This window comes from Trifolium pratense, linkage group LG2 (genome assembly GCF_020283565.1).
Source record: "Trifolium pratense cultivar HEN17-A07 linkage group LG2, ARS_RC_1.1, whole genome shotgun sequence".
Taxonomy (NCBI): Eukaryota; Viridiplantae; Streptophyta; class Magnoliopsida; order Fabales; family Fabaceae; genus Trifolium; species Trifolium pratense.
The window spans coordinates 24,282,247-24,354,335 of record NC_060060.1 but is presented as its reverse complement, the minus strand read 5'-3'; the positions used below and the strand labels follow the sequence as shown (position 1 = coordinate 24,354,335).

Here is a 72,089-nt window from a genome sequence, read left to right as displayed (position 1 = left end):
AAACTTTTATGGTATTAATTGAACAACTTTTTATTTCGTATGTTATTTGATGGACAAAAAGTTATTTTGATTTTGTAGACAACGTGTACTTGTACTTGGAACAACTTGTACTTTAGTTAGTGAGATACAAAAAAATTTAAAAAAAATTCCAGTCCCTTACCCCTCAATATGAACAATCACATAAACAATTTTTAAATCAACTATGATACAACCGGAATTATCTTGTTCAATTTCTTTTCTTTTTATTAGCAATATAAAAATGAAGTTTTATTGAATTCAAGATGAAACATGAGTCGGCAAGGAGACCCCTTATCTCGCTACATTTTCATATTAGTGGCTGAAGGCCTTACTTCCCTTATCAAAAAAGCAGCGGCAAGAAGAGACCTTTATGGGGTAAAAATTTGTAGAGGGGCACGGGGCACCAATGGAGTCTCATCTACTTTTTACTGACGATTGTTTTCTTTTTTGTAGGTCTAACCTGTTTGAAACTAAGAAATTGATGGAGATTCTTAAGACGTGTGAGGGAGCATCTGATCAAGAAATTAACTTGTAAATCTGAGGTTTTCTTTAGTCGTAACATCAATCGAGCGGCACAAGAAAGAAAGAGACGCTTGCATACATCAAAGTGTTGTGAATTCGTCTATAAATCACACCAATAAAAGAACTTGATGTGTGGAGCAATAGAACGGCAACCAAATAATTAAGCGGAATAAGCAATAATAATAATAACCGATAAACAAGATAAAGGAGAAGAAAAAACACGATATTTGTTTACCCAGTTCGGTCCAATAATGACCTAGTCTGGGGGAGAGAGCAGCCCCTCCGTTCCACTATATCAAAGAGTAACGCTACAAAGAAATTCCCAATTGGGTTACAAGAATTAATCATAATTCTACCCAAAACCCGAATCTCTTCCCGTGGCCAAGAGACTCAATTTGATAAGTGTTTCCCAAGGTGTACCACAAAGATAGTTCTCCCACCCTAGAGTTATACCAAGAGAAAACTTTATTTCCTCTTTAAAACCCTAGCCCTTGTGTGGTGGCAAACCCTAATCCTTGCCTCTACATCTCTACTCTCTTGAGTTGCTCTCTTTGTCTCTCTCAATTTTTCTATGAATAAAGCACTCCCTATTTATAGAAAAATATATGCCAAAAAATTAGTAACAAATCTGTTTTAAAATAAAACAAATCCAAGTCAGAATATCTTCCAAGAATTTATTTTTTTTTTCTTCAAAAAATCTTCAAAACATCAAAGATGCAAAAAGATTCAACAAAGATTTTTCTGACTTCTTGTTACTGAGATTTCAAGGCATATCCAACAATTCTCCACCTTGCCTTTAAATCGATGGTGATCCCATCAACCACCGTGCTGCTCTCTCCATCTTGAATCTTCTATTCAAGATCACCGGATTGTACCTCTCTCTTCATCCTCAGAATGCCTTCCGCTCTCATGAAGATCTTGCATCCCACTACCATAGGATTTTAGGTAGCCCCACAAGATTCACCGCACCATCTTCAGACTCCGAAGTGGTCAACTTCGTACCTCCCTGAAGAAACGCTTGCTCCCAACTATCATCGGAATTTTAGATAGCTCAACAAGCTCCACCATCCCTCTTCAGCCCCCGGATTGTGCCTTTTCCGTCCTCCTGAAGAATCGCTTGCCTCCGACTATCCATGAGATTTTGCGATAGCCCTACAAGCCTTCACCACTCTTCGACCCCGGAATGCCTTCCGTACTCTCGAAGTTTTGCTTGGCTCCAAACCAACCTTGGAATTTTAGGCGGTTCCACAAGCTGCAACATCAAACTCTCCTTGTATCCAACTACCTCCAGCAGTCTCACAAGTTACCAAGTCTGATCACATGTTGCTTTCAATTGTCTCCTTGAAGATCCTCTCAAGGTCTTGCACTTCTTCAGCCACAATTGAAACATAACCCACAAGGTCTCCATGGTCATCCCCCTTTGGTTCAACAATACCACTCTCCTCCATATCTCCGATTAGATAGCCAAGAGTTAATGTTGACTGTCTACCACTATGGAAAACTCCACCTCAAACTGAGTTTCCACCAAAGTATATCCACCATGATCTCCACCTTGTAACACGCAAGACCTCTTCAACTCCTCTGAAACATACTTCAAGCTATTGTTAGTCTCCAACAATTCCAGTTCAGTTCAACACCTAGTAAACCTTGTTCACTAGTCCAACTAAACACATGTCACTAACAGGTCCACCCGAAGTCCCAAAACTCAACCACATTATGAGAATCACCACTAGTTATAGATGCATGACCAACTATCTTTGCATCTAAGTTCAGAAACATACCTCACATCGTGTAAAGAAACTCACGATTGTCAAACTTCGTAAGACAAACTGAACCCATACCTTGAAACTTCAAGCTTTCCCGTTTTCAAGATGAACAACTCCACCTTCAACTAACTCTAGAGTCTCATAGTATTCATTCTTTGAACACATGTGATAGGAGCATCAAAAGTCCATGACCCAAATACTCCACCGGTTCTCAACTTCCACTAGCACCTCTACATAATAATAAAGTTGTTGTTTCAGAAGTAACCCGAGTATTCTTAGCACCGCCTCTCCAGGCTGATGTTGAGTATTATTACCACCGCCTCTCCAGGCCGACCTTCTTCGCGATCTCCATTAACCTTTTATCTTCTAGGCACCGGATAACAACACTCCATGTTTTATCCATCATCCCGAACATTAAAATTGCTTCCATCTTCACTTTCCACAATTCCAAATTGCTTTTGGAAAGTCCCTCGATATCCGACTTAAAACCCATGGTGCTCACTTCAAATTGTTCCGATTGCCCCACGGTGGGCGCCAATTGTTGTGAATTCGTCTATAAATCACACCAATAAAAGAACTTGATGTGTGGAGCAATAGAACGGCAACCAAATAATTAAGCGGAATAAGCAATAATAATAATAACCGATAAACAAGATAAAGGAGAAGAAAGAACACGATATTTGTTTACCCAGTTCGGTCCAATAATGACCTAGTCTGGGGGAGAGAGCAGCCCCTCCGTTCCACTATATCAAAGAGTAACGCTACAAAGAAATTCCCAATTGGGTTACAAGAATTAATCCTAATTCTACCCAAAACCCGAATCTCTTCCCGTGGCCAAGAGACTCAATTTGATATGTGTTTCCCAAGGTGTACCACAAAGATAGTTCTCCCACCCTAGAGTTATACCAAGAGAAAACTTTATTTCCTCTCTAAAACCCTAGCCCTTGTGTGGTGGCAAACCATAATCCTTGCCTCTACATCTCTACTCTCTTGAGTTGCTCTCTTTGTCTCTCTCAATTTTTCTATGAATAAAGCACTCCCTATTTATAGAAAAATATATGCCAAAAAATTAGTAACAAATCTGTTTTAAAATAAAACAAATCCAAGTCAGAATATCTTCCAAGAAAATAATTTTTTTTTTTCTTCAAAAAATCTTCAAAACATCAAAGATGCAAAAAGATTCAACAAAGATTTTTCTGACTTCTTGTTACTGAGATTTCAAGGCATATCCAACACAAAGATCGGATATGGAAGAGAATCAATTCTTGGAGAAGACGCCCTCTATCCAAAATTGGTTAGGAAGTAATGATTAAATCCGTTTTACAAGCAATTTCGGCATGATATGAGTGTTTATCTTTTACCGGATTCTTTGATAAATGAGATAGAAAGAATGATAAATGTTTTTTGGTGAGGGTGGTGGTAAAAACAATAAAGGTATCTGATGGCTTGCTTGGGATAAGATGACATGTTCTAAAGAAGAGGGACGCCTGGGATTTCGTGATTTCCAAATGTTCAATATGGCAATGGTAGCAAAACAGAGGTGGAACATCATTACTAAACCAAACTCTTTGGTGGCTAGAATCCTCAAGGTTAGGTATTTTTCCGGGTCATCTCTATTTGATTCTAACCTTGGAAACAATCAGAGTTTTACTTGAAAAAGTATTTGGAAATCAAGACAAGTCTTGACTCATGGTTGTAGGTGGAGGATAGGCAATGGTAGTAGCATAAAGGTGGTAAATGAACCGTGGTTGATGATCGACGATGGATTGAAGCTTCACAAAATCAAGGTGTGTACAATTTATCTATCCAACAACTTATGGAAAACAATATCAATAAGGCACCTTCGACGGCTGCAAACGGAATTGTGTGCCAAAGACCGTCAACTACAAATCTATGTCAATCATCATTTCAAGAGTCCGGCAAAACCTGCACCTTCCAAAGTGGCCGCGTGAATCAATAATGGCTAAAGCAAATTTTTTTGGGCAAAGCCATAAAGCAGTTTTTTTTTTTTTTGTTATAGTATAGGGAAGAAGAGCCCGATTTAAAAAATTAGTAAGGTGCACCTTTTCACTTTAAAAAAAAAAAACTCCTTCTACAATTTTAATACTTAGGGCTCATTTGGATTAACTTAACTTAGTTTTGAGCTTATACAATAGGACAAAACTTATATGCATTTCTTTAGATGCAGTTTTTGCTATTCCTCTCACAAAAATGTAGTTATTTATATTTTTTAATTAAAAAAAGAAAAAGAAAATTGTTTTTAAATAAAAATAACTTCCCTCATGTATCTAGCACAGTAAAAACTGTGTATATGGAACAGTACATAAGTTTGGTCCTATGCAATATAAATTAGGTTTTATGCTATTTTAAAAGTTCGCACTAGTGAAAATCGTATTTTTATAAACTACTTTATCATAAACTACCTTGACAAACTTATAATAATACATAAAAATTGCATAAACTGTTTAGATAAGGTCAAAAATAAGCTAATCTAAACGGACCCTTAAAATTGAATTGCAATTTGGTAAGTTTGATATAAAAATTACAAAACTGTTTTATCCTTAAGATTCTCAAACAGTTTGTTTCAATCTTTTTTCTTTTTTTGATAAATGTTTTACTGGATTTTTTTTTCTTATCAATACTAAGCTTCTCGAATTAATTTACCTTATTTTTATCACTGGGTTTTTTTTTATGATTTAACTTATTTTTATTAGTCCTCACGTTTGTTTATATCTTTGTGTTGATCTTAATTTGGACTCTTTCTTTGTGTTGTTGCCGGTAGACTTCAAGGTACGTGATTTTAGTTATATAAGTGTGTGTTATGGTTCATAGCAGAAAAACCTAATCAAAGTGTGTTATGTATGGACTAAAAAATGGCATATTTTTTACAAAGAAATATAGGCCTTTAATGGTGAAAGTGATGCCTTTAAATAACATAACACAAGCACTTATTGTTATGCCATAAAAAACACACGGTAACCAACTCCAAATGTTTGAGATTTTATAAATTACTCCGTCCATCTTTTTATAAGTATTCGGTTAGAATGATAATACTAAATTAAGAAAATGACTTTTTGCATATTATCTTCCTATTATACCCTCATCTTAATTCACCAATAAATTCTTATTTTTTTGCACTCTTTCAAATAAATTTATTCTTATAATATATATATATATATATATATATATATATATATATATATATATATATATATATATATATATATATATATATATATATATATATATATATATATATAACAAAGAAGGAACAAACTTTCCTATTGTAAAAAAAAGGATCAAACTTTTTTTTAAAAAAAAACTTTAGTTTTTAAAATATATATAATTATTGAAAAAGATAAGAATAGTTGACAAAGGATATAATTGACAAATCATATCCTTAAAACACAAACTTGACAATTATTTAGAAACACTAAATCTGATGAAACTGACCACTTATAAAAAAACGGAGGGAGTAACCAATAAATCTCAAAAAGAAAGTAAAAAAAATAAAATAATAATAATAATAATACTAATAAGCAAAGTAGCCTAATTAAGAAAATCTACCACTCGTGTTGAGTTTTGTGTAATATCCAATTTAAGCACTTTTATTTGTAAGAGAAAGCTTTTTCTAAAAAAGGAACCTCTCCAACCTTTCAAGAAAAAAATCCTCAAAAGATGCTTCCACAAGCTTTGGAACACTCTTGAATTATGTGTCTAAATTGTATTTGAATGACACACAAATTCTTGAGCATATATCTCACAATATATCATCTTTCCAATGTTTACACATTAAGGAAAAATATTAAGATGTAACCACCCCTATTATCTACTAAAACTTGGCCTCAGTTGGGCCATTTTCACATTCCAAATCAATCATTTATATTATAGTGGACCCTCTCTCTTTATCCCTCCCCAAATCAGGCTATTAGAGAAACTTTATATTCCTTCTATTCACTTCAAATCAGTGATGATAACACAAGTGGTGGCCAGCACATTTTGTTTCTTTTCATTCATGAGTCAACATCTTTGCCCTCAAATGAAGCAAGTCTTTTGAGTTTTGAACTTTTGGTTTCTTCACACTTTTGGGGTAAATTAATTATTTCAGTGTTTACTACTGTAATTTGCTAAGCAATAAATTTTAAAACAATAGTTCAACAATATAATATTCTACTGTCAAAAATACAATATACTCTAAGATTTAGATGATAAAGTTCGTTGAATTCAGACCATTGAACGGTGAACTTCATTGAAAATGACCGATACATGTCATTTATACTCTATAGATCGAGTCAATAGACGTTGAATATGAGGTTTAGATCGATGTCACATACTCCCTCCGTCCCAAATTATAAGGGGAAAAAACCCATTTTTTTTGTCCCAAATTATAAGGGAGAAAGTCATTTTCAAGAATGTTTTTCCCTTATTCTCATAAAATTAAATGCAAGTTGCATTTAATTTTCTCCCTCTACCCTTTTCTCAATAAACAACTACTAATAAAAATTGTTTTTACATCTTTCTATGCAACTTATTTCAAGAAAAACCCACAAAAACATATTTTAAATTCTCATGTTTTACTTTTTCTTAATAAGTGTGATTTTTTTATTTTCTCTTATAATTCGGGACGAAGGGAGTATTTGACTTAGACTATCAATTAGACTCTTATTGATATAGAATTAGGGATAAGGGACCTAGAACCTTCTCTCGTACACTTGTTCTTTGACACAGGTATAGACGGGTAGCCTATAGGGTGAAATATGGTGGTAACCTAATACATTTTAGGATGTGTACTTTGGTATGGTATGTACAAACTTTACTTAATTCAAGTAACTCGGTTCAATTCATGAATTAACTTTGATCAAGTCTGAAACACATATTTGAAAATGGGTTGAGGTTGAACCCATAGAAATAAGAATTTATGATTCTTTCTCTTCTTTTATATGTGAGGTATCGATTGATCTATAGTATATTGCATTTAAAATATTATTGTTTAATTTTAAATTAAAATAAATTATAAAGGAAAAACATGAGTTTTAGTTAAAATAATAAGGGTAAAAATGGAAGAAAAAGTGATGATAAGCTATAAGCTTCTGAAAAATAAGTTATGAAAATAAGCATTATAAGCTATAAACTCGTCATAGAAAGATAGCTATCAAACAAATATTTTAGCTTATAAGCTATATATACATTACTCCCTCCAAATATTATTTTTATAAGAAATAACTCAAATTTTATATTTATTAAATAACTGATAAAACTAATGCATTTGATCTATAAAATATCTATTAGATACATCAGTTATTGTGTGTTAGAGAGTGTGACTCTAATACTCCTGTTCTCGTAACCGAATGCACGATAGCCATTATCTTCCGAGTGCACACAAATTCAATCCATATATACGATACGGCGGGTCACGGGAATCAATGACATGCCAAAAAGAAGCTTACAAGGATTGAGTGGTCAACTGGAAGAATAAGTCACGGATCAAATGTGTGTGTTTGTCTCGTACAATTTGTATTGGTAGATTATAGTATTAAATTATCGTAAGTTTTGAAATGCACCCACCTTATAATAGAATGAAACGAAATGGATAAGACATTCACAACTGGTTGAGAGATCTTGCGTTAATCAAGGATTGTTTTTCATCGTAATGACTTAAATAATGATATTAATTTCACTTATATAATTAAGGTACTACTATAGTCAACTTATGCTCTTTGCTAGTTTCCAAGTTCAATCTTTAACTGATTGTGTCTCTTCTTTTCGTTCTATTGCAGGTATATAATATAGGAAAATGTTAAACAGTGCCCCGGGCACTAGTTAAGGATATAAATATAGAAGTTTTATCTCGTAAATTGTGCATTTAATGTTTTAATGAAGTAAAAAGTTATTCTCTCTCATCATTAACTTTATCATTTGTTTCCTTTTTTTAGTATGCTTAACTAGTGCCCCAGGGACACTGTTTAACATCACCCTATAATATATTCCTTTCCTTCTAAATTTTAACATGGGTTATTCCAAAAAAATAAAAAGAAAAATTTAACATGGCTCTAGTTACCAAAATCACATATATAGTACCATATCATACATAAACTCCTCTAGTAAGAGAAATGTTAATTCGGGAACAACGCCAAATCAACACTCTCTCTATTCCTAATTATAAGTATTTCTTTAAATATAAAATTTGTCCTTAAATATAAGTTTTTTTTTCAATTCCCTAGACACATCTATTATTACTTTTTCAAACATAACCCTACTTTGCATCGGAATCCGTAAAGTCAACTACAATTTTATAGTGATTACTCTCACAAACAAAAGTAGTTCAGTTCCCTTGCACTTCTAAGGAATTTCCACTATAATCACTAGAGATTACAAATACTCAAACACACAAGCAAGAGACTTCAAATACTCAAGGACACAAGCAATAGACTTCTAATGTTCAAGCAAACAAGCAAGAGACTTCCAATACTCAAGCACACCAACAAGAGACTTCTAACAACCTAACTTAATCAAATAAAAGATTGTTTGAGTTTTACACTTGATATACAATCAGAGATGTAATCAATACAAAGAAATCTAAGACTCTAAAGACTTAGGATTTTCTAAGATGTTAAGTTTGTAAGAAATTCTAAGTATAAATTTGAGTTTAGATTTTGACTGAGTAATTGTTCTTTCAAAATGCGACAAAAGTCTCTATATTTCTTTAAGTCTTTAGTTCCTTATACATGAATAAAAGAGTCATTGGTGAATAAACAATACCCAAATTTTAGTCTTTGAAACGAATGATAATAGATGTTGGAATATTTTCTTGATATGGTTAATGTCGTTGAAAAGATATTTGAATTCTTTTTGCTTCAAAAGGAATTAACTGTTTCATTCCATTTGTCTTTGAAGCTTTTGTTTGTTTCTACACATGATTAGAAGAAGACAAACTTGACTATGAGTCTTATCAGAGTTTTTCTGATGCTGATGTGTCTTTCAGAAATTGAGATCTTTAGAAGCTCTTCAATGTAAAACTTCAGAGTCTGACCCTTTAGAATCTGATTTTCTAGCTTCTAATACTCTTTTGAGTCTGATGCTTCAGTCCAGAATCTGATAGCTTCTGATCCAAACTTCAAATTCTCTTTAAAATTACAAGTGCTCTTATATATGCTCATTTAAATTTATAAACCACATACTCATACTTCAACACATATATTAGCATATTCAATTTGTTCTTTTAATACTTTATTATCATAAAAAAAAATACAATTTCTATTGAAAGAGACATCCACATTTTATGCAGTTGCATTTTAAATAGAATTAATTAATTTCAATAAAAGAAGCCTATAAAAAAAATTCAAGGTGGAAGGTGAAGCTCCAAAAATTTACAATGAGTAACACCTACATTTACCAACCGGTGAGAAATTGTGGACAGTTGTTGCTTGTAGGTTGTAGCCACTAGCCATCACCAGGTTCATTCAATGAAACTCTCTCTATTATAGATTGCATATTTTTCTTTTTAGACAGAAACTATATTATAGATATCCATCCACTCTATTCAGCTTTTCTTCAATGAAGTAAAAATACAATTTACAATATAAAAAAAAAAAAAAAGATTGTTCGTATGTAGAAAACTTGAACAAATAAAATTGAAATTGTGATGGATTTAGTAATTTAAGATTGATTTTATTTACACTAGACAAAGTTACCTCATTTTATATGAACAAAACTCCAATACAGTAACTTTCAAGTATTTATTAATTTCCACAATTTAAACAAAAAGAATCATACTACAGTATAAAATAAAGATAAGATAGTGAGAGTCAAATATGAGTAAAAAATATTAGTGGGTTGGTCATTCATTTGGTGGTTTTGATTTGATTATGTTCCCTCCCTCCCATATAATTCATGGACACATTCAAGGAAGAGAGAGAGAGAGATTATTTGTGAGGAAGCCTAATTTTAAAGGGTTGTTGGCAATTAACAAAAAGCAGAACCAAACAACTGTCCTATGCAGTGGCTTGTGACATATTATTTTCCCTATGAAAAAGGTAAAAGCCAGTACCACCACCACACCACAAATGAGATGTTACTACTAGTACTACCCTTCAAAAAAGGTAACATAGTGGGTCATGAGGTGATTTTTATTTTTATAATAATTTTGATTTGATTTTTATGTGAATTATCTAAAGATTTTTAATCAAGAAAATGTGGTATAAGTAATAGTAAATGTTTGAGTAGTTTTTTTTTTTTTACACTATCGATATCAAGCTCATTAAACCGTCTAATTTAGTTTAGGATTATATGATGTGTATGAATATTTTTATTTTGATTTTTACCACTTATTTAATTTGGTTCGGAGTTAGTTCTGACATTAAGTGATTTCAGTCCCCTCCCATCGTAGTTGCGAAAGATCAAACTATGATCCTCCCTACCAAGTTCAACGCTAATCACCAATGAATTTTATTGATAAAGATTAATTTTTTAATTAAATTTCACTTATTTTAAGAAATTAATCTCTACATTTACAATTTTTGTAAAAAATCATTGGGCACAATTAAGAAAAAATTTCACTTTAGAATAAGTATTTTTTATATTTTTTAAAAATAAAATACACAAGTTTCAAGATTTGTTTAGCATATGTACTACTAGTAATTTTTATTAATTACCCATCTCTGGCGAGAATCTAATTTAAACTCTGAGATTAAGTTTAATTACATTTAATGATTATTTAATAACATAATGAGTATGTCAGAATTATGGTAGAAAAATATCTTATATATTATAACGGAGGTAGTAAGTCCCAAATTCATTTTTAGGAACATTTTCAATTTTTTTTTTTGACAGGAACATTTTCAAAATTTTATAAAATGAAAACAATAATTTTAGATTTAAAAATAAATTGACTAAATTCAAATAAATTAGTAAAAATAAAATACTATCAAAATTGCAATTAAGCTAAAACCTTTTTCAAACATGAAATGAAAAAAACTCAAAAAAGAAAGAAAAATTTAACATGCTCACAATCACAACCCCACAACATCATGATTCATGACCATAACATAGATCTCATCTCATCTCACAATTCCTTACAAAAAAAGTAGTAAAAAGCTTCTCCAACCAAACAAAAACCAGAAAAATAAATAAAGTTCATTCATATATTCATATATCTTTACTTTACATCTTCCATTTCAATTACATTAGCAATGTTTGTCTTTGAGTGAACCAGACAAATCTTTCATTACCATTTCTCTCACTACATTCTATCTTCTCTTTCTGTTACATCTCTTTCTGCCAGCCAGCTCTTTCTGTCAACAACATGTCATTGCAAATTCAGTTCTTTTCTTGGTCCAAGTGTAGTAAAAATCACTGATTTTTCACACTTTCTCTTCAAGGGTAATTAATTCTTCAAAAGAAGCAAATAAACATAAACATAAACATCTATTGTCTACATTTGTGTTTGTTTTTTTTCCTACCCTTTGGTGTTTTCATTTTCATTCTGAAAGATGAGGAAGAATGGATGGCAGTTACCTTATCATCCACTTCAGGTGAGTGTAAAGTTTTGATTTTTATGAAGAATTTCATGTTTTTTATTTGTGGGGTGTTTTTGTATTTATGAGAATTGTTTGTTTTTGTTAAGGTGGTGGCTATTGCTGTTTTTTTGGCTCTTGGTTTTGCTTTCTATGTGTTCTTTGCTCCTTTTGTTGGGAAGAAGATTTATCAGTATATTGTTACAGGACTCTACACACCTTTGGTATGGTAACTCAATTTTTTCAGCTTTATCTTGTTTTTGATACTCGTTTTGTTTATTTTAAAATGGGTCTGTGGAAGTGTGATGAGATCTGTGATTGTTGCTTTTTGATTCATGATTTTGTTTCTTTGTCCCTTTACTTTCTTGTGCATTTTTTTATTAGTATGTTGAATTGTTGAATTGAACAGCCGGTTTTGACCGGTTTACTGATTTGTTTCCCGGTTTAATGACACAGCGGTTTTCAGGCTTCGGACCTATACCGGATATAGGTCCGGTTCCCAGTTCAACCAGTTGAACCGGCTGGTCCGGTTTTTATTACCTTGGTTAATAGTGTTCATTCAATGGTGCTATGAAATTTTCTCTGCACCTGATGAGGGGTCATTTTTGTTGCCTATTATGCCCTTTCTCAAGTTCATTGCTTTTTTAATCTATTATTGAGTCCTTTTTATCAACCATATTTTTGTAGAGTAGCCATGTGAAACTTGATAGGAAGGCTTTAAATTGTGTTGGTGTGGTATGAAATTCAAACGAGTTTTTGAAATAGTTACCATTTTTTTTGAAGAGTAGCCATGTGGAACTAATTTGATATGAAGGCTTTTTGACTTTCTTGATGACTCTGGTAATATCCACTTGCTTTCAATGCATATCGAATTACATGTAGAGTAAGTTCTATGTTCATATCAGGATATACATTTACATTTGAATGCGGCTCTCTGAGAGGGTGGCATCAAATTTGGCAATGGCATCATCATTAGGCTCAAATGCACTATCGTTCGGTTTCTGAGTATAGGTGACAATTACCTACTAGGTTCACTTCGTGGGGTCTTCAGTGGTAGAGCTAGTTATGTATGCATTATAATGATGCAGCTGTGACGGTGAAGAAAACACCATATGCTGGTTGTTTCTGATACAGCAGCTATGACTATGACAGCACTATAGCGCTATAACGTTGCGATATTCAAATTTTGAACAAAATACCATAGATTGTTGTCAAATAGTAGCTATAACAGCGCTATAGCACTGTAACTTAGCAGACTATCTTCTGCGATCCATGATTGACAACAATAGTTATATACATGCATATCAATATTTTTTATCCGGTTTTAAATGTGCTTGTTAAATACGTGCATGAAGGACATTTTCATGCTTAGTAACGTGTCACCTTTTGCTAGATTATTTGCGTCTTTGGACTGTACATTTGGTGTGCGGGAGCTGATCCAGCAGATCCAGGGGTTTTTAAGTCGAAAAAGTATCTTAAAATTCCGGACAGCAAAAAGTTTAGTGGATTCAAGGATTCTAAACTAGGAAGGGAAACAAATTCATCGGTGAATGACGGAAATGCTTCAACAATTGGACCAAAATCTGTGGATAAGGAAGCGTTGGGAACTGATGCAAGTTTAAAAGACGCTTCTCTTTCAACAGAGAAGAAGAGTGCATCACCGCGTTCCCCATCCTGTTTTCTATGGCTTTTCTCTCCTTGTGCTTATGTATGTAGCTGCTCTAGTTCACATGAGGATTCTTCTAATCAACATGCAAGTGAAGATGGCATGTTCTACTGCAGTTTGTGTGAAGTTGAGGTTTGTAGAAGCATTTTTACTGAAAACCCTATTCCCCATGGCAGTTGTAGAAATTCATTTTGTAATATGTTTTGGATATGAACATATAGTTTTACCTAAATCCTAAATGCGGAGTTCAGATATAGAATTTTGCATTCCATGATCTAATCTAATGCTTCCTATGTAGCACCGACACTTGAAGTTGAAGGCATGTCCGTTGTCTGACACATATAGTTATGTTGTATCTTGAAATGATTTTATTTTGGTATTTGATGAATTCTTGCAAATTTTGTTTCGGCAATATTGATAATAAAAGAAGTATTATTGAGGAATAATGTTGATGCAGGTCTTCAAGTACAGCAAACACTGTAGAGTTTGCGACAAGTGTGTTGACCGCTTTGATCATCATTGCAGAGTATGACAATCTGATTTCTATTTCCTATACTTATTGGTTGGTTGATATATGCTGAATGAAACATGGTTACTTTTGTAGTGGCTTAACAACTGTATTGGTAAAAGGAACTACCGAAAATTTTTCACCCTTATGGTTGCTGCTCTTCTCTTGGTAAGCAAAATTGTCCACCTGTGCTTTCCTTATTATTTAACTGTATACAAATAAAATCCGACCATCTTCTCTAGGTGACCGGCATTGTAGGATCCTCAATATTCAAAATACCATTCCCTCAGTCATTCATTTCTGTAGTTACTTTTGTCCTACTTTGAGAACTTGTGGCGTTGTGTGTGTGTGTATATATGTTGTCCTGGTTTCCTTGTTAAATACTTAAACATTCTCCCTATTGAGGGTTAAAAGTTGAACATTCCTAAGCCTAACTTAGTACATGTCCGAACCTAAAGAAACCCTCATAGTAAGTAAGCATTTTAAATTTCCTAGTCAATTTCATTTGATTAACTATTGACAGGTATGTACATGGTTTGTGCACTTTGGGATTGAGATTGCAGCTTATTCTTCAATGGTTGACTGGGATAGTTGTGCTTATCTGCTGTTTTCTCAAGAGGAAGGAATTTTCCGTGGATGTATCCTCCAAGTTGGGTAGCAGTTTCTCTCTGGTTCCTTTTGTTATTGTGGTGGTGAGTATTCTTCTGATATTCTGTGGTTTTTGTACTTCTTTATTTGCGATTTATGCATTGTATGCACACTGAATATTCATTCTTTTGATATTTGTTTGATCATTCTTTAACTTCTTTCTTTCCTTTCTTTTTACAGGCAGTCTGCACGATGTTGGCTATGATTGCTACCTTACCTCTTGTTCAGCTTTTCTTCTTTCATATTCTTCTCATTAAAAAGGTCAGCTTTTGCAACTGTTCAATAATTTGTTCTCTCTAATCTCTATTTCGCTTATAAAAAGTCTTTGGAAATTGACATGAATATGGGAGATAACATGATGCTTATATAAATATATACCATTTTTCCTACTAGCGGCCTTTATATCTTTCTCTGAAGAAAAAATATGTTTTCTCATTTTTTGTAATAAAACCATGATGATGGTAGCAATGTAGCGCCGACACTTTAGATTGAAGACGTTTTAGGTGGACGACACGTGTCGGTGTGTCATACACTGACACACGTGGTTACATCAATCACTCCATTTTCTCAAATTATAACCACTCCATTTTCTCAAATTATAACCACTCCATTTTCTCAAATTATTACCGGTGTATACGTATCAGTGTTAGCGTCATGTTTGGTGCCTGTGTCTATTCCAGTGCTTCATTGGATGGTAGTGCTAAATATTATGGTTATTTTGGAGTACCTCAGGGAATCAGCACATATGATTACATCATAGCTTTGAGGGAGCAGGATCAGCAAGGAGTTGGAGGTCAGCAGAGTCCCCAAATGTCACCTGTTAGCTCAATTACTGGACTAAGCAGTGCAAGCTCCTTTTCTACTTTCCATCGCGGTCAATGGTGCACACCCCCACGCATGTTCGTTGATGATCAGGTAACTTTTTATCGATTCAATCCTGTTTTATTTGTTAATGCTTTATATCTTCCTGAAATACCCTTTTATGATTAATCGATATCAAGATATGCTTACTTGAAAGGAAGTGAAATTCCTTAGATGATTAATGAATAACATTTACTAAGAATACTACGTAATGGTTTGCATATTGCAGTTTGATGTAGTGCCACCAGAAACAGCATCTGTAAGTTCACTTGGAAAGAAGTCAATAAGAGAAGAACCAGTTAAGAAAAAGAATCCTGGAGCAGTCAAAATTAGTCCATGGACATTGGCACGGTTAAATGCAGAAGAGGTTTCAAAGGCTGCCGCAGAAGCGAGAAAAAAATCGAAAATTCTGCAGCCTGTGGTGAGACATAACAACGAGCCGTTCAGACTAGAAGCAGATCATAACTCTGGAAGCAGCGGACGGCGAATGGCCCCAAGGAGACCAGGTAAACGCATTAGATTGCCTGCTGACTTACCAATGGAAGCCTTAACAACATATTCTTCCAGTAATGTCGACAAAGGCTTCAACAGAATATCTAGTCTAGCGCCTCTCCAGCTCGAAACACGGACAAGTGAAGTCGTGTCGAGCTCTGGTGGGATTGTTGCATCTTCTCCAGAGAGCAGTTTTGATTCACCTGATATCCATCCGTTTTGCATGCCTCCGGCCGAAGGCGAATCAGCAAGACGGCTTGCCGCAGCAGGTCTATCTGTTGCTGGTCCGGCGACTCTGAAGGGATTTCCGTTGTCGAGGTCAACTAGTGATGGTTATGATGCATCTGGAGGAGAAGACAGTGACAGGGTTCCTACAAGGATTGTTCATAGATCCTCGACAACAAATTGGAGTAATCTTCTTTTCAATGCTGATCAAGATGAGAGAGCTTTTGAGACAAAGTCATCTAGCTTTTCTCATAATAGAAACTTGTGACCAAATTGAGCTTTTAATTTGACAAAATCATCATCTATCTTTCAAATTCTATTGTTGGGAATTGTTCATTCTTTGATTTGAGTCCAAATGAGTTACTACTTCCAACTTAAAGAACTTCAACATCCCTTAACCTTCACCTTGTTTTGGAGGCATAGATTGGCTCAGTGAGAATCCATGTACAAAGTCTTAGGTCACAGAAACTATCTTGAGCTTCCTAATATGTTGTTTTGTGCACCTTATTTTCTTTGATCAAATTTTAATCAGAGACCTTATGTTATGGATAATTTATGCTGATTTTTTATATTGTTAAGGAAAAATACAGGTAATTAATTACTCAGAGGAAAGTGTTATTATTTTCTATCCCATTCCCCTAGATATATTCCTGTCTTAGATTTTTATGAAACGGACTGACTAATTGGCTCTAAGTTCAACATGAATCATAAGGGTTAAGGACATGTCTTTCTTGGAAAAGCTATGTTGAGTTTCTTATTTCATTGTCTATTTTGCACTAGTTTGCTTTGAAGTTTATACCAGCTTTAAATTTGTGATAACCACCATTTTTTAAAGCTGAAATATTAATTTCCTATGAAATAAGACAAACTGATATTAAACGGACAATCTATGACTTGGATTAGATCCTGTAAATTTCCTATCACTTTTTGGTTAAGTTTAGTCTAAGTGCTATGAATAGTAAATTACATTAAAGTAAATTGAGTTTCATACATCGATCGAGATTTACGATCATACGAGAAGTTTATCCAATATCGATGTGCATTTTTGTGTGTTAACTTATGAATATGTTTCTGTTTGAGGCTGCGTTTGCTCTCTTGAAAATAAACATCCTAAAATAGCCTAAGATTCTCCTCTTTATAAGAAAAATGTGAAAGCTGAATAACCCCGTCTTTGATCTTCCATGTATGTCATGTGTAAGATAGCTGTCTTTTGAAAATCGTACGCTCCAATCTTCATTTGTTGTTTGAATTTTGGTGTAAAAAACTCCAGCATTTATCTTTGATCTTTTGAGTTTCAATAGATGCATTTCGAACTCGTCTTGTTGATCATATAATATTCCAAATTCAGCAGACTTTTGAATATTTGTAAAATTTTACATATAAGAGAACCTAAGAGATATGTCTAAATAGTCTAAGTGATAGTCCAAGTGGGCTTTGTCTAACATGAACAAGTGGAGAAAGTCCTTCACGGTGCACAAATTAGCAATTATATTATCACGAATACGAATTTTACAAAATCTATCGTTGGATTGAAAGTTTATATCATATAGATCATCCATAAAAATTTTGAAAAAAATTGAAAATCATTTGATATGTCATTGAGACCCATCAATATTAACGGTAGTCAATAAAAAACTATAAACCGTTAATTTTGATGGGTCTCAATAACATATCAAATGATTTTCAATTTTTTTCAAAATTTTTATGGATGATCTATATGATATAAACTTTTAATCAAACGGTAGATTTTGTAAAATTCGTATTCATCAGGGCCGGTTCCGAGATTTTCGAGGTCCAGGGCGAATATTAAAAATGGACCCCTAATAATAATTTTTTTTAACAACATTTATTTAAATTGTAAATAATGTTAACAACATCAAAAATAGTTATTTATTTGTGTAACTAACAGAAAAAATGTCATATATATTCCGCAACATTGAAATTGATTAACAAATAAAATTGATAGTGTAACTAAAAAATTAAGAGATAATTAATAAATAAAATTAACATTTACACAACAAATAAAATGAATAACAAAATTGATAGTGTGTTGATGATCTAAAAGAAATTGATAGTGTTTTTAATCAAAATTACAATTTAATTTTATAAATTAATTCTTTCTTTTCGAAGAAATTTTTCAAAGAAAATAACAAAATGTAGTTTTTTTGAATATAAATAAAGTAGTAAAGTTATTTATGAGTTATAAAGTGGTTTTATTTATAAAAAAATCATCACTTTGTAAAAGGAAATAATTTTTGAATTTGTTTAATTTATAATTTTTATGGTGGTATTGATTGTCATTTGTTGAAAGTTGAAACCAAATCTATTTAAATAAAACAAACAAAAAAAAATTCAAAATGCTACAGCTGGGAGTCGAACCCGCTCCCTCCTAATTCTTAAGAATAGAGGCGCATGCCAACCAACTGTGCTATCTTCATCAGCTGCAAGCAAAATCTCAGTACAAATACTTAACCGCGTTTAGCATGATGGACCCAAAAAAAAAAATTTGAGGCCCCAGTTTTTTGGAGGCCCTGGGCTCGGGCCTTGCTTGCCTTGGCCCAAAACCGGCCCTGGTATTCATTATAGTATAATTGCTAACTTGTGCACCGTGGAGGACTTTCTCCACTTATGCATGTTAGACTTGACCGTCTAAGTGAAGGTAAAACAAACATATGGGTACCAACATAGTTGGGATGTATATCCCTACTTTCATATCGCGAGACTCTTAATTTTATCTATTCAATATGAGGCGAGGATAGTGATTGTTTCAGTTCTACTTACAAATCAAAAACTGATTATAAAAAGATTTCATATAAAACAGATACCGCTAACAAATGCTAAGAGCAATTCAAGCTTTATATCCACTTAAAGAAATTAAAACACAAGTATAACAAACTTGCATAATCAAAGTATCAAATAAATAAAAGTCACATACTCCAAAGATTAAAGACAACACATAATATATAGTTTAAAAATATCATATGAATAGCCTCCAGGGCCGGTTCCGAGATTTTCGAGGTCCAGGGCGAATATTAAAAATGGACCCCTAATAATAATTTTTTTTAACAACATTTATTTAAATTGTAAATAATGTTAACAACATCAAAAATAGTTATTTATTTGTGTAACTAACAGAAAAAATGTCATATATATTCCGCAACATTGAAATTGATTAACAAATAAAATTGATAGTGTAACTAAAAAATTAAGAGATAATTAATAAATAAAATTAACATTTACACAACAAATAAAATGAATAACAAAATTGATAGTGTGTTGATGATCTAAAAGAAATTGATAGTGTTTTTAATCAAAATTACAATTTAATTTTATAAATTAATTCTTTCTTTTCGAAGAAATTTTTCAAAGAAAATAACAAAATGTAGTTTTTTTGAATATAAATAAAGTAGTAAAGTTATTTATGAGTTATAAAGTGGTTTTATTTATAAAAAAATCATCACTTTGTAAAAGGAAATAATTTTTGAATTTGTTTAATTTATAATTTTTATGGTGGTATTGATTGTCATTTGTTGAAAGTTGAAACCAAATCTATTTAAATAAAACAAACAAAAAAAAATTCAAAATGCTACAGCTGGGAGTCGAACCCGCTCCCTCCTAATTCTTAAGAATAGAGGCGCATGCCAACCAACTGTGCTATCTTCATCAGCTGCAAGCAAAATCTCAGTACAAATACTTAACCGCGTTTAGCATGATGGACCCAAAAAAAAAAATTTGAGGCCCCAGTTTTTTGGAGGCCCTGGGCTCGGGCCTTGCTTGCCTTGGCCCAAAACCGGCCCTGATAGCCTCCACAATTATACAATATCCTTCATATTTTTGGACCTGAAATATACATCAAAAGACTATTATCAAACTGATGAGTCAACTCTACATTTTTTTTTTCTTTCTATAAGCTATTGGAAATTTTTATAGACCAAAATAACTTTTGAATCTTTCTACTTACCATTAAATGCAGTTCTTTTTTTCTTTGCTGCAGGTGATTCTTCTAATACTTCTAGGGGTGTGCAAAAAATTTGGTTATCCTTAACCAAATTACTAACCAATCCATATCCAATTTTAGTTTACAAAATCCATTTAAAAAAAAAACCACACCACTCCAATAAAAAAACACCAATTATAAACCATAACCACTTTTTGTAATTTGGTTTGGAATTGGTTTGAAAATTTAAGCCCAATAGCTAATTCAGGCCCAATCTTTAATTTTTTAAAATTTTTTATTATATAATAAAATAATTAATTAAAAGAGGGGTGGAGGACCGGTGGTCAACCGGTGGTCAACGCCGGACCACCGGCGGCCGGTGCGGCGGCGGACCTCCGGCGGATTCCACGGCGGCCGGCGGCGGCGCTCCGGCGGCCGGTGGTGGTGCTCCGGCGGTTGGCGGTGGTGCTCCGGCGACCGGCCACCACCAACCACCCATGCTATTTTAATATTATTTTATTTTAAAAATCAGATTTTTAATAATTATTTTAAAAATAATTAAAAAAATCAGTTTTTAACGTTTTTAATTTTTAAAAATAATTTAAAAAATCAGTTTTTTTTTTAAAATAATTAAAAAATCAGTTTTTAATGTTTTTAGTTTTTCAAAAATTTAGTATTTTAATTTTTTTCCTATTTATTAGTTTTTTTTTGTATTTAAAAATCAGATTTTTAAATTTTAAAAATTACTCTTTTTTAAAATAATAAAAAATATTTTTAAAACAATATAAAAAATAAGTTTTCGGCTAAGTAAAAAATAATTTGGGTTTAAAAAAAATATTTTGTGGGTTGATTATAAACCAATTCAATCATAAAATTAATGAAAAATTATGTTTTTAAAATAATTAATAAATCTATTTTTTTTAATCAACTAATAAAAAAAACTAGTTTAAGTAAAAAACCTATTTAAAATTGGATCATGTGAATAACTTAAATTTTATTACAAACCGGTTATAAATTGGTTCGATCCGGTTAATAACCAAATCCAAATTAGTTTTAAAAAATAACCGGTTTGTTATTGAAATGGTTTTGGTTTAGAACCAAAATCATCAATTAGGTGTGGTGTGGTGTGGTTTCCAAACCATGCACACCCCTAAATACTTCAGCCTTTTTCTTATTCTTACCACGTTTCTTTGAACCACTGATCCAATTGTAATTTCATAAATTAATAATTAAATATGCATCCTTTTAAAAAAAAATAAATTAAATATACATCCATTCAATCACAAAAAAGATCAATTATATTTTTATAGACCATTCTAATAAATTATCTATTATCCTTTACCTTGCACTTGGTGCTGTCTGCACTTGAATAAAATCTTCATGTCTTGCCATATTATATAAAGCTTCCATTGGAGTAACATATTCTATCTTCCAATCATCTTTATATTGAACCTACATCCAAATAATTGTAAAATAAAATAAAATAACTTAGTTAACTTTTTTTTGTTTTGTTTACAATGAGCTGAGAATCGAGCCCAAGACCTATTCGGACATTTTTTCCTTTAAGGGACCTATTCGGACCTTTTTTCTTTAAGGGACCAATGTGAAACCAAAAATGTCTTTAAGAGATCATTTTACTAATTAAGCCATAAATTAAAGAAAACCATACTTTAAGCAAGTTCCTTTCAAGATAATAGTTGAAAACCGTTCCAAGAGACTTAACTCCATTACGCTCCTTACAAATATAGAGCCCCATAAATCTGTAAAGTTCAGGAACATTTTGATCTTGTTGAAGATCGTCGTTCAGTTGAGCATCATTTGTATCCTGGGCAAGAAAATCATAAAAAATATAAAATTTCTTACTAGTCATTTTAATTTAGGCTTAATTAGTAAAATGGTCTATTAAAGACATTTTTTATTTTACATTGGTCCTTTAAAGAAAAAAAATGTCTGAATAGGTCTCTTAAAGAAAAAAAGGTTTGAATAGATCCCTTAAAGACATCTCCGTTAATCAGTTTGGTCCTTCCGTCCATTTTTTCTAGAAACCCTCAAATGATTTACCACATATATGTCATGTAAGCAGCCACGATTTACCACATAATGTATGCCATGTAAGCAGCCACAGTGCCACGTGTACACTACTTAACGGTTTATGGAAAAAATGGACGGAAATGATTAAACTGATTAACAGAGATGTATTTAAGGGACCTATTTGGACTTTTTTTTCTTTAAAGGACCAATGTAAAACCAAAAATATCTTTAAGGGACTATTTTACTAATTAAGCATTTAATTTATTATACTAAAGATGAAAACGTACAACATTGAATTCATGAAAAACATGCTAACACATTAAATTTGAGTATAGTTTAGGCCGAACCTCTATTTTTCCTTCAAAGCCATTTGTTCTTTTGCAAGTACTTGAAATAATGTTTTTGATAAAATCAGCAGGCGAAAAACCAACTTCAACCATAAAATAAAATAAACTTTAGAAACTAGGAGAATAAATTTTGCATAATATAAGTACATATGTTTATACATGTTCAAGCCATGATTGAATCCTTCGATCATAGTTGAACGTCTTGAAAAAAGAGAATTTTCACAATATAAAAAGGGAACGAATTTAACAAGTAAAAATAACTGTTTAACTAGACTACAATGTAACCGATATACAATTAACAAGCGAACTATCCGGTTTCTCCATTCGATATCATGTATAAGCAATTTTCGTACTTTTTAGGTTGATTCAATTTTTAGGTTGACAGGGACATTGTATTATATATGCAGTGGGCCGGGGTTCGAACCCCGGTCATCCCACTTATCCATCTTATGAGTGGAATTTCTAGCCATTAGACTACTTAAAAAAAAAATCAGAAGGTGCAGCAGATCCACCATTCAGCAGATCCACCATTCCTAATTCAGCGTTATTCATTATTGCTTATCATCCTACGATCAATATACATGATCAACAGGGCCGTGTACTGGAATTTCGAGGCCTATGAGAAAAAATTTAAAGAAATTTACTATTATATAAATTATTAATTTTTTTTTATATTAACCTTTTAACTTTTTGAGCGGAAAAATCATTTATCGGAGTTTTATAATCAAGAATGTAATGTGCATTAAATAATTACTATCAAGGTAACTTTTTATGTGGAGCCTAACTGCCTAAGGCCATATCCTTGATGGCCTTGCATTATCCACGACCATGATGATCGATAATAACCTTATTCCACTGAGATTTTAAGGAATACCACACTCTCAAGTCTCAAGTCAATACCATCAGACCAATCCAAGTGAGTTTATATTAGCTCTACAATTAAACCACTTATACTTAAACAACACAATATATTGCTTTTTACTACTTGCTAGAATGTGCTGTTTGTAATACTTTTTAAAGTATTTTTAATTTTTTTAAAAAATATGGGTATTTTTAGAAATCATATTTTAACAGAGCTCTTAACCTCAGATCGATAAAACCCAAAACCTGTTAGGGCTAATCCTAAACGGGTCGGGTAGCCCATTCTGACAGTTTTAGGTATAGTTAGTGCCATTTTACTTGGTGCAAATGTCTATGTAGGTTCATCCACGGTAGGTTTCTCTGAATCACATACAACAAATCACTTTCAACATTACACTTTAATTCTCAACTTGCTTAGCATCCCCCAAGATAAAATCAAATCAAATGAATATATTTGCTTGTACAAATATTCACAAATTAATAAACACAATAATACTATATCAACAAATAAATGAAAATGGTAAAAACTAAAAAGAAAGATTGCAATTCATAAATTATATCCAAATTGAATAAAATTTTATTAACCAGACATAAATATTATATATTGAGGGATAAGGAACAATTTACCTCTAACAACGATGTCTCCCATTTTGAACTAAAGCTCTTCAAATCCCTAACCCTAAAATATATCATCCACGAATCGCAAAATTAATTTTTTTTACTTTGATAGTTACGGGATCAAGAAGCTAACCAAATATGAAATTTATTAAATACAATCAAGGGAAATGTGCTATTATTATTAAATCAAGAAGTACCTGTTCACACTCTATTTTATGCTGGAATCGTTAAAGATTGCTAGGGTCTAAAACTGGATCTCGGTGGTTTTGGATGATTGGAGGCCCTCCTGGTGTATGTCTTGCTTTAGTGCCTGATCCTTTCTCCTCTTCGAGGGGGAGTCAGGTCCTCTTGTGGTTGAGGTGTTGGAGGCTCTTGTTTTTGGGAGTCAGTGTGCGGGTTTTTTTTTATTGGTGCAGTTTTTGGTGTGCTTTATTTTTATTGCAGTATGTTTTGTTTAGGTGGTGGTTTCTGGCTGTGCATACTTTTTATACCCTTTTGTATAACTTTTTCATATATAGTATATAATATTATATGAGTTTTCTATCATGTGCAAATTTACATATATTAAGATTAATAAGTTTAAAATAGTAAGTTTGTATTAGAACTTGTGCATTGTATATTAAATACTTCCTCTGGACACAAATATTAGCAAAAAAAACTATTTACGCGGTGTTTAAGAAATTTAGTTAAGTGTAGTTAATTATCTTGATTTAATGCAAAACATGAGTTGAATTTACTATATTACCCCTTTTGAAAAGTGTAAAAGTGAAATAAATGCAACAAAAAAAAAGAATTAAATAAAGGTATATTATGAATAGTAGTATTAATTAGTTTAAAAGTAGTTAACTTTTACCTATAATAGTGACAAAATTTGAAGTATTTTTTTGCTTATATTTGTGTCCAGAGGGAGTATATAACTTTTTAATAAGTAATTGTTTTTTTTTTCAATAAAAAGTTATTGCATTTAATTACTTTAACATGTGCAATATTGTATATATCAGACAAACCCAAATTATATTTTCCATTCAAAATAAAAATATTGAAAATAAAAATTTACATTCACAAATTGAATCTCTAGTAAGAAATGGTTGTAACCCAATTATGATCGGTTATTTATATGAGTGGTTAAATAGGTGTATGACTCTAGAATGTTCCCCAATTAAAAATTGAATTTTATAAATCTTTTGTGCCAATAATTCATTGTCATGTGCAAAGAAATAATAAAAATTTATAATATTTCTAGCAAGTAATTTATTTATTTTTTATCTTTCATTTTAATTGTTAATTCAACTTTTACTAGTAGTGTATATTGTGATAAATTATCTATTGTCATTTATGTAACACCCTAGCTAGATCCCTTACCTGTTTTTTTTTTTTTTTTTTTTTTTTTTTTTTTTTGTACATAGATCCCTTACCTGCTTTATTAATTTAAATTACAGATAAACAAGTATTTAGAGCATCACACATTGAAATTAAAGAACAACAAACATGATATTTTACGTTTATTAAGCAGTGGAAATAAAACATCTAACTAAAATCATTAATCATGCTGCATACAAGTCATATAAGAATAGCTTATACTCCAATTCATACATACCAAATACTCCCTCCGTACCACAATATATGTCGCTTTAACACTTTTACACATATTAAGGAAGGTAATTAATGTTGTATAAAAAAGAGAAATTATGAGTTGATTTACAAAATTGTCCTTCATTTATGGTATAGAAAAAATAAATTGAAGAATTGAAAGAAGAGAGAGTAATAAATAGACTAAATTGCAGTTTTGGTCCCTCACGTTTTCTAATTGTGCGATTTTGGTCCCCCTAATTTGAAACAAGCGATTAATTGTGCAATTTTGGTCCTCCTAGTTTCAAACGAACGATTTTGGTCCCCCACATTTGCCCCCTTTTGCATTTCTTGGTCTCTGTTGACTATTTTGATCAAAAAAATTGTCGACATTGATTTTTTTGACACATGTGTTAATTATATTTGACAACTTATAATTTTTTTAATATGTTTTTTTAAAAAAAACAAGGAAGGGTCGCCTGAGTCTGTTGAAACTAGCCGCGGCCAGCATACAATGTTCCTTGCCATGCCAGATGCAAGATCTATTTTCATTAAATTGGCAGATCGATTACATATATGATGACGCTATATGCATTGCCGGTTGCCAAGCAACAGAGGTTTGTAAAGGAGACTTTGAAGATTTTTGTATCTTTGTCCAATCGCTTAGGAATATCTAATTGAAGGAACAATTAGAAAACTTATGTTTTAAGCATCTCAACCCAGTGCAGCATAAGGAGCTTTCGTCGAAGCTTCTGCAATTGAGAGATTAGAGCAAAGATGATGACATTTTTAAAAAAACTCACATGACCTTTTCTTAGTTTTTTTTCAAAAAAAAAAAACAATAAAAAAGAAATTATAGGTTGTCCAATATAATTTAAACATGTGTCAAAAAAATTCAATGTCAACAATTTTTTTGTCAAAATGGTTAACAGGGACCAAAAAATGCAAAAGTGGGCAAATGTGGGGGACTAAAATCGCTCATTTGAAACTAGGGGGACCAAAATCGCACAATTATGAAACATGGGGGGACCAAAATCGCTCGTTTGAAACTAGGGGACCAAAATGGCACAATTAGGAAACGTGAGGGACTAAAACTGCAATTTAGCCTAATAAATATTTAAGTGTATAATAGGAAAAATAGCATTGAATGTATCATTAGTAATATAAAGCGACATATATTGTGGTACAAATTTTCCTCCCAAAATGACATATATTGTGGTACGGAGATTCCATCACTTGAATCCATAAATTCTAACTTAAGTAATCTCAACATAAATAAAATTCATAATACAACTCCAAAATATATAAGATAAGATAAGGCATAAAGCTAGAAATAGTCTGATCAATGCAAAGATAATGTCACTAACTATCCGGTGTTAAGCTATTAGAGCACTAACTAGGACATAAGGTTCCAACTACATAATATAAGATAAATGGAGTGGCCATAAGCCCTTCTCCTCACCAAAGCAAAGCAGATAACCAACTGCGGCTAATCCTCAGACGTAGAAAGCTCAATCTGAGAGTCTGAACCCCTAAATGTTCAACAAATATACAAAAAGAGTTAGATATTGAAACCAACAAAAGTGTAAGTAAATACTCATACTAAACACTTAAATTATCAATAAAGCATATTATAAATAAGCATTATTGTTCTAATACTATTCTTACAATCATCAACATACCTATTTAAACATGTACAACAACAATTAGCCATACATTTATTAGCCACAAAACAAACAAATTCCACACAATGTCAATTATCATTTATTGCACATAGAGACATTTAATTCCTAATTAACTCTAAAGCCACATAATAATGTCATGTCTCCTTAGACCACCATTAAATGCATGCGGTACCATGTCTTTCACCATGAGTAACTTAACCCATTATTCTTTCACCACTTGGACATAGACCGATGAATGCATGAAAATGTTCACATATCAAACATATGATATCCACATCTACTAATTTCTTTCACCACAATTATGGATAACTTAATCCATTATTCTTTGATCAATTCTTGCACCAGAATTCATTCACCAATATTCTTTATAAAAGAAACTAACATTCATCAACATACTTCACCATAAGGAATCATCATCATTACCAACTATTAGCAAGTTATATCCTTATAATCAAAGTGCATACATAAATACATAAGCATAGGATCAAGATACAACTCCATTAAACAATAAATACAACAAAGTTTTATCCCGATGTCCTCGCTAGGCGAGACTCAGCGACGAAGTAGCGAGACCAAATCCGAAGGTTCCAGTGTCAAGGCAACACACAGCGAGACCTGGCGAGACGAATCGAGAAGTCCTCGCTAGGCTAGCCATTCCCTCACTAGGCGAGCATTCAATGCTGCCTCAAGAACACGAAGAACAGGTTCGTCGCTAAGCGAGCATGCAAGCCCCACTATGCGAGAAAACCAGAAACCTCATGCTCTGCTTCGGGTTCTCAAAGGAAAACCCTCCAAAATCCCCAAAAACCACCCTTTATGCCCAAAAATCACAACTTTAAGCATATACACAAATAATAAGCATATAAGTACAATCAAAATTACAAATTTACATCAAACATGTGATATTCATGAGAATCATTCATATTCATACACAACTCACAAACAACACAAATTCTCTACAAAAACATCTACAAATTTATGTATTTAAACCCCAAGATTCATACTTCTAATTATTTATAAGTTTAACCAACATCATTGCATCAAAAAGGTTATATTTTCATAAAGAAATTCCCCAAACCCAAGAGAAAAAAGGTGTTGAAAGATTGGGTGGAGAAAAATATATTTTCTCCTCTTTCAATGAATCACCTCTAATTCCAATACTACTCTCTTACCTTGTTCTAAATGGATTCTTTACTCCTTTCAATTCCTATCTTCAATCTTCAAGCTTTTCCTTCTTCTTTTGTTCTTTATCTTCTAACCTTCCTCGTGTTCTCTCTTCTCTCTCTACACCTCTCTCTATCGGGAAAGGATTCCCTCCTGTGCACTGTCCACTGGATTCTCTCTAGTTTTAATGACCGCCATTAGATCATCCTGCCTCTTATTTTTATATTTTTAAAATTTTTTATTGGAAGATGATGATTTGACTGGATGGATTGTTCAAGGGAGACAATCCACTCCCCTCTCTATCCTTTTGAAATAAAAATGAGACTTTTTATTTCTATTTTACCCTTTACCCTAGTATTTCTACTATTTCTCTAATCATACCCCTAATACCTATTTGATAGCATAATTTCTAATACCCACTCTTTATCTCATCCAATTCTTACTCAATTATTCTACCCAAAATACTCAAATTAATAAATATTAATAAGTAACACACAATTAATTAAATCAAACTATCACAAACAAAATAAATATAAACAATCAATTAATTACTAATAATTAATTCTAGGTCGTTACAATTTACCTTGCACTTGGCGTTGACTGTCGAATGAAATCTTCACGTTTTGCCATATTATATAAAGCTTCCATTGGAGTAAGATATTCTATCTTCCAATCAGCTTTATAATGAACCTACATTCAAATAATTGTAAAAAAAAATAACTCAGTTAACTTTGTCCATATATAAAGTATAGTCAATATTTCAAATAGCAAATAAAAATTGCCAGAATAAATTAGAAGTGATTTTGAATGTCCTATGAACAATAAATAAAACTCCCCTCTATCCCAAATTATAAGAAAAAAACAAAAATCACATTTATTAAGAAAAAGTAAAACATGATAATTTGAAATGTGTTTTTGTGGGTTTTCCTTGGAATAAGTTCCATTAGAAGATTTGGTAAAAAAAAAAAGTTCCATGAGATGAAAAAACAATTTTTATTGGTTGTTGATTATTCAAAAAAGGGGAGAAAGAGAAAATTAAATGCATTTTGCATTTAATTTTATGAGATTAAGGAAAGAAACATTCTTTAAAAATGATTTTTCTCTTATAATTTGGGAAAAAAAAAGGGATTTTTTCCCTTATAATTTGAGATGAATAGAGTATAAAGAAATAAACATATTAATTGGTGAAGCACTATATTGGTACTTCATCGGTGTAATTTTAAGTGCCATCAAATATGATTTTCTGACGTAGAAGTAGAAATGCCCACAGTAATAACACAATTTTACATCATAACCGTTTAATTTAAAATTAATGCTTCAGATCATTTTATACTGATTTTGTTAAGATGCAATATGAGCCGACTGATTTAAAATGGGTGGTTCAGATCTACTACTGAATATAACCATGTGAAATTGTATATTACAGCAATAGATCCTGATCCATACATATAGGTCGACTTAACTTCAAGTAAGTCAAGCCAAAAATATAATATTATATAAAGAGAGATAAAAAATTAAAGGTGAAGTATGATTTTTGAGGAAATCCATTTCCCGTTCCTATTGGGTTCCCTGTTTTCTCTAACAATTATAATGAGACAAAGAGTTCTATGAAAAATATATATATATGAGACAAAGAGAGTAAGTTAAAAATCATACTTTGAGCAAGTTCATTTCAAGATAGTAGTTGAAAATTGATCCAAGATATTTGACTCCATCACGTTCTTTACAGATATAGAGTCCCATGAATCTGTACAACTCGTAAGGCTTTTCTTCGGTCTGTAAAAATATATATAATAACAATTTTTATCAAGATTAAAGTTTTTAAAAAAATAGTATTCTTATATTAAAACAAAGTTGAAAATAAAACTATATAAAATCCAATCATTGAACTTATATTATAGTATTTTCATTAAAGAAGGATGCAGTCACATACAAATTTGGGACCCGATTTTGAACTCTTCCCCCTCTTTCTTCTCCTTATTGAAGTGGATGCTTCTTCAAGTGTAGCCTTTTTCATTTCATTTTCAGTAGCCTTCTTTGAAGTATTGCAACAATCATTCACATTTCATCACCAATATATATAGAGAGATTGTTAAAAGATAAGACAAGGTGAATATATATATTTACTTATAAACATATTTGGTCCCTTATATTTATTTTAGGTTTTAATTTAGTCTCTTACGTTTAAAAAATATTAATTTGGTCCCTTACGTTTTCATCGTTTGCATTAGTTAGTCATTTCTATCAGTTTTGTCACATGTGATAAAAAGTTTGCATACGTTGACAGACACGTGGACACCTAGACACTTGGACACGTGTATAGTTCAAACGGTGTTAGTGGAAAAACTAACGGAAAAGACTAACTAATGCAAATAGTGGAAATGTAATGGACCAAATTGATATTAAACGTAAGGAATCAAATTGAAACCTAAAATAAACGTAAGAGACCAAATGTGTAGTTAAGATATATATTTTATTATACCTTGGTGGTGGTCCTTGTTGAACATTGCACATCTTTATCTTGTTCAAGATTATCATTTGTCTGAACACCATTTGTATCCTATATGCAGAGAAATCATAAAGACTATAAAATTTGAACACCAAACATGAAAATGTACAACATTGAATAAGTTAATTTATAGTAATTATAGTTTTTATGAAAATATGCAAACACGTTAAATTTGTGTATATATAGTTTAGGCCAAACCTTTGTGTTTCCTTCAATGCACTTTATTTGCCCACAAGTGCTTGAAGTAATGTTTTCGATAAAACCAGCCAAGGAAGAACCAACTTCAACTATAAAATAAATCAACTTTAGAAATCAGTAAAGTGAAGTTTACAAAGTATAATTACATCTGTTTATGCAAGATTCAATCTTAAATATTTTACATTGTCAATCGATCATAAATCATCATTAGTAATATCCCTTTAGTTTGCTTACATAGCATCTAAAAGTATTTGTGAATTTTAAGGCTTGAGTACACCTTATACTCCTTATAATTCTATTTTGAGGTTCACACACTAAAACTAAAAGTTCCCTTACCTAGAGCCAATGTCTCTGTAGGCCTAGGTGTAGCCATTACCATTTTACTTTGAGAAGATGTCTCCGTAGGTTTCGCCATTGACATTTCAGTAGTCTTCTCTGAATTATATACAAGTAAATCATTGTCAATATTACACTTCATTCTCTACTTGCTTAATATCCTCTCGAGATAAAATCAAATCAAATGAATTTATTTGCTTGTACAAATATTCACAAAATAATCAAACACAAGAATCTTATCATCAAATAAATCAAAATTGTAAAAATTAAAAAGAAAGAATGTAATTCATAAATTATATATAAATTGAATAAAATTTTATGAATATCAGACATAGATATTATATATTGATGAATATTAATGGATGATTTTACCTCCAATAACGTTCTCTCCTTCTTTGAACCAATGCTCTTCAAATCCCTAAAAAATGTCATCCAAGAACAACAAAAATCAAATTTCATTACTTTGATAGTTAGAATATCAACAAGCTATCCAAACATGAAATATATAAAATATAATCAAGAGAAAAAGAAAAAAAAAATACACAGTAACATATAATATTTGTGGATAGCTTTTGACTTAACCTCAATTCTTTCACAAGTACTTGCAGCTGTGTTATTTGCAACTATGTTTGAAGAAGAAACACCTGTAATAATAAAGAGAATCAAGTAAAAAAGCCAGTAAAATAATAAATAATTAGTTGTGAAATCAAAAAAAATTAGCACGGCCTAATGCATTGTAACAACTGCATTTTTTTTAATAGTACAAGACTTATTTATTCCATTTTTCTAAAAAAAAAAAAACTTATTTATTCAATTTTAGATAAAAGTTAATAAGTTTTGCAGTCCTATTATTTATTTATTACTCATTTTTTTACTAAATTTCTATCTACTTTGTGGATCCGGATTGCATTTGGTAACTGCTTCACGCAGTTACACTCAGTAAGCAATCTAGTCAGTCCAAAGACAATCAGATGGTTCTGATTAATCAGAATAATTTAAACACAATTTTAATCTCAACCATTTAATGTTAATCGAGAAGTCGAAAACAACTACTGCATCAATGCAGTAACAACATGCACTCACGGACAAATAGGAAGGGATCATCGGAATCTATTTTCTTGATTATTGTATGTGCTTTGTTTTTTTCTTCATGCCATTCAACAACACAAGTATGAGTTGTGCCAAGTTCAACTCCAGTAGCTGGTTCCATATTGTTTCCCCATTCTGTTTCAAGTGAACCAATAATTCAAATTCATAAATTATATTCAACTTGAATAAAATTACATCACTCAAACAAATATTATATATTACAGTAAGAGATAACGAAATACTCCCTCGTCCCAAAACTTTGGTCCTTTTAGAGTTTTTGCACGTTGATTAAAAAATAATAAAAAATGATAAGTTAAGTTATTTTTACTCTTACTTTATTAAAAAAAAAGAAAATTCATTTAAGGAATGTTTTATTTGTTGTAAGGGTATAAATGATAAAGTATTGTTAATTGTGTCTTGATTTCTTAAAAGAACTAAAATTTTGGGACAAAATTAAAAAAGTAAAAGGACTAAAGATTTGGGACGGAGAGAATATTTACCTTCAAAATTGAAGCATTGAGCATTATCATCATTGTTGCGCATTTCGATGTGAAACTCTTCTAAATCCTAAACAAATTCCATCCAGAAATAGAAAAATCAAATTTAATTGCTATTAAAAATGGTTAAGGAGAAACATGCATGCTATTAAAATTAAATCAAGAAAAAAAATTTAAAAAGAGAAATAATAAATTTAGTGGTAGCACTAATGTCTCTTTTTTTCAACCGTATTTTCAAATGAGATTCGAACCACCTCAATTTTCAAATGAGAAATTATTACTTAATATAAGACATAATATTTGTGGATAACTTTAGGCCTAACCTCAGTTCTGTGACTTCTGTCACAATTTGTTGAAGTATTGACAATTCTATTTAAAGAAGCATCACCTTTAACAATAAAGAAAATTAAGTTAAATAATTAGTAGAATGAATCACAATAAGTTGAGAAATCAAAAAATTTCACTTAATGCATCGTAGAAATTAACTAATTGAGGGGTAAAAAACCCAAATTAAAGTTAGTTAGCACAATATACTATTGCTTTTTACCGAGGTTGTCAGAACCGGACCGGTCATCGAACCGGCGAGCTCACCGGTTCAAGGTTTAATTGGTCGGACCGGGTTTAATCGGGGTCGAACCGTTTTTAATTAAATATATATTTTAATTAATATATAAATAAAAATATATGAATAATTACTCAATATTTCATAATTTCATACATTAAAAAGATAAAATATCACAAGTCAAAATAAAATAAAATTTATAATTCAAACCAAATGAAAAATAGAAGAAAAACAAAAATCTTTCCTATTCCTACGACGTCGTTGATTTGTTTATTTATTTTTTTTTTTTTTAAAAAGTTTAAACGACATCGTTTTGCCCTATTTTTTAAAAAAAAAATAAAAAATCTGCAAAACCGCTTGAACCGTCCGGCCGGTTCACCGGTTCGACCCGGTTCGATCCCGGTTCAAGCGGTTTTTTGTCGGTCGGTTTCCTATCCGTTTTTTGCTCAAAATCGAACCGTTTTTATGACCGGTTCACGGTCCGACCGGTCCGACCGGCCGGTCCGGTCCGGTTTTGATAACCTTGCTTTTTACTAATTGCTTGAAACTTAAATGTGCTGCAAACCGATTTTGTATTACTTTTTAAAGTATTTTGAAATTTTTTTAAAAATACGGGCCAAACCGTTTATCCCGTATAGGGTGTGTATTTTTAGAAATCATATTTTAACGAAGCTTTTAGAGTCCGTTTGGTATGAAGAAAAGTAAGTAGGAGTAAAGAAAATTACGCAAACCAATGAATGAACTTTCATTCATTGGTTTGCGTAATTTTCTTTCCTTTCACTTTTTTTTTTCCGTTGTACCAAACGGACCATTAAGCCCAAATCAATAAAACCCAAAACCTGTTAGGGCTGGCCCTAAGCGGGCCAGATAGTCCGTTCTAACAGCTCTAGGTATAGCCATTGCCATTTTATAAACTTGGCGCAAATGTCTCTATAGGTTCACCCACTGTAGACTTATCTGAATCACATAAAACATATCGCTTTCGATATTACACTTTTTTTCTCAACTTGCTTAGCGTGTGTTTGGTTCAGCGGCGGAGAGAATTGATTTTGGTAGAATTGATTCTGTAAAATTGATTCTGGCCAAAATTGATTTTAAGCTGAAGTGGTTTATGTTTGGATATATTCATGAAAAAGTGAGTTGAACAAAAAATTTGAGTGTAAAAATCAATTCTAGAATCAGAAGCTACGATTTCTAGCTTTAAGTAGAATCAATTCTGGAGGCAGAATCAATTCTACTTTTGAGAAACCAAACAAGTCAGAATCAATTCTACACGTCCAGAATCAATTCTGGATGCTCCAGAATTGAAACCAAACATACACTTAGTATTCTTAAAATCAAATCAAGTGAATATATTTGCTTGTACAAATATTCACAAATTAATCAAACACAAGAATACTATCAACCAAGGTTGTCAGAACCGGACCGGTCATCGAACCGGCGAGCTTGCCGGTTCAAGGTTCAATTGGTCGGACCGGGGTTCAATCGGGTCGGACCGTTTTCAGTTAAATATATTTTTTTATTAATATATAAATAATTATTCAATATTTCCTAACATCACACATTAAAAAAAATAAAATATTATAAAGTCAATATAAAATAAAAATTTTAGTACATTAGACATAAAATTTATAATTGTTAGTACTAAGTATTACCCAGAATAAAAAGAAATACTTATTGTTACTTTGGTAGCAAACTTAAAAATTAAAAAGCACAATTTGTCTTATACTTTTGTATGATGGAGGCCCAGCCCATTTTCTACTATAACCCTAGTATTAATAGTGTTGTTGTTTTTACCTAATGAAACTAAAACACAGCCGTCACCTTCAAACTTCTCTATCTGCTACTATCCTACGTATTTTTTCTTCTATTTCCTTTTAGAATTCTTTATTTTCTCATATGAATATTTGTGCTTCTCATTCTTATCAAACTCTCCAATTCTCTATTCTTCTTATTGAAATCTGGTCTGAATAGTATCAATGATAATTTATCTATGTCTGTTCATGTATGGGACGAAACTCAAAAGAAGAAGAAATTGAAACTGTAACTTCCAATCTCGTCTAAAAAATAACAAAAACACCCATTGTTGTTAGGTTAACATGAAAGAAAGAAGAAACCTTTGCGATTCTTAAAAATCAGAACCTCCAAACCGCAAAAAAATCAGAACTTTTCCGAGTCTTTTCCTCAACGTTGTATTGCAGCAAAAAAAAACCGCTGAACCGCTGAACCGCGCCCGGCCGGTTCGCCGGTTCGTACCGGTTCGGAACCGGTTCAAACGTTTTTTTACCGGTCGGGTTACTGTCCGTTTTTTGATGATAACCGAACCGTCTTTCCTCCCGGTTCCCGGTCCGACCGGTCCGACCGGCCGGTCCGGTCCGGTTTTGATAACCTTGCTATCAACAAATAAATGAAAATTGTAAAAACTAAAAAGAAAGATTGCAATTCATAAATTATATCCAAATTGAATAAAACTTTATGAATAAGACATAAATATTATATATTGAGGGATAAAGAATGATTTACCTCTAATAACGTTGTCTCCCATTTTGAACTAAAGCTCTTCAAATCCCTAACCCTAAAAAATCATCCATGAATTGCAAAAATTAAATTTCTAATTTATTTTGATAGTTACGAGATCGAGAAGCTAACCAAATATAAAATCTACTAAATTCAATCAAGGGAAACACGCTATTATTATTAAATCAAGAAGCACCTGTTCACACTATAATTTGTGCTGGAATCGTTAAAAATTGCTAGCGTGTGGAACTGGATCTCGGCGGTTTTGGGTGATTAGAGGCTCTCCTGGTGTATATCTCTTGAGTGATTAGAGGCTCTTCTTTTTGCGAGTCCGTGTGCGGATTTTGTTTTTCTCGATTTTGGTGTGTTTTATTTTAATGGCAGTTTGTTTTGTTTAGGTGGTGGTTTTTAGCTGTGCATACTTCTGATACCCTTTTGTATTTAAACTATATATATATATATATATATAATTCAAAATAAAATATTGAAAACGAAAAGTTACATTCACAAATTGAATCTTTGGTAAGAAATGTTTCTAACCCAATTATCAGTTATTAATATTAGTGTGATTGACTTTGGTTAAATAGGCATATGTCTCTAGAATGTTACCAAATAAAAATTGAATTTTATAAATCTTTTGTCCCAATAATTTATTGCCATATGTTATGTTTGGTTTTGTTCTACGCTGGCTATAAAGACCGGTTCATTTCACCGGTTTAATTCGGTTTAATCCGGTTTATCATGTGGTTCGACCAGTGACCTGGCGGTTCGACCAATGAACCTCATTGGTTTGATTCCGGTCCGGTTTTTAAAACACTGGTTATTATTAATGTTTGTGGTACTTAGGGCCCACTTGGTCTAGCTTTTTTTCCTCTTCATTTTACTTAAAAGTAAGAAGTTAGGCCAAACAACAATTTCTAAAAGCTATAGTAAAAAAAAAAACAGTTTCTATATTTCAGAAAATATAATAATATATTATTAAATATATCTTTTAACCCTATTGTAATAAAAAAAACAACAACTTTTACTTTTTTTTTTATAAAATAATTCAGATTTACCAAACAATTTTAACTTTGGCTAAAAAACTATTATTTCTAGCTTCATGATTAAAAGAACTTCTACACCTAAAAAAAGTCAGGCCAAACAGGCTCTTAATTCTACTATTTAACTTAATTGTGGTATTTTGATTTCGTAGTTGCCTCGAGTTTTCTCCATATGTAGAGAAGGCGATTTGAATTATTGTAAGTAAGGTATACATATTTCTCTAGTTTTAGGTGCATTAAAGGTCCATATTTCTCAGCCAAAATTTTTAAGCAATGACCTATTGATAATATGATGTATGTTTCCTATAAGGGGCAGTGTCCATGGTCCTGGTGGTAAATTGATAATGGAATTGTTAGAACTCCATCCTGTAACTATTTTGAATAGCATTAAGAGGAAGAGAAAGAAGGCTATGAAGGTAATAATAGAGAAAGGGCTGTGAAGTTCCATAGTGATGATAGCTTAATCTAATTAGAGGAACTAAATTTCAAGAATGCCTATATATATATATATATATATATATATATATATATATATATATATATATATATATATATATATATATATATATATATATATATATATATATATGAAAGTATCTTTGCAAAAGAGATCATATGCATTTTATAGACACTGCAGAGATGTTAATTAATACAATACTAATATTAAAATAATACAATATTACCTTCTAATGTTAGAGTCCATTAAGAATAATACACTTTTTTTTCATTGCACCAACCATGTGACGATTATAAATTTTTTTAATCTCACCAACCACGTTTAACATGCTATGTGCCTCTTGTTATTTTTTTTATGTAATGCACACCTCTTGTTATAAAAACATTGCCTTATTATATTGATAGTGGGTATTGGTGATGAAAATAAAAAATAAAATGTGGAAGATTAAATCTTGTTTTATAGTAGTGTAAGATCTTCCTTATTAAGAAAGAAAGTGAAAAATCAATGCAAATCATGTTTGGTCCTAACCAAAGGATCGATCAAGAAACTTTCACTAAAAGTTGAGCACATGAAAAGTCAAGAAAATATTAAGCACTAGGACTTTCCCCAGCATGTGATGGCATGCCACGACTATGGTAGGTAATTCAGACCCTCGTTCGGATGCATCTACCAAGGCTTGTGGTGGTCTTCCGGCTTCCACGGTCCTGGAAGTCAATGGATAAATTTTTGAAGCATTCTGTCAGTTTACGCCCAGGCATTGCAGACTAGCGCTCAGAGCTAAGCTCGGTTCTGCAAGTTTGCGCCCAGGCGTGTACAGTTTGCACCCAGGCTCTATGGGCCAGCCTAGTGTGTAAAATCTTTTTTTTTTTTTTTGTTTGTATTGTTTGGAAGGTGAGATTCAATTTTATTTGAAACAGATTTGTTCCAGTTTTTAAGCCTTATATTTCTCTATATATAGACGAATGTTAAATACATAAATGAGAGCAAGAGAGAAGATGTAACTAGTTCAATTAGGATTTGCTACAACATATATATTAGGCTTTAGAGATAACAAATGACATATATCACTTGGTACAATTCTAGCGTTGGGTAAAGGATTAATTATTGAATCCAACTTGGAAAATCTAAATCATTGAGTCTCTTAGTCAAATGTAGATATTCGGGAAAAGAGTTGAATTAAGGTTAATTCTTAAAATTGTTTTTGGAATCTCTTTGTAACAAAACTCTTTGTAACAAATATCGTATGTTCTTTTTTCTTGTCCTTCCTCTCGTTTTGTTCGTGATTATTATTGTTTACTAAGTTATTGGTTACTATTAATTTTGCTCTACGTACACATCAAAGTATTGTTATGAGTTTCAATCGAATTCACAACAATATCCTATAACTACTGAAGTTGACAAAATTGATGGTTCTCTAAACTATAAATAGGACTTTAGGCTTAAGAAAAAATCATTTTTTCTCACCTTCTAACAAATCAAGTAGCAGCAAAATAGGAAACAAAATAATATACTATGATTTATTTATTTTTGAATTTTTTTCATAAATATATAAACTTTTATTAAGAATATGGTAACTATTGCATTAAACAATTAATGATGGAAGGCGCCCAAGCACAGCAATTTATTCAAAATTTGCATTAAACAATTTCATTAGAATGCTTTATTCATAGCTTGATAAATTTGTAAAAATCATTACCACAAAATAAAATTTGTAAAAGTCGTATATTTTTCTTATTCAGTCACTAGTTAAAACATTGTGGTTTTATAAAAATGATGAAAAATTTATTTATTTCGTATATGAATTGATTTTGATGTAATGAATTTATAGTTCTAGATCATCTTCCTTTAGAACTTCAAGAACGTGGTTACCACAAGTTGGGTTGCAGGGATAAGCACAATCTATCTGATGGAAAGGGCTTCTGTCATAAAACCAGTCTGCTACCGCTTTTGCAATCGGCTGCAAGATGTTACACAATGCAGACAAGTCAGCTATTCATCTACATCAGATATGAACGAAAAAATACTAATAGACTTAGAACCTCTGATACGGCTGCAGAGTTGTTGAATTCAACGACTCTGAAGCAGTAGCAGAGGATCTTAGTTGAAAACTCGTGATATGTTTTATGTTATGGACGAAAGGGAGTTGGAGGGGGGATATAATAGTGCAGCAACTTACTGTCTTGGATCCTCTGATACTACTGCAGAGTTGTTGGATCCAACGACTCTGAAACAATAGCAAAGGATCTTGGTTGCTTCCTGTCTTGGATCCTCTGATACTACTACAGAGTTGTTGGATCCAACTACTCCAAAATAACAATAGAGGATATCCTCTTATCGTGTTGCAGAGTTGTTGGATTCAACGACTCTGAAGCAGTAGCAGAGGAGCTTAGTTGAAAACTCTTGATATGTTATATTTTATATAGCAAAGGGAAGGGAGGTTAAAATAGTGAAGCCTCTTACTGTCTTGGCCAACAATGGAGAGCCACTATACAACCATAGTTCCTGCAGTTCGGTTTGACAGTGGTTATAGCAAGAGTTTAAGAACATTCCTTTGGATGGAGAGTTGCCTATAGGAGTTATTGCTTTTAGGAATTCTGTTCTAAAGCCTGAAAATCAAGTCATGGTAAAAGTGAAGTTAGGTAAATATTAATTTTGCTGTTAGTATATATATGACAACCATAAGATAAAAATATTCACCATTGATTTGATTTAGTTGAGTAGGAGTGCATTTCTTTATATCTAGCTTGCATTCACGCCAATCAGCCATATGCGGCGTCAAAATGTTTTTAATCTGTATATCAAAGAAAATATATCTTGAGGATCAGGGAAAAGCCCTGTTGCATATCTCCTGTTGAGCAAAAGAATAATCTAACCTGCCATGAGTCGATTTCCGAATTTACAAAGAAGATTGGTGTAGTGATTTGTGATACAAAATATTGAGGGAAAAAGCACTGCAACATAGTTAAGTATTCAAAATTATTATAGTCACAACAGAAAGAAGTAATTGAATTACTAAGGTAGAAAAATAGAAATATAGTTCCGAAACTAACCAGCTCTGGTTTGAGTTTTGAAGTGCATGATCTAGGTAAATTCTTTGTAGACCCCTAATAGTAGAAAAAAAAAATCAGATTAAAAATAAAGCTTCAGAAAGTATCATTGAAATGAAAATGCAGTAACATTATGAATCAAAGGGTACATACATGTGTGGTAACAACTTGATTGAAGAATTGCTCAATGGTTTGTGCTCCTGATAAATCTTTTCTGTTAACAGTAACATTATAAATCATATAAAATGATTTAAGAAACTTCGAAAATTTCGAAAAATGTTGATTAATTAAGAAGCATATTATTATAGGTAATGCACTAATGCTTACACATTGATAAAGTAACCGGCATCTGAGATACATTTCACTTTAGCTCCTCTGGGAAGAAGAGCTCGAAAACGATCGCAATGCAGTAATGAAGTTAATCCTCCAGCTGAACATCCTGAGATGATAGCCTGAATTTTTGTAACAAATTATCTTTAAATTATTAATACCAAAATTACTTTTTTTAATAAGTTGTAACAAATGAGTCCGTGCGCCTTATAAAAAAAAAAAAAAAAACAAGTCAGTGCAGTGTCTGATGTCATAATATATGTCAAACAAATATTTTCGAATTAATAAAGAGGACAAATTAAAAAAGAGCCACAAATCATGAATATGTTGTCATACATTTTGAGCATTTTTCATTCCTTTTGCTAGTAAATCCTCCATGACAGCTTCAAAAATTCTTGCTCCTCTAAAGTGCAACTTAGTTTCCTGATTTACACATTATATCGTTAAGATTTAATCTGATGAAGAAAAAAAGAATAAAAAATTTATACTAAAAGCTAATATTTTCTTGAAAATTTAGGATTATGATTTTGTAAAACTTACTGGATTGACTGCTTCCACATCACCAGTAAAAGATGAACCATCACAATATCTAACCTTAATTCTGTTCCAATTGTAGAAATCTACAATTCAGAACATTCATTAGAACAAAACTTGGAATTCATGAAAAGAAAAAGAAAATGTTATTTCTTATTACGACAGATAGATTAATTTTTTAAAAATAATATACACTTAACGAGTTCTTGTCTTTCGTGTTCAAATTCTTCCGTAAAATTTAGCAATGCTAAAACAAAAATGATCAATGGTCTAGTACAAAATACCTGGATTAAATTGTTTGTTGTCATTTAAAATTCCTGAAAATGCAAGTGTATCTCCCATTTTTGTCGATGAACCTAAACGAGTCGTCTTACGAGCAAGGCAAGTAGTGGCATTATGGCACCATCCTCCTCCCTAACATTAACAAAAATATAAATCCAAGTTCATCAGTATCACCAATAAAAGAGAATCTTTCATGATTTGTCCAAAAAAAAATGCAAAACACTATTATTATTTATGATAATTTTTTTAAAAAAATGACAAACCTCCATATGAACTAACCAACTGTTAATTCCTGTTCCATATCCCTTCTGAAAATTGTAAGCTGGTGGACTACCATCCAAACAAACTGTAAAATATATAAAAATTCAATTTAACAATTAATATAAACATCAATAAAAAATATCGTGTAGACATGCGATGAATAACACAGTCAAGACGATGTGTTTGGATGAGGTAATTGAAAATTCAAAGGAAAGAAGAAATTATTTTTATTTCAAAATTTTTTGTGTGGATAGTAATAAAATTTTATTTATATTTATTTACGTAAATTATTTTCATAAACTCAAAAATAAGTCATATTCAAACGTGCCATATGAATAAATACAAACAAACAAGAAAGACTTCTTACCAGCTCCTTTTGCTACTGCGCTTTGGACAATAGTGATTGGTGCAAAACCAGCTTCTGCCTTTAAAAATACTAATGCAATCACCACAAGATTTAACTTTAACCATTGGCATAATCTTGTGCTCTCCATTCTACACAAATCCAACAAAATATAAATATATGAATCAATAAATATTCCCTTTTTTTTTATGTCAATAAATATATGGAGGAAAACGTTTATCCGTTTTAAAATCTTTCATTGAAAACAATATAATTTTCCAATATGCATATCAACCTAATGAAGATTTATTTTTTGAAATTTAATGACCGTATCATCCATATTAATGAAAACAATATTTTTTCGTTAAAAAGTGATATGGATATGTAAACATTATATCATGCATGATCTTTTTTTCTTTTAAATGGTACATGAAAACTCAATTCAATTCAACAAATACAAAAAGAACTTTGCTATATAGTGCGAAGAGTATAATGCACGATCGGATAAAATCAAGATTTAATCTAATGGCTAATGTGCATTCGTTGCTTTTCGTCGTCTCTTCTCTCGTAACATTCAGCTTTCTCCATACACAAATTACTATTGGTTAAGGAAAACATGAAACCAATTGGTCTAAGCCAGTCAAACTAAGAAAAACAACGTAAAATAAAATAAAAAAAAAATTGCATTTTGACATACAAATACTCTTTATATTTTGTTAATTTTTTTGACAAATAATAAAACACAAAACAGCCAAAACTAAAAAAATCAACCTTCAAAATAGATAGCTAGACTTTGATCAAAGCAGGGCTAAGTAATCAAAAGTTAGAGTTCATCCAATAAAATATTGATATGCCTCAAATTTAATACAAAATATTTCTAATTCTAATCTTCTAAAACATTAAGTGCACTTGAATGTTGGTCAAAAAGTAATTAATTCTATATTTCCTAAGATATTAACTCTATTTTTTTTTTGTTTATATCCGTGGTTCTTAGGAGAAAGGGGTGCAGTAGTCCAGAGTTCGGCCGCGAGGTAAGTAAAATCTGACTAAAAAATTGTTCCACTCGGGAGTCGAACAATTTTTAAGGGAGTAATAATGTAACGACCAGATATTTTATATACATTATATATATATATTTGAACTATTTTAACTACCGGATAATGTTTTTTTTTTTTTTACTAAACCAGATATTCTTAGTCTGTCATGATTCTTTTATTTTATGCCAAATATTTATTTAATTAAATTGGGAGTTATCAAAATTAAAGTAATCTTGCACACTTATGTCTATTTCAAAATTTCACGACTTGTTTCTATTTCCAATTCTCCTCTCTCACGAGCCAATGTTAATTAAGGATATTAAAAGATAATGTTCTTTTTTCAGTTGCTCATCATTCCCTCATTTATTTGATTTAACGTTAATCTCTCACTTTTTTTTTAACGTTAATCTCTCACTTTATTGATTCCAATCAAATTTTTAAAAATGGCACTTGTTGACTGGGTTTACTACTTCATCCTTAATTATAAGCAAAAGTTTGCTTTCTAGATTTATTGAATAATTAATGTATATGATCTATATTATAGACCAAATTCATCGGTTATTGAATGAATCTGAAAAGTTGACTTTTCCTTATAATTAAGGATGGACTTACGTACTTATTTCATTAATTTCACATAATTCCCTTTTCCTATGTCACATATATGATGATGATAATTTAATTTTAAATAAGGAGAATGTTAACTTGTGCCCTTAAGGCACATGTTAAGGAAGCAAAAATAGAAATTATTAAATGTTAATTTGTGCATTTTGACTTTTGAAGCATTAAATTTCTTGTATCATTAAATGTTGAATTTCTATTTTGGTATATCTTAACATGTGCCCTAAGAGCACATGTTAACAAGACCCTTTAAATAATAATGCAGCCAGTTTTACTACATACGTTTTCTCCTTAATAGGCATTCAATTCCAATAAATTTGTATGTTTCTCATACTGTACGTTGAGAAGGTGAGCGTGTGAACCTTAGTCCAGGACACAATTCTTGCCTCTTTTATTTCATCAGATTTTCTCAATCTTGCCTCTTTTATTGTCATATACTTATACCATTATTTAAAGGATCATGCTAAATAATGTCTCAGGACACTTGTTAAGCATACAAAAAAAAATTAGTATTGAAAAGATAATTTTTGATACTTTTGAGATATTGAATACACATATTTCGAGACAGAATTTCTATTTTTAAATGTTTAACCGGTACTCCTTTAGCATTTTCCTTATTTAAATAGCTATATAAGCTATAGTTCCACTCGTCTCACATGTCCAAGTCCAGCCACCTTCTCTGAGGGTGTGTTTGTTTCAAGGTTTGTAATGTTATTCCTGGGAATATGAGATCTGGAATGTAACATTGCTATGTTTGTTTCAAGTTTTGAAAATTTGTTCCCAGAAATTTTTTAATCACAGGAATGTTAATTACACATAACTTCTACACTTGTTATTCACATGCTAATAGGGTGGGAATATAACATTCCCATGGGAATAAAACTCAACTTCCTATAAGTTCTCATAACTTCCCACTACCACTCACATTTATTTGCATTTTTATTTTTTTGAATTTTTTATTTTATATAAATTTTAAAAACATTCCCAGGAAATCTAAATTTTAACCAAACACATGAGTAGGAATGTTATTCCTGAAAATAATATTCCTAGGAATATCATTCCAAGGAATGCAATTTCATACCTTGAAACAAACACACCCTGAGAGTCTGAGTTATATAACTCTAGTATTAGCTCGCACGACATAGGGACTATTAAGCATTCCAATCTCTTTATTTTATTGGTATTATTGAGTGTCAAGCAATTCTTTGTACGAGTGACGCGGAAAGCTTATGGACTTGTGTTAAAGTAGAAAATCGTCTAAAGTAAGATTTTTTCTCCATACACACATACTACATGGGGACTATGTTGTGAAATGATAGTAGAGTCATTGTCACTTAAAATAAACCAAAGGAATCAACCTTATATACAACAATAAATAAATAAATAATATTATTTGATGTAATTAATTAAAGGGGAAATAGTCATTTTGGTCCCTCAATGTGTAACTCGTTGTCATTATGGTCCCTTACTGAGGAAAAACTACTAAATAGTCTCTGAATCTGCATTCCGTTAGTCAGTTTAGTCTTTGCTGTTAAGTTTGTCCGTTAACTCAACAAAAAAGTTGACGTGACATTTTTTTGGACCCACGTCAGCTTGCTGAGTTGGCAATAGGGACGGGGAAACAACCAGGGACCAAAATGGTTGTTTCCCCGCCCCTCGTGCCAACTCAGCAAGCTGACGTGTTTCCAAAAAAATGTCACGTCAGCTTTTTTGTTGAGCTAACGGCCAAACTTAACAGCATGGACCAAACTGACCAACAGAATGCAGATTCAGGGACTATTCAATAGTTTTTCCTCAATGAAGGACCAAAATGACAACGAATTGCACGTTGAGAGACTAAAATAACTATTTCCCCTTAATTAAAAAATAAAAAAGAACTAGAAAGAGGGGTACGATATCAAAAAATGTTTGGTTCTGTTTATGCATGTTTATGTTCGTGCGGATTGCTTGCTTTCAATTCTCCAATTATGTGTTGATTGCTTGTTTTGCTCTTATCACAATGTAAGGTACATACAATTTTGTTTTGCTTTCAATTCTGCCATCCAATTATGTGCCGATTGCTTGCTTTCAATTCTGCCATCCAATTATATTTTTTAGCTGTCCACCCGGATTTGATTTCCTAGTTTCGTCACTGCAATTAAGCCAAATTTTTTTTAATAAACTATTGTTCATTAACAATAGTGACAATATCGTTAATTTTCTTCTAAATTAACGATTTTTTTTTTAACACAACGATATTTGTTGACTATTGTATTTTGGCAAGTGCTAATATTAAATAGGAGGCCTAATGTGGATGAGTGTTAAAAAATAATTTTAAATCTAATTACATCAGTGTAACATTTGAGTAATGTTACACCGTTCAATAGCGCTTTAGGGCCCGTTTGGTGCACAGGATAAGAGATAGATAAGATAACTGTATCATATCCTGTTTCAGTCCAGTGTTTGGTGACACAGCAGGATATGATAAGTTAATCATGTAGTTTATCCTATCCTATCTCTCTAGTTAGAATTTTTATCCTGAATTTGAACTGGGTTACCAGCAAGATAGGATAAAAACTTTTTGTACTGATTTATTCTATAAAATATATTTTAAAATAAAAAAAATGAAAATTAATAAAATATAAATAATAAAATAATTTGATAGTAAATTAATAATAAAATATTTAATTTTTAAATATAGATGTGATTTTCTCACAATGGTAATTTTGTAATTTACATAATCTAAAAAAAATCAAAATTATACTAAAATTACAATATTTTAAAGTAAATTAATTATTAAAAAATCGCAAAATATGAATATTAATTTAAATTTTATAAGAAATTAAATATAATTATTTTGAAATGGTATTTTTATTATTTACGTATGAGATATATCATATATTTATTTAGCTTATCTAACATGTATATATCATTGGGTTATTTATTTGATCATGATTCATATAAAAAATTAAACTTTATTATTTTCTCATGTTTTTTATTTAAAACTATATAAAGTTATTTGATTATTTATTTATATCTTTTATTTATAAAATTCAAAGTATTACAAAATAATTTTAAAAAAATAACAATTGTTTTAAAGGTAATTTTGTTATTTAAATATTTTATATATCTTATCATATTATTATAAGCAAGTATGTATTAAAAACATGATATAATAATTATCATGTTTGTTATCTTGTGTGCACCAAACACAAGATAGAATAACTGAGGATAATTGTTATTCTGCTGATATCTTATCTTATCTTTATCCTGTTTTATATCATATCCTATCACTATCACTATCTTTATCCTGTTTTATATCCTATCATATCCTATCATTGTTATCATGTGTGCACCAAACACAAGATATGATAACTGCTGATAACTGTTAAGAAATACAAATATTACAAAATTCACCTTTAGATTAAAAACTTATATCTCGTAGATCATTTATGTTAAATTTTACAAAAATTTAAAATCATTTGATATGAGAACGATAAAGAATAACGGAATTCAATATATTGTAAACAATAATTTTTGTATAAATATTTTTAAAAAAATTAAATTTATATACTTTTAATTTTCATTTAAATAAAAATTGTATTTTATACTTATTGGTCCACATAAAGACTTAAAATAAGTAAAAAGAAGCCCCAACAATAATAAAAAATATTCATCAAGAAAAAAAATTAAAAATATGGAATCAAATTTCTTGACAAAAATAATATGAAACCAAATTTTACTACCCAATATGACCACTAGGCTCCAAAAAATTTACCAAACACCTAAAATGATGACCAATTCCGCTAATAATGCAAATGACAAAACTTATATACATTTCTTTAGATGCTGTTTTTCTTGTTCCTCTCACAAAAAAGTAGTTATTTATATTTTTTAATTAAAAAAAGAAAAAGAAAAATGTTTTTAAATGAAAATAACTTCCCTCATGTATCTAGCACAGTAAAAATTGTGTATATGGAACTGTACATAAGTTTGGTCCTAATGCAAAATCATCTCTTGTATTGTATCTATACTATATTTATATCGATATCTATATCTATACTATATATAAAGATGATACATGAGTTTTGTTGTGAATTTTTTACAATACCAACAATACCTTTTTTTAGTAGAAACAATAATCTTTTACTAACAAACTCACCATAACATACATTTTTTATTTGGCCCGCTAGTTTTAATAATTTCTTAACTCTATTTTAATAATTTTTTTCTTAATAACTTCTTCTCTCAAATAAAAAATAACTTCTATGCTTTTTAGTTTTCATCAAACCATTCACATTTTTATTTTCACAAAATCGGATCAAACTAGTTTTTTTTTTTGAAGGAATCAAACTAGTTATTATATAAAAAAAAGTTTTTCATTCTTAAAAATATATCAAATTTTGTTTTTACTCTTTTTGTTTATAGACGAAATGACAAAGTCGTTGAAAATTCGCACACACAAAGTGGAAAAACTGGAGTTCGAACCTCAGTCATGACGTTCAACACTAACAATTTCGGTATTTCTATTAGTTAAGCTACAATTAAAAATAAAAAATGAAATGTTTTTGGTCTCATAAAATTTTGAGAGTGCAAAAATATCCCATTTTCTATTTATAAAGATTAAAATCAAAATTCATTAGCTTTTTTTAGAGACTAAAAAATTTATCTAACTCCAAATATTAACCATTAGATCAATAATGGATGAAGGACTAACTCTCATATCTATCTAACCATCAAACTGCCCAAATGTAGACAATCCCTACTTCTTCCCTACCATTGTTAAGCTCATTGCTTCTCTGCAATTTTATTAAGGGGGGTGTATTCAATTAGGATTTTGATGGATTTTAAAAGACTTTTTTATGATGATAAAATCTTGTGGTATTCAATTAGGATTTTAAAAGACTTTAAAAAAGTCTAGTGGTATTCAATCAAGACTCTTTACAACTTACAAAAAGTCTTGTGGTATTCAAAAGTATTCTAATTTCGATGGATTGTTTAAAAAATAGGATTTTAATGGATTTTGATGGACTTTTTAGTGAATTTTGAGCTACAAAAAGTCTTTCCTCATATCATGAGATTTTGATGGATTTTCATTTTTTTTTATTTCTTTCACATTTCCTCATGTTTCTATGTTTTCTGATTATCTCATGTTTTTTATAATCGCTTATATTTTCTCCCTACCTCTCTATCACGTTTCCTCTTCATGGTTGTCCTGCTACCATAAATAGTGTCACGATTCATTATAGGATATAGACATTGAAAATATATACAACAACAACAACATGTTTCAACAACAACAACAAACCTTGTTCATTTTTTTTTTGACCATTTCTATCAATTTGGTTCAAGCTAGCTAGTTTACAATGAGCTATACTTATGGGCGGTGATATATGCATTGGACAAGACTTGAAGCTGTGTAGTGATAAATTGTTTTTTTTTGTTTATTCATTATTTTTTTTTTTGTAGAATTTTATTCATTGATTTTTTTATTATATTAATGATTGTTGATTTTTTTATTATATTAATGATGATTAATTTTCATTGATTGATTCATTATTATTTTAGAAGGAATTTATATCGAATTTATTGACTCATTTAAATCTTCAAAATCTCAAAAGTTTGTGTCATAAAGTCTCACAAATTCTTGTGATAAGAATCTTGATTGAAAAAGTCATTCAAAAAAGTCTTCTAAAATCTCATAAAATCAATACAATCTCACAAAGTCTTTTAAAATCTTCAAGATTTTTTTTGCTAAAATTATCTTGTGAAATCTTAATCCAATACACCCCTAAATACACCCCTAAAGAAACAAAACTATTATCTTCATTTTTCACGGTCTTCCTTCTTTCCTATCAACAAATACAAAAAACAAACAAAATCAATTTTCTTCAATTGTGTTTCAGTATATTTCCTTCAACAAATATAAAAGAAACAATTTTCTCCGCTTTGCCGACCACCGCATCACATCGTCCTGGCCGCTGTCTCCGTCCACTGCTGTCGCCGTCCGAACTTTGTAAGTGGAGCGAGATTGGTTTCTGAGTTTTTTTGGGTCTCTTTGGTCAAAAACAACCAAAACACACGCAATCCACCCACCCACCTCTCTCTCTGCCGTGATTCCAAACCCTAATCGCCACCACCACCCAATTCTCAATTCTCCTTCATCAATTCGATTCATTCTACTTTGATCTCTCAATTTTCTGTTACTTAATTCGATTCATTTTCATTTTTTTTTATTTCAATTTCATCAGAACGGTGCCACAACTATGCGTTTAGCTTTGCTCTAGATTTTTCTTGATTCACTTTCTGCTCAATTATTAGGTTTGAGGATATGGATTTGGTAGCTGGTGTTAAGGTATATATGATTTGATTTCTGCTTATGTATATATTTATGCTTCAATTTCATTATCATATAATATTATTGCTTTTTGCTTATTATTATGATTATGAATTTGTTGATTTTGGTTGATTTTGCATGCCGCGTTGTAATTTTAGTTTACTCAATGTTGATTTAGAAAATGAGTGATGTCATGTTTAGAGGTTAATTAGCACTGGAATTTGTTCCTCTCCTGCTTAACATAATACATACATGTTTAGAAAATCTGATTTTGGAAATTATTTCATTAAATTGGGGGTATTTCTCAAAATCATGTGATAAATGTCCATTGCACCATTTCCTTCAAGTTCATTGCTCTGCTCTGTTCCTTCATCCCCATACTCTGAAGATTATTTTAAGCTTACTGGCAGGGGCGGTGCCACATGCATTTGAGGGGTGCAGGTGCACCCCCTCAAACTTTAAAAATTTCACCAATAATTCTATATTTTTTGCATTTTGCACTCCATGGTTTTATTGTTTTGCACCACTTACCCAAAGTTCTAAAACACTTTCACTTCACTCATTTTTATCTTCTGACTTCTCTCTCTAAAACTGAACCCTCTCAAATCCAAACACGTACAAACTTTCCCTCATCCTCTACTACCATCAAGCCCAACCATAAGTTACAATTTGTCTATATAACACCCTTTTAATGAACATGTACCATTCCCTTAATATTTGTTGTCCATTATTTATGCATGAACTTACACGTATGCATACATTAACTAATATAGCTAATGAGTAATGATTCCTTATTGGCTTATGCTTTTACTAGGACTCTTATCACATGGAAAATATACGCCAGCAGGAAATTCAAAAGTATGAAGAACTTATTGATAAACGCATGAAACCTAAACTTCTTCATGCTACTGCTCAGAGGTATAGTGTTTACTTTGTGCATTTTATTCTTGATTGTTGCAAATAATGTGTATAGATGTATGTCATAAATTTGGGCTCGTTTGGATTGACTTATTTTTGAGCTTATGCGAAATAACTAATGCAAATAAATAAATTTTTATGTATTATTATAAGCTTTTCAAGATAGTTTATGAAAAAATAACTTATAAAAACACATTTTTTGTTAGTGAAAACTTATGAAATAACATAAAAGTTTATTTATTTACATAGCTTATTTTCATAAGCTGAAAAATAATTCAAACCCAAACAGGCCCTTTGTATGTTATTCCTCTATTATCTCTAGATCTTTCTAGTTAAAATTGCATTGTGTATTTAAGTACAGAAGCTACAATTGATGAAGAGACATAGTTCATTCTGCAGCATAACTTTGTTTTTTTTTTTCACGGGTTTCAGAATCTTGTTACTTATTTTTCTCATTTATTCATTGCAGGGACAAGGTCTTCGAACAACAGAAAATTTTGTATCCTTTTTCACTTTTATGTATACTGCCAGGATCAATTAGTATCACAATGAAAATGACATATTTTTAACACAGTAAATTGTTGTATCATCCATTTCTCATAAAATTAAAATCTACAATAGCACGTGTACATTATACTTGTAGACCAAGTTTGGAGAGTAGTTTGTACTCCATGACTAATTTTTATAATTAGACCAAATTCAATGAAGTACTATTGTTCTGTTTGAATCCCACTTGACTCGTTCACTCAGTGCTGATTTGCGAAGAAACATTGAAAACCTTGAGAAGAATAGTGTAACCAGTCTGAGAACTATGGTCAATATTGGGTCAGAGGTTTACGTTCAGGCAGAAGTGTAAGTAATTAAACATTTCGGCTTTTACCATACTTAATTGGTTTACATGCGTATTTTATCACCTATCCATCCATCTGAACAAACTTATTTTTCTTTCATATATGATATATGATCTTTATAACCATATATCCGTCATCACCATATAATAAAACAATAAGACTTGTGTTTAGACACTTCCCTCTTCTGGTCCAGTGTACAATCAATGCTTGGAAGTTTGACCCGAAAACCTTTGACAAACTACCAAACCGCTCATCAGTAGCTCACTGCTAATGTTTTTTATTTGTGCCCTTACAATTAAATCACTTTTTTGTCTTCAGTGCTTGGAAATGTACATCTTTTTTCATATTTTATGTATTTGATTGAAACTTTACAGGCCCAACACGCAACACATTTTTGTGGATATAGGTATGGGATTCCATGTGGAGTTTACTTGGTCAGAAGCTTTAAACTACATAGAAAAAAGAGAAGAAAGGATAGCCAGGTATAATTTTTTGGTTTAACATATCTTGCCGTGTTGAAGCTGGAAAAGTTAATCTGTTTAGTGTTGTCTTTCAGGATATTTTGTTTAAGTTCTTTTGCTACAATGAAACTGACTGTAATTATCGGGGTTCAAGGTTTCAGATTTAGAGTGAGAGGGAAAGCGTTTGAGATTTCTTAAATTAAATGTGTGAATTATTGATTAACTGTCTTAACTCTGTTAAAATACATCATATATTTAGTTAACTAAGTAAAGTCTAAAACTAATTAACTGAGTTAGTTGGTCTAAAATCAAGTGGAGAAGCCATAAACCGGCACACTTTATTAACTAAACTAGTAGGCAACATGTGCATGGAGACATGGGTTCATGTGTTGCTGCTCCTTTTTTTGGGATAAATCGTAATTGTCTTAAATTAAATAAATATTTAATATGAAAAAATGTGTTGGAAAAACTCTTGATTTCATAGATTTGAAGGCTTAATGAATCTTGTAAGTTATGATATATGGTCTAGTAACTGCGGCATACTGAAGTGCTGAATTTTTTAATAGACCAATGAAGTGAAGTATCAGCACATACATCATTCAGCACTATATATGCTCGGAGAGTTTGCATCTAGCAACCATAGGAGAAGAAATAGGCTTAGCCTTCAAAACCCAATGCTCTTAAAAAATTCCTCCTCTACCACCTCAATCACCGCCTTCACCACCTCCCACCGAGGCACGACATTTTCCTTGCAAGATCCTCCACTGAACTTCTTTTCTTCCACTTAATCCTCTGTAGTTTCTGCTCCGGTGACATTTTCTCACACTATCAGAGAACAGTTTTGATACCGTGTCAGGTTCGAAGAGGTCGACTGAGCAAGAGAGGGTAAGTGATCGAGATGTCTGAAATGTGAAATATTGATTAACTGGCTCAAGTCTGTTACAATAAATCATATATATAGTGAACTGCTATATCAGAAAAATACAGTAATAGAGAAACTACTTTCTCAAACAATAACGATCTTGATAAATGTTGTATTTTTTTCCCTTCCATATTATATGGATTTTGAACACCATTGGGCCGAAAGCCTTATAGTTTATAATGTACATCACTAGAGTTAGTCAAATAATGGCTGAGTTGTTTTATCTCACAAGTTTGAAAAAAGGTAGATAGTTTTAAAAGTTTGACTAACAAATTACGAAAATCTGGGTTTGGGCATTTTGGGTAATGATTTTGAAACAGAGCAAGTAGTTTAATTGAGGAGCTCACTGATTGACAATTCATTGGTTCAACCCTAGTCAAAGGGTGGTTGATATTTATATAAATATATAATCATGAGCTAGTAATACGACAACATATTATAGTTCAGCAATAGACATAACATTTGTACGTTCATAAAGCGGAGCATATTTCAATTAGGTGAGGTTGCTATAAGCTTCACTTGACGCTGTAATGTATCGTCATGTTATTTTTGGTTTTTTGGTTTAAAGATACATCATCTCTTATATTCTAAGCTTGGTCCAAAAAGCAAGCTTTACCCTAATTCTATTTTCCCTCTCTTTTTCCATGTGGTCCCCTTACCTCTTCTTCTAATCTCAACCATTTAAACTAAATAAATCCTGTCCATCCATTTTTAATTTATTACCTCCACCATTATTTGAGTTTTACAACACATCAATATAAAACATATATAATAAAAATCTTTTATTATCTCTTTTTTTTTACAACAAATACTATCTCAAAAATATATAATAAAAATCTAAGTTTAAAATTTTAGTGTCGTTTTATAGACTGGCTATTGTGTTCTAAGTTTAATTTTTTTTAACATGTAATCATCATTAAAGAATGTAGTGTCGTTTTGTAATAAAAATATGATAACAAAAATAAGAGATGTAATATAATCAGTAATACCCATACTATTATATACATATTATGTTAGGAAAAAAAAACTTTTTAAGTGGATGTATCGGCGGTTATACTATTGTTTAATGTTGTTAATCAACTTTTTTCGTATACATTTCATTATCGCTAATTAGACCCGTGCACCGCACGGGTCGATGTTCTAGTTCACCTCTAACTTTCTCTTCTCTTAAAGGTTTTACCTATAGTTTATCTTTCTTTTTCTCTAAGTCTCTTCTCTTCCAGTCTACTGTCATTTCCAGTACTTTTACAACTCTTTTCTATACATGGTCAAACCACTTAAGATCATGTTCTATCGACTTTTCTATTATGTGGGATTGCTCTAATTTTCTATACATCCGCTGTCCAGGATTAAGATAACTGTTATGTTCATCTTGGGACAAATTTATCTTTGACCTTCTATTTTAATTTCTTAAAATGGTCAATTAATTTTTATTTTTAATGGTTGAAAATATTGTTGCATGTTCAAACTCAAGAATCACTTGTGTGTTGCAGGCAGATAGAGGAGTCCACTCAATTGATTGCTTCAATCAAGGCCCAAATTAAGCTGGTACGTTCACTCTACTTTCTTCATTTTATTGACTCCCTTATCCCTGCTGCTTGTACTCCTTTTGTGTAAGGGATGTTGCTTGTTAAATTAGATACTACTCCCTCCCTTATCATGATGTTGGTAATGTTTGAGACAATTTTGGAACTGACCCATAATTGAATTTATGCTGAAGATATTTGATGAAAACTTTAATATATTTCTATCCAAGTAGTAATAATTGTGCAGAGTTTTGAGAACTTTACATTGTTTCAATGCAGATTTGTGAAGGAATTCGAAAATTACTTGATCTTCCAGCTGAGAAACCCTCACCACAACGGATATTTTGATATTTACGGAGTACACACCGAATTGCTTATGTTAGAATTTGTCATCACAACTGCGAAGAAATACAATTATGTGGAAAAAAGAACTCGGATTGATTATCAAAATTGCATCTCTTCTTTTAGTGTTAGTTGTCTTTCGAATTAATTTGTGTGCAGGTTGTTAAGTATATGTCATGTCTCTTGTAGCGACTATGCAAAATGTGCAGAAAGATTTATGACCAACTGTCAACTGTGAACAGAAACATTAAGATTAACAAAACTTTCAAGTCCTTACTTGTATGATTTTCTATAGTTGAAATGTCTATAAAACAAAGGGATTTCTATGAGTTTTGGGCTCAAACTAATATGCCACAGCCCAATGTGCAGCCCATTATTGCAAAAGCCCAGAAAGGGTCACAAACTCAAGTATATGGAAGATTACATTTAGAACAGAAATGGTGTAAAAGGATCAACAGTTATCTCCTTTCTGTTATTTGCTTCCCCCTTATTTCTGGTCTTCCTTGCACAACAAACCTCTAAATTTTTGTAGTGTAATCCTTGCTCAAAAATATAGTAGGAATTGGTGCTTTATTTGATACTTGGATCATAGAAAAGACTACTCTTATAAGTTGGATTAAGGTGCTCTATCAATTAATTAGGTTATACAATAAAACATATGCAATTAAAGTTACATAAAAAATTAAAAATGACAATCTTTCTTGTACAATTTATCTTCAAAACAATTATTTGGATAAAGAGTATTATTAAAAGTTAATCGTATAATACTCCCACCAATTTTAATGTAGGACCATTTACAATGGGTGATGAAAGGTGATGTTGAATGGGTGTTGAGAGTTGAAAATGATTGGAGGAGGTGTGTTGAAAGTTGACGTGAAGGAGTGAGGAATTGAAAGTTTTCAACATGTTGAAGCATGACAGCGAGGGACACTTGGCAAATTTTTCTTGGTCCAGAGGGGCGCGTGCATGCCACGCGCAGACAGGAGGGAGTGGCGTTCAGGAAACGCGGAGAGAGAAAGAAGCTGTGACACATGGCTGCATTCGATTAGTTCTCCGGATTTTTATCCAATTAATACTTTGAACTCAATTATTTCATAGCAAATTAATTTTTTATTTTTTTATTTTTTCACCAAAATTCATTATTTTTTTTGTCTATAAATAGAGACTTGGTTCATTTGATTTGGACACAGAAAAAAAAACGGATTTTTTTACTATAATAATCTTATTATTATCTTCCTATTAGTGTTAATCTTGAAGTATTAGTCTTTTTTTAGTGAAATGGATCTCAATAATCACTTCAACAACACCCAAGATTCTTCTAATCATCCCAACAATTATCAAAATCCAAATCAATTTTTCAACCAACATCCTCATAACATACCTAATTTTGGTTTAACACCAAATTTCAACCAATCATCCTTTGTTCTAAACTTTCATCCATATTAGGGATCTATGCTGAGAAATCCATCTCAAACACCCCCATTTTAAATTATTTGTATCGTACTAATTACGTTGCTTGTGTGTTGTATTGCATTTTAAATTATTTGTATCGTACTAATTACGTTACTTGTGTGTTGTATTTTAAATTAAGTTAAGATGATTTGTATCGTATGAATTATTTAAATAAATTTTGTTTTTATTACAAAAAACTAAAATATAAATCGTTCAGTGTTAATTATTTTAATTTAATTTTAATCGATAATTGTAATTTTATTTAATCATAAAAACAAAAATATAAATTTAAATAAGAATGTGAAATAAAAAGTGGTGGGGTAGAGAAAGTGGTGGGGTAGAGTGTTGAATGAAAAAACTATTGGAGAGGATAAAAGTTGAATGTGTGTTGAATGATTAGGTGAAAGAAAGAGAAAATGATATGGAGTGTTGGGAAGTGAAAAAATGGTGTTGAAAGTTTGTGACCATTGTACACGGTCTAACAAACAAGTAGATTAATAAGCAAATTCTAACCGTAATTAAATATACTCCCTCTGACCGTAATTATAAGCAAATTCTACTTTTTAGATTCATTTGAATACCAATGTATCTAGACTTACTTAAGGACAAATACATTGATTTTCAAATGAATCTAAAAAGTAGAATTTACTTATAATTAAGGCCGGATGAAGTATTAATTTTTGTTAATTCATTTGTCTCTTACATTTAAGACATATAGCCATTACTGTAAATGCTAAGTTGTGTTGGCATGCAATATGGTTTTGATGTGATGCTCTCAATTGTAGATACTAGACTAGATATATAGTCTTAGATTAGATATATAGATGAAAAGCAATAAGAATAAAAGATACCAAGTAAAACTAGAAATGTAGAATCTAGCTTAAGTTACCACAAGATTCCAGCAAGAAGTTCCAAACCCACACATTACTATAATTTATGGAAGAGCTTTGAGTTTTTACTCATTGAATTATCCAGTCATATTGCTTCAACAGTGTCATACATATAATTTCAGTTAAAGGTAACATCCAAGCAACTGGTTCAAATAAAGCTCTACTATCAGACTACTAGTAGTAAATTTCAATACTATCAAAGAAAAAGTAAGAAATTATATATAGGATGTGATGGGATTGAATTGATGGGACTTGTATGTAGTACAATGAAAAACATACATACAGCTAATAAAGGAAACGTCATATCTTAGCTTGTCTCATTGGTTCTGTATTCAGTTGATGCCATCATGATTGGTGATTGATCAAAAGGTAGTTTGCTTCTATTACGGGTTGTTGTGTTGTTGTGAACTGTGATGTGATCAATTTCATCATAAGGTTATAAAACAAGTCATATAATATAAAAACAAAATCAATTATCTCTACCAAAAAAACAAAAATCAATTAGAAAAAATCTTGTGTGAAAAAAAAAAGAATTAATAATGTATACTACTATTTTTTAAATAATATGGAGTAAATGTATCTAGAAACTTAGAGTTTTATATTTAAAAACAAATTAATTTTATGAAGATATTCTTATCTGTTAGAATGAAGTTGATAATAAAGTGAAGGTATGTGAGACTTTAAAATAAGATAGGATATGTTGTGTTAAAGTGAGTACTCATCTAAGTAGCGTCACATTGTGATGGTGCAATGGTGCGACGAGATCTTTCTCCACACCACCATCACTTGCACCTTATGGGGTCGTTTTCACTCTCTTCTCCGGTGTTCGTCCAAAAGCCGCTGTTGTCATTCTTCTGCATTGCTGAAGCTTGTGATGTTTGGTTTCTTGTTGATCTTCGGGTTTTCTCAGTTCCGCCTTCACCTTGCCGAAGGAGTTGATCGAGTTAGTAGGAGGTGATGTTTGTCGGCTTGCCTTCTTCCATTAATCCGTCCGGGTTTTGGATATGCCTAAATCCGTTCGGGTCAGTCTCAATCACTTCTTTGCGACAATCGAAACATGTTTGGGTCTGGTTCTGTTAACGAATTATTCGCCGTCGCCATTCTGGGTGTTGGTTTGGTTCTTTCCGTCATGGTTGTTGTGATTGAGGTTTGTTTGGCTTTCAAAAGTCGTTTATAATTGATATGGTTTCACAAGGGGGTTGTTGGTACGTGGACACTTAATATCTGTTCAATACTCGAGATTGATTTCAGACTGTCCATGATACCCTCACCATCGCTTTAGTTGACGTTGGACTATATGGCTCGAAAGAGTATTTTGCTTGCTATCGTCCACCGCAGAGAGCTATTGGTCTATTAGGATTAACTAGAAGTTGATTATCTTTAAATCGTCATACGTTTTTGTGTGGACGCACTGGGTTAGATTTATGTCTCCCCAGTTTTTGTATATATGAGGAGTGCTAAGGACACACTCACAAACACACTCTTTTTGACACTTGCTTACTGATTGGGCCACATCATTAATTTTTTAAAACCAAATACTTGGTAACCGATTATACTGGTTTACACACTCACTATTTTCTTTTATTAATTAAAAAAAAAAAATACAAAAAAGAGAGAGAAAGGTATGCAATCTGAAAAAAGAGAAAGTTATCAGTCTAGATCTGAGTTCTTCTAAGAATCACCAGTTCAGTTAAAAAAGGGTTCTTATGAAACCCCGATACGTGACACGATATCGATACGATACGGCACCGATACGGGAAAATTTTCAAAATTCTCGATACGATACGGCCGCGATACGTTATTTAAAAATTAAATTTAAAATTAAATATATATAAATGCATAATATACAAACATAACTAAAATCGACAATGATAAAAAATTAACATTCAAATTACTCAAATTGAGCAAACAAGTAACAATTACATGTCTTAAGTTAAGTACTATCCAAAAAGGGGAGTGTGATGTGTAACTTAACTGGTTAATTAGTTGAGCTAAGAGTTAAGGAGTTGGAGATCAGTGTTCAAGTCCCGACAAGGAGAATAACTAAGATAACAATATAATATACTAACAATTTGCTTATAAAAAAAATACGTACTACCCAAAAGACATAGTTGGTAACATCATACTCTAACATTCAATACATAAGAGAAAACACGAATTGTACTACGTTTTCATCATCAAAGAACATTACTTGTCTGATACTTTTCCGATACGTGTATCGGAGAAGTATCCGACAGGTATCAATTATATTTTTTTTAAAAAAATAATATTAATTTCCGATACTTTTCCGATACGTGTATGTTTTTTTTAAAGATTGACGTGGCCCAATTAGTAAGCAAGTGTCAAAAAGAGTGTACTTGTGAGTGTGTTTTTAACGCTCCTCTATATATATAGAATGGGGTGAAGTTATTTTGTCCCCTGATGTCTAGATGTTCTTCGCTTAAAAAAAAATTAAATGTTAAAGTTGTAGGGATACATGTTAAACAATCTAAACACAAATTTTTCTATTAAAAAAATAAATTTTAAACTTTTAAAAATTAAATAAACAATTTCAAATATGATATTTTTATATTGAGTTCACTAGTGAAAGACTTGTATGCAAGGGTATGTTGATTTGTAATGATAAATAAAGTCTATTGATAAAATTTTGAAAAATTGATAAGTATTTTAAAAATATCAACGTTAGTGTAATTTTTATTTTTTAAAAATTGATGTGTATTCATATTTATGGGTACAATTTTTATTCCTCACATATATTCATCGGTAGCAAATATTTATTTCGTGTTTTTTACTTTTTATATCAATAAAAATTGTTTGTCCAGTATTTTATTTTATATGTATTGGTTTGGTGCTATATTTATCTTCTTTTTTATGTATTAATAAAAAATAATTGTTATATGTTTTCAATTTATTTTTTATATTTTATGCAACTCTATTCATGCTATATTAATTAAGTTATATTTGATGTTAAATAATATTATAGAAAATATTTATGAGCATTTTTAAAATATCAAGATTAATATAATATTTTTAAAAAACACATATTTATAAAATTATAAACATATTTAAGAATCCATGTGGTATCAAGGGGGCCCAAAATTATTAAGGAAATAGTTGAGTTCCTCCTAGTAAGGGCTAAGGCCAAAGCAGTGTCAGTGGCAGAAGACAGAAAGAAACCATATTCATTTATTTATCAAGTCTTTCTGTCCCTTCCCTTGCTAGCTATGGACGTGTACTACTGATAAAGCTTCTGACTTATATCCAAAAGTATGAGAGATTACATAAAAAAACCTAAATTAGTCATCCAAATTGACGCCAGAGAAAATCGAACCTCAGACCTCAAGAGGAGCACACTACCAGGTCTCAAGCCAATACCAATACACCAACCCAAGTGGGTTGTATGAGAGATTACATTGCTGAGTGTTGTGCTACCAACTTCGATGAAATTCGGCAACACTTCCGTAATCACACTTTCATGGTCACGTAATCATATAGAAAACGTGAAAAGAGTTCTTCTTCACTCCTCACACATACTACCGTAGGAGAATTTATGTTTTTTTTCTATCAATCTTTTTTTTTTTTTTGGTACATTTTTTTTCTATCAATCTAGTAGCTAGAATTTTATGTATAAAACGTTATATTTAAATCAACTGAGTTAAATTCACAAAAATCAAAAATCTATGTTAATAATTAATATATTAAACATATTGGACTGAATTTTGTTTCATCGTGTTGTAGAAATCAAACTCTTTTCAATAGACTCAATTGTAAATATTGGACTAAATATTACAGTAGTTTGCTAGTGTTCTATAGGAAGAAAAAATAATATTAAAATCATTAAAATTATTATTATTACTGTAATTTTTAAATGTTTTTCTATTTTTATCAGTATTTTAAAACGCGAATCGATCCGACTGGTCAAAGAGGTGGTGGGTGGTTTGCTCATAGGACTATATATCATAATAAGCATTAATCTTTATAAAAATATCGAAATGTAGCTGATCATGGGATCAATGAGTGACACTTATAAACTTTAAAACTTTTTTTTTTGACATACAACAACTCACATTATTTTATTAATCAACAAAGAAGAAATACAAAGGGAACCAAATTAAGAGTATATACAGAGACTAGATCAAGAATTAACCGTTCTAGCAAACGTATGGGTAACCATATTCGTTTATCGCTTAATGAAATTTACCAATTACCACAAAGTTTGAATTATGAGACAATATATTCTTAATGTTACATGTTAAAAAACTAAATTTTGAGGTGCCAATGCGTGCGGATATTGTGAATTGCATCCATCACACTTTTCTTTCATTGCTTCAAGTAAAGCCTTTTGAGTCTCCTTCAATTATAGAGCATTGCACATGATTTCATGAGGTTCCGGCCATCACAAATTGTCCCATGTGGTCTCTCAAAATCCAACATGCACTTGTTTTATTTAAATCGCTATGAAAACCGGCATCAACATTGCATTTGTATCATCCAATTGGTAGTTTTTGCCAAGTATAATTAAGTGTATCGATCATGCTGGACCAAACATATTGATGTGAGTTTTTATAAGATCAGAGAGCTACTTACATTTGAATATATATTATTTGAACCCTAAACCCTCCTAAGAGCGGGTGTTGAGCAATGTGAAGTTCAATATAATTGTTAGAGTGTTATTTATTCGGCAAATAATTGGGTGTATCATGTCAAGTCCAAGCATATTGATGTGAAATTTCATAACACCGCATTTACAAAAAACTGAAAATGTTCATACTTCAGTGACAAGTCCAGACACTGCTTGAACTTATTACATGTTTTCGATGTTAAATAGGAGTCGTGATCCCCGATTGTCAGGACGTGAACGTCATGTAGTAAATCCTCATTGGGGTTTGATAGACCGAGATGAAAATTGCTGAGCATGACTGGTAGGCACTAAAGATGGACAAGGCGCAAAAAGATTGTGATTTGCCTTTATTCTATTTTTAATTCTTGTAAAAAAAGTTCATTTCACTTTCACCCTAAATCAATGAAGTCAGGATCATTTAAGGGGTGAGATGGATAGATCAACTGATTAAACTAGTTGGGTTAAAGGTTAAGAAGTCAGAGGTTTAGAGTTCAAGTATGAGAAAAACTAATAACTAACAACTAACAATTTACTATTAAAAAAAGTCTGGATTATTTAAGATTGCATGAAATCTCAGATCCTACCTTGTCTAAAGTAAGTGATGAATCTAAGTAATACAGTTGTGTTGTGCTGGTAATTTGGCATATACCGTGCACTGTGATTCAGTACCTGAGCTACATAGCTTGTGTACCATTCTATGTGGGGCCATTCAAGCCACAACACTATTTTACACACAATTGATTTTGAAGTATACCATAAATTTGGTTGTTGTCTTTTTGCTTTGAAATTTGGATTCTTTTTAATAACTCTGCCACTTACACTTTTTAATGGTTGCAATATTGCATGGCAAAAAGATGTTCTAGTACTCAATTACTTTATTTATTTATTTATACTACTTTGTATTAATGTAATAAAGCATAGTACTATCTAGCATCAATTTGACATGACATCTTTTATTTAATAATATTGTGCTTAGATGAAGCTGTTTTTACAGTTATGTTAAATACAGTTGATAATACAAGACTAGTTTTTCATGTTATAAGGTAGGTAATTAATTAACGTTTGGTTGGTTAGATTCATTCACAAGTTATTAAAGCTGCATATGGACACAGATTGGATTGGATGCATAACTAGTTTAACTACCTGAATCTCAAGATTCTATATCATAGCAGCAGAAAGGAAATACCGACAACTAACCTTTCAAAAAGATACAAGCAACTTAATCTTCTCACTTAATTTTAGGGTGGGTTTGTCCGCAAAAGTATAGTTACTGAATAGAACAGTATAGGACAGGTGACTGAGTTACTGGATAATTTTTTGTACTGTACTCTATTTGATGATCCGTGCACAGGACAATCAATTTTGCAAATAAAACGCACCCTTATAGTGTTAAGAAGTCTCAGATCGGTTGCGAGATGGTCCGAATAAGTGTTTATAAGTGGGAAGTCTTCACCTTACAAGCTGATTTTGTAAGGATGTGTTAGACTCAATACCCAATTCTAAGATATAGAACAATTTGGTTTTTTGCCACATTAGGGCCGGCTAAGGAGTCGACAATAAGTGTCACCGCATCTCCCTTGATTGGAAAACATTGAAGTTGATGTGATTATTATAAATGATTTTTCATTTCAAAATGTTCGAAAAAAATTAAAACACTTCTTATAAATTTTCGAGTAAAAGAAGTTTTTGATGCGTTGTAAAACTATTATTATATATTTTGTTTGATACAAAACGATTATAATATATTAATAATATTATGTTAAATGAAATAACTTTGTTTTCTCTCACTTTTACTCTAGGGTCCGTAAAAGTGTGCTTGTGCTACATCATTTTGGTCATTGTTTGACCTTCATTTATATTTTTATATATGATTTTTTAAGATTTCCTATTGTAAAAACAGTAACAAATCCTAACCATCCAAGTTTAAATGGATGGTCGAGATTGTTTTGGTTGTTTTTTGAGTAAGTGATGGAGACCGTTTGATTTTATATCAACGGTTGTGATTACTTACAGCGTCAAATTGCGTTAAATGACTATTGGAGTTTCACTCTATACGTGTGCTATCACTTGTAAGCATACTTTTTTCACTAAAAAAAACAACATTCAACAAGATATAAAATCACTTTTGTAAAAACCTAACATGAAAACCAAACACACCACTAGTTAATTAACAACCATTGGAACTGAACTGAATATACTAATACTCATGAATGTCAAAAACTAAAATAGTAAAGAAATGAAGTTAGAAATCTTGTCTGATTAACTAACATCTAAGGCCTTTACAATGAGAATTTTTCAGTTAGATAAAATGCAAAGATTACATATCGTTTTTTCTTGTCTTCCACCGATCTTTTATCCTGCACAGTACTATATTTTCCATGTGTTACATTCTTTTCTCACTTCCATGAATCTAAAGCTGGATCATGTAATTAAACAATCTAAAAATCAAATGACATTGGAAGAATAGCTACCTATGGAGCACCAACACATACACAAATACAGACATCAACACATTGACACCAATAATAATATGCAATCACAAGTCTCAGTGTCAGACACGGACACAAGACAGTTCGTCTTCAATCTAGAAAGTTGGTGCTGCATAGATTAGCTATTACTAGCAGTAAAACATCAGCTTCTTTATGTTTTCACTAAGTTTAGGTAGAGGTGGTGTCTTTGGAGGGGCAGCTCTTGATAATGTAGAAGTACTTCTGAACAAACCTAATGACTCTGATCTCTCGAGGTAGAGTCTACCTCTATATGCAGCTAAATGTGCATAATATGCAGGAGGAACCAAAGAAATTGGCTTAGTACACCTAACAAAAGTAAAGCACAAATTATAAACCAGCTTCTGCAGTTCGTCGGAAGTGAACTGATTTTCATCCGACAAAACATGGTAATGAGTTGGCCTACTTGTTCCCTTCACACCCCAATGACTACACAGATAGAAATCAAATTCCTTTGGATGAGTAATCACAGAATCAACCACAGTCCCTGGAGGAATATTTTCATATTGAAAATGAAAATTGTTCTGCGTCGAAGATTGATCAGTGTCAGCAGGAAACAACCTTGTGTGATGTCTCTTTTGTACAACTACAAAAGTAATAAAAGGTTTATAACCATGAAACCTTGAAGAACATGCTTGTTTTATGGATTGAAGTTCCTCTTGTAGCACTTTGTGAAATTGAGTTTCGCTAACACCGTCTCGGAAGAAAATTATTCTGTTGGGCAGTTTTTCTACTTCTTGATAAAAATCGTCGAGCAATTCTCCAACCATTGCACCGAGATCTGCGATGATTTCTTGTCTATGTGTTTGAGACCTTATTCTTGAAATATATTTATTTGCTGTTGGCCAATTCATGCTACCAACAACAGCAGCAACAGATGGACTCGAATCGTCGAGAGGATGAGGATGTGTCACATCGGCTCCCATGAACATCACTGGTTCATCGATGTTGAAAAGACGTGGTAGTTGAGAAGGAAGCGAGTTGTACAAAGCAACTGTGCATCCACCGACTTTAGCATTGATCTTGAGAGCCAAATTAGCCAAAAACTGTGAACTTAATTTGATGAGATTTGGATATAAGCAGCATTGGCTTACAACACCAACACTTGTCTCGGCAATTCGTTTCAAGTCTCCATACCCTTTGTGTTTTTTCTCCATTATACAAATAAGAAGCTGTAGCTTGTTTGAGGCAATCCTTTGGATTCTATCGAGCTTAGATTCCAAAAGCGTAACATTGTTAAGAACTTGGATTGATTCAAACTGCGGACTAATAACTGTGTTCTTATTAAGAAAAATGCCTAATTGTTTGCATCTTTGAGTTAACTGGTTTATGAATCTTGGGATATGAGATTTTTGCTCGGGTGTGCCTCCAAAACTTATTAGTGCCCATCTTTCAATTGTTGTTCCTTCAAAGACATGGCCATCTAGTAGGTTCCACTGGCGATCGTGACGTGAAGGAGTTAGGTTTCTCACATGACCTCCGTCTCCGAGCTTTAGTTTAGGAGGGTAAAGAATTCTCCCAGTCAACTTTGTCATTTCTCTTGAGACTTGGAGTTTGAATTCCCCTTCCTGGTCACCACTGTCAAAAGGATTACGTTTAATGCATTAGAAAGCAAAAAGAAACCGATACAAAAATAATGTAATAATCATTTAAACGCGGTTGATGCTACATAGTCCATTTAACCATCCGCGTAATAGACAGTTGTGGATGGATATGCTGATTCAAGGACTAATATTTCCTAGTTTATTTTTGTGAGGGACAAAATGTTGTAATTTTTTCTAAATGCCGTTTTTTTTGTGAGGCAGCATAATGAGACTTCACTCAAATATATAATGATCCATAAAATAGAAGTACTAATAATCATACACAATATTCAATAAACAAGAAATATGAAAGTACTTCTTTGTATTGTAGTTACCTGGTAGGACCAACATTTCCTCTCATGACTCCTTCGATGATGGCTTTTCGTTCTCCCGGTCTTTGACAGCCCATCTTCAGTATTTTTGCCGTCTGATCATCCGACAGTTTCCCAAGGAACTTCTGTCCTTCACAGATCACACAGAGCTCCATAGGGAGATAACAAGGTTTACTCCTACTAATTTGCAAGCATGGTAACTTTCTGAATTGAATATCATAGTTATAGTGGTCTTTAAAGTAACTCATTAGCCTCAGATTCTTTCCGTCTCTATCCGGAAACCAAATATTTTCAGTTGCCTCCTCGGTTAAACCGTAGACACGGTATCTCTGAACAGTTTCTCTATGGCAAACAAAGACTCTAATGTTCTTCAATGCTTTCTCCACTTCTTTCCTTTCTTCACAAGTTAGCTGAGTTGTCTTCCTTTGAGAAAGGTCTCTAAGAAACTCGAGACGTTTCTGCAAATACGGAATAACTCCTATACTTTCATGGAAAGCAGTTACCGAAAAATCAACATTGAGAGCAAGTCCTTGTTGAGTTGGTCTAAGACTCTGAAAAAAGCCTCTCAATCCAACAGCTCCTCCACCAATATCTTTGCCTCTTCCCATCGAACTCGAATAGAATGACCTTCCAACAGGTATACATTTCTCGGTTGGACTTTCCCTCAAAACAACATCTAAAGCATGTAAATAATCCTGTGGAAGTGGAATCCCTTCATCACCATCTTTGCTCAAGTAGTTAGCCAACTCCTTTCCATCAATCTTCGAGACTAGTTTGATATTTATCCGAAAAAGTTTATGCTGTTCGTGCTTCTCATTCGTATCATTCGTTTCTCCGTAAAATGACGTTGATTTGCTAGTTGGGATTGGGAGGCTTATGTAGAACTCAAGCTTATCATTTTGGAATTCAATTGGACTATAAAGATTCTTCCTCCCATCATACGCCGGCAAAGCGCTAGATAAAATCTCGGAATTGTTATGTACCAATTTATGTTTGATTGCTCTAGCAACATCTTTAGAGGGATGAGGAGTAATTTCAACATTGTAATGATATATTTTTTGTGATGAATCAAACTTCACCAAAAAGTGGTTTGCAAGGAGAGAAATCACATGACCTTCTTGTCCACCTGAGTCTGGCCTTCTTGCAACAATCACTTCTTGTGGCTTCCTTGTTGAAATCAGCTTCTTCTCTTCAACTTCTTTAAAGGATGATTTAGTTTGCTTCTGAAGTTCCTTTGGAGCTACATCAATATCATAAATAAGATGGTTCATCATCTTTTTCAAATATATGCCAAGTTTTTTCCACTCGTAGTGTATGTTTGGTATCATGGTAGGTATGACTGAATCACAGTTTGATCCGCCATGATTTTCTAGAAACTACACCCTGTAGCTTCTGCAAAATCACGGTGGGTCACCGTAATTTTGATACATCCACTATGATACCAAAGCAATTTTGACTTCTTACCAAAGCAAATCATTGTTGCTTCTGCTTCTTACCAAAGCAAGTTTGAGCATAAATCAATTTTGACTTGATGTGAGACCAAACAAGTGATCATTTCACTTTAAATTATTTAAATCTACTTTCAACAAAAAAACAAAATTGAAAATACTAATCAAAACATAACACTCAAGTTTCAAGAAGTTATAAGCTTCAAAATCAGGTGTTATTATGAACATAGAATAAAAGTAAAAAAAAAATTAAAAAATCCACAATTACTAGTCTAACTAGACCTTGACACATTGTTTATAAAACAGTAGCCTGCAAAGCATAGTTAATAGGACAGTTCACATCATTTCAGAATTTATTAATTATTAATATATTCTTTTAACCAAAATATAAAGAAAAAGAAAATCATTCAACAAAAATATAGTTCATAGATAAGAAAATACTATGAAAAGGACTTAACATCTTTTTGACTTAACATTTACTATTTTTTTTTATTTTACAAAATTAGCATTGAAACATAAGGGATTCCCCCAAACAAGACCTTAACATTTTCACATTAAAAGCACCTAAACCAATGTAAAATCAGGATACAACCCCAAATGCAATTTTTTCAATATTTAAATTAAAAAAATAAAAATAAAAAGACAAAGAGACAATAAGAAATGGTTTATTTCACTCTCTCCAAGAAGTCAAAGGAAAGTTGAAAATTTTCCTCAAGAAAACCAAACAAGTATCCATAAAGAACAAATTTTTAGCATCTATACTAAAAAAAAACAAGAATGCAAGAAAAGGGTAAGCTTCAAATGAAATGAACAATGAAAATGTAGCTGTTACTTACCAGGAGCAAGTGATAGCTGAGAAAGATTGTAATTTGATGAAGGAGAAGTATTGAGTTTGCATGGAAGTTTATGCAAATGGGTTTTTAGTTTAAAGTTTTGATTTTGAGGAAAAGATGGAATCAAAGGTAGTTGTTGAAGTGAAGGTAAAGGAAGAAGAGCAGGGTAATATCTTTGATAGTTGAAGAAACCAAGTTGAGTTGAGTATTGTTGAAGTTGATTTTGATGTTGTTGATGATGTTGTTGTTGATAATATTGATGATGATGATGATGATGATGATGTTGATAAGAGTTTGTTGTTCCATTTGTTTTGATTAAGGTTGTTGTTGTTTTTGTTGTGTGATTTTGGTTAGTGTTGTTGGTTGAGTCTTGTGTTTGTTGTTCCATGGTTGTTTTTGGAAGAAGAAAATGGGAAGTGAGAAAAAGAGAATATATTTGAGGAAATGGGTTTGGTTTGGTTTTTGGTGATATTATAGTTTGAAGATGGATGTGACAAAGAACAGGAAAATTAGTTACTGTTTTGAGAGAGAGAGAGAGAGAGAGAGAGACAGAGAGATGATGATGAAGAGAGAACAAACAAGAGACAGAAAGGGAGGTGTGGTGGCCTGGTGGGAACAGAGAGAGGTAATAAATGAACTTTTTTTGGGCTTTTGTTCCTGACGGGTTTTATTGCACTATTCTTTGAGATGTGTTTCGATAAATACTCAATAGATGCTCGGTTTAGCGGTGATTGACGCTGAATTTGATAGGAAAGATAATGATTTGATTCCCACAACTGCGATCTGGAGGAGGTTGGAATCACTTGATGCCAAAACCTACCTCGAACCATATTAGACGGTCAAGTGGGTCGGATACTGGTGGCGAAAACTATAAAAAATAATCATTGAAACTTCGATACATAATTCGGGCATGTAACAGTGTTAAAAATTTTATGGGGAGTTTACCATTCATTAAGGTTCTAAAAGGCTCGAAGAATTAATCTTTACAATTCCGCGCAAATGATATTCAATTTACACCAAAAAAAAAAGTGTCATTGAAAGTGTATCTTGTAAACATGCTTAGGAAATTTTTAGAGATCAAAATTATGGTTTGTCCATAAAAATTGAGGAAAATGTTAATAAATATCCTAATCATACTTGTTAACAAATCAAATATAATAAGTTGTGTTGTCAACATTTTAAAAATTTAAAATTGATATTTTTAACATAAATTTTTTCTTTTTAATTCCTTAACAATTGTAAGTGTCCTTAGGTCTGTCAAAAAAAAAATTGTAAGTGTCCTTAAGTCCGTTGTTAGCATGACACAAAAATCAGAGAGTAATCATGAGAGTAAATAGTAGTTATTTAGTGCTTGAAATTGCAATAGCAAATTAATTTTTTGCAAAATAACAACTTAGACCTTTGATTTGAAATGAGATGGAATAAAATTGTACCACATAAATTATGTTTGGTTTTATGGAATGAATGAGATTAAATAAAATGAAATAGGTTAAAGTTTCTTTGTTTGCATAGTGATTACAAGGTGGAATAGAATAGAATATAATGGTTTTTGATGGCATGGCATGCATTCATCATATTTCATTATTTAGTCTCATTTTATTTCCCCTATATTTTAGGTTGTTTCCCCCTCTATTTGATTTTTTTGTCTTAATTAGTAAAATGGTTCCTTAAAGACATTTTTTGTTTTAGATTGGTCTCTGATCTTAACTGTTGATCAGAACAGGTAGAAGGCCAGCTGGAAGTCCGTTGAGCAGGTGGTAGGCAGCAATCCGAGCAGATGGTCCACGGAGGGGGGGGTTGTACCTGCAGGTGCTCCGATGCCAAAGTCAGACAAGGAATATAGAGAGCAAAGAGGTACTTAGAGAGAAGTTAGATAGAGAGAGTAATTGTAATAATGAATAGTGTCTACCTTGCTCTCCCAAGAGGGAGAGTATTTATAGCCCCCAGCTCTGGGCCAAAGGTCCTCTTAGTGGGCTGGACTAGCCAAGGCCCATTAAGAGGGACTGCCAAGATATCACCCTTAGATGGTGGGTAGAGTAGTAATTTTACCCTATCTTGGTGGAGAGGTTGTGCCATGCTGACATGGAGGTGATTGGGCAAGCCATGTGGACTTTGTGAGGGTCTAGGTGGACTAGCATTAGTCTAGTCCAGAACAGGAGCCCCCCAAGTCGTTGCTCCTAGGCATAGGAGTGATGACTTTAGATGTGTGCCCAAGTGCAGAAGGAAATCTCCTTGCAACCTCTCTTGAACAAAAGTGGACGAGGAAGTTGCTCGTCAAAGCCTTGCTCGTAGCAAATATCTGCAATGTTTTGCTCGAATCGATTTTTCGAGGGTGTTTAATACCCTGCTCGTGATTATGGTTACGAGGAAGTATGTGTTGCTCGTATCTCCTGCGAGGAGATATTGCACAAGATGGAACAGTTGCTCGTTGCTATCGCGAAGAGATACCAACGAGAAGTTTTGTTGCTCGCAATGATGACGAGGAGATGCTTTTTCAAGAAAGCATTGTTGCTCGTTGCTATGACGAGGAAGTTATCAACGAGGGGTTTTATTGCTCGTTACTATGACGAGGAGGTTAGTAACGAGGAGGTTTTGTTACTGGGAATGCGAAAGGGCGCATTTACTGCTTTGATTTTTACGAGGGAGTGTAAGGACCATTGGATCAAAGCGTCTCTTCACTCCCCTGGCTTGATCTATATAATAGAGGAGAGTGAACTTCATTCTTACTTTTCACTCTCTCTCTTCAATTGTGAATTCTCTGAAGTTTCAACTTATTAGTCAAATCGTTCTCCAGATCTCATTCATATTCAAGGTAATTCTTTCAAATTTTCCTCTTTAGATCCGTTTTTTGTCATTTCTGCCCAGTTTTGGGCGTTTTTTCATGAAGATTGTATGAATTTATGAACATTAAGATGAATGTGCCGGGCACCATATGAACTTGGTACCGGGGAGATTTCCTCCCCTTTGAAATTCTAGGTTAGTTAACTAGTGACGGGG

The 72,089-nt window shown here is 31.8% G+C and overlaps 4 protein-coding genes and 1 long non-coding RNA gene across 7 annotated transcripts; 2 read left to right on the top strand and 3 right to left on the bottom strand.

The window, feature by feature from the left end:
* The first annotated feature begins 11,260 nt into the window (after nucleotides 1–11,260).
* Nucleotides 11,261–16,770, top strand: LOC123905071 (probable protein S-acyltransferase 22). Its single transcript, XM_045954698.1, has 9 exons — nucleotides 11,261–11,836; nucleotides 11,929–12,042; nucleotides 13,212–13,616; nucleotides 13,942–14,010; nucleotides 14,089–14,160; nucleotides 14,556–14,684; nucleotides 14,821–14,901; nucleotides 15,373–15,555; nucleotides 15,731–16,770. The coding sequence occupies exons 1-9, from the start codon at nucleotides 11,795–11,797 to the stop codon at nucleotides 16,484–16,486; spliced, it is 1,851 nt and encodes a 616-aa protein (XP_045810654.1). The 5' UTR covers nucleotides 11,261–11,794; the 3' UTR covers nucleotides 16,487–16,770.
* Nucleotides 16,771–30,438: 13,668 nt separating this feature from the next.
* LOC123905070 lies at nucleotides 30,439–31,195 on the bottom strand. The gene is made up of 3 exons (XR_006808309.1): nucleotides 31,138–31,195; nucleotides 30,913–30,990; nucleotides 30,439–30,462 (listed from the first exon to the last, which is right to left on the bottom strand). It is a non-coding gene; the product is annotated as an uncharacterized LOC123905070 (long non-coding RNA).
* An 8,157-nt stretch (nucleotides 31,196–39,352) lies between these two features.
* LOC123905069 (pectin acetylesterase 8-like) lies at nucleotides 39,353–42,586 on the bottom strand. The gene is made up of 12 exons (XM_045954697.1): nucleotides 42,460–42,586; nucleotides 42,095–42,177; nucleotides 41,834–41,963; nucleotides 41,556–41,635; nucleotides 41,352–41,438; nucleotides 41,013–41,137; nucleotides 40,839–40,899; nucleotides 40,689–40,742; nucleotides 40,512–40,589; nucleotides 40,336–40,429; nucleotides 40,099–40,244; nucleotides 39,353–39,595 (listed from the first exon to the last, which is right to left on the bottom strand). The coding sequence occupies exons 1-12, from the start codon at nucleotides 42,584–42,586 to the stop codon at nucleotides 39,461–39,463; spliced, it is 1,200 nt and encodes a 399-aa protein (XP_045810653.1). The 3' UTR covers nucleotides 39,353–39,460.
* A 7,293-nt stretch (nucleotides 42,587–49,879) lies between these two features.
* Nucleotides 49,880–55,702, top strand: LOC123905068 (protein UXT homolog). Of its 3 annotated transcripts, none has more exons than XM_045954695.1 (8): nucleotides 49,880–50,085; nucleotides 50,391–50,424; nucleotides 51,221–51,324; nucleotides 51,794–51,823; nucleotides 52,075–52,176; nucleotides 52,550–52,657; nucleotides 55,052–55,106; nucleotides 55,364–55,702. In XM_045954695.1, exons 2-8 carry the CDS (start codon nucleotides 50,401–50,403, stop codon nucleotides 55,430–55,432), a joined length of 492 nt encoding a protein of 163 aa, XP_045810651.1. In that variant the 5' UTR covers nucleotides 49,880–50,085; nucleotides 50,391–50,400; the 3' UTR covers nucleotides 55,433–55,702. The 3 variants fall into 3 exon arrangements, with proteins under 3 accessions (XP_045810651.1, XP_045810650.1, XP_045810652.1); XM_045954694.1 differs by having other exon boundaries at nucleotides 50,321–50,424; XM_045954696.1 differs by lacking the exon at nucleotides 50,391–50,424.
* An 8,750-nt stretch (nucleotides 55,703–64,452) lies between these two features.
* On the bottom strand, nucleotides 64,453–69,758 carry LOC123905067 (protein argonaute 7). The gene is made up of 3 exons (XM_045954692.1): nucleotides 69,096–69,758; nucleotides 66,815–68,051; nucleotides 64,453–66,474 (listed from the first exon to the last, which is right to left on the bottom strand). The coding sequence occupies exons 1-3, from the start codon at nucleotides 69,478–69,480 to the stop codon at nucleotides 65,007–65,009; spliced, it is 3,090 nt and encodes a 1,029-aa protein (XP_045810648.1). The 5' UTR covers nucleotides 69,481–69,758; the 3' UTR covers nucleotides 64,453–65,006.
* Nucleotides 69,759–72,089: the final 2,331 nt, after the last annotated feature.

Bases quoted from the DNA above. Each gene is read 5' to 3' on its own strand.
- LOC123905071 (XM_045954698.1), top strand. From the start codon at position 11,795: ATGAGGAAGAATGGATGGCAGTTACCTTATCATCCACTTCAG. The intron at 14,902-15,372 runs GTCAGCTTTTGC...GGAGTACCTCAG, and splicing joins ATATTCTTCTCATTAAAAAG to GGAATCAGCACATATGATTA. The intron at 15,556-15,730 runs GTAACTTTTTAT...TGCATATTGCAG, and splicing joins GCATGTTCGTTGATGATCAG to TTTGATGTAGTGCCACCAGA.
- LOC123905069 (XM_045954697.1), bottom strand. From the start codon at position 42,586: ATGGAGAGCACAAGATTATGCCAATGGTTAAAGTTAAATCTTGTGGTG. The intron at 41,636-41,833 runs GTATTTTGTACT...TCTGAATTGTAG, and splicing joins CAACAAACAATTTAATCCAG to ATTTCTACAATTGGAACAGA. The intron at 40,743-40,838 runs GTATGTACCCTT...TTCTACTATTAG, and splicing joins ATCAAGTTGTTACCACACAT to GGGTCTACAAAGAATTTACC.
- LOC123905068 (XM_045954695.1), top strand. From the start codon at position 50,401: ATGGATTTGGTAGCTGGTGTTAAG. The intron at 52,177-52,549 runs GTAAGTAATTAA...GAAACTTTACAG, and splicing joins GTTTACGTTCAGGCAGAAGT to GCCCAACACGCAACACATTT. The intron at 55,107-55,363 runs GTACGTTCACTC...GTTTCAATGCAG, and splicing joins TCAAGGCCCAAATTAAGCTG to ATTTGTGAAGGAATTCGAAA.
- LOC123905067 (XM_045954692.1), bottom strand. From the start codon at position 69,480: ATGGAACAACAAACACAAGACTCAACCAACAACACTAACCAAAATCAC. The intron at 68,052-69,095 runs GTAAGTAACAGC...ATATTGATGTAG, and splicing joins TCAGCTATCACTTGCTCCTG to CTCCAAAGGAACTTCAGAAG. The intron at 66,475-66,814 runs GTAACTACAATA...TCCTTTTGACAG, and splicing joins GGAAATGTTGGTCCTACCAG to TGGTGACCAGGAAGGGGAAT.